The sequence below is a fragment of the Aethalodelphis obliquidens genome, unplaced genomic scaffold (genome assembly GCF_003676395.1).
Source record: "Aethalodelphis obliquidens isolate GAN/ISIS:26980383/991018 unplaced genomic scaffold, ASM367639v1 scaffold67, whole genome shotgun sequence".
NCBI classification, from domain to species: domain Eukaryota; kingdom Metazoa; phylum Chordata; class Mammalia; order Artiodactyla; family Delphinidae; genus Aethalodelphis; species Aethalodelphis obliquidens.
In genome coordinates this window covers 9549296-9621384 of record NW_020838011.1, presented here as the reverse complement: position 1 = coordinate 9621384, position 72089 = coordinate 9549296, and the positions used below count along the sequence as shown (strand labels likewise).

General features: G+C 37.1%; 1 protein-coding gene across 10 annotated transcripts; it reads left to right on the top strand.

Annotated features, from left to right (window-relative positions):
* The first annotated feature begins 14695 nt into the window (after positions 1-14695).
* TMPRSS11A (transmembrane serine protease 11A) lies at positions 14696-69341 on the top strand. 10 transcript variants are annotated; one of them, XM_027089685.1, is made up of 12 exons: positions 14697-14833; positions 22621-22766; positions 35475-35593; positions 37777-37895; positions 48005-48076; positions 50033-50100; positions 52064-52224; positions 56701-56739; positions 58640-58811; positions 61002-61261; positions 63874-64016; positions 65778-69341. In XM_027089685.1, exons 3-12 carry the CDS (start codon positions 35581-35583, stop codon positions 65937-65939), a joined length of 1209 nt encoding a protein of 402 aa, XP_026945486.1. In that variant the 5' UTR covers positions 14697-14833; positions 22621-22766; positions 35475-35580; the 3' UTR covers positions 65940-69341. The 10 variants fall into 10 exon arrangements, with proteins under 10 accessions (XP_026945485.1, XP_026945486.1, XP_026945480.1 ...); XM_027089681.1 differs by lacking the exon at positions 35475-35593 and adding an exon at positions 35614-35732 and having other exon boundaries at positions 14698-14833; XM_027089684.1 differs by lacking the exon at positions 35475-35593 and having other exon boundaries at positions 14696-14833.
* Positions 69342-72089: the final 2748 nt, after the last annotated feature.

Here is a 72089-nt window from a genome sequence, read left to right as displayed (position 1 = left end):
ACCTGGAAGAAATGGACAAATTCTTAGAAAAGTATAACCTTCCAAGACTGAACCAGGAAGAAATAGAAGATATGAACAGACCAATCACAAGTAATGAAATTGAAACTGTGATTAAAAATCTTCCAACAAACAAAAGTCCAGGACCCAATGGCTTCGCAGGTGAATTCTATCAAACATTTAGAGAAGAGCTAACACCCATCCTTCTCAAAATTCTCCAAAAAATTGCAGGGGAAGGAACACTTGTAAACTCATTCTATGAGGCCACCATCACCCTGATACCAAAACCAGATAAAGATACTACAAAAAAAAAAAAAAATTACAGGGCTTCCCTGGTGGCGCAGTGGTTGAGAGTCCGCCTGCCGATGCAGGGGACACGGGTTCGTGCCCTGGTTCGGGAAGATCCCACATGCCGCGGAGCGGCTGGGCCCTTGAGCCATGGCCGCTGAGCCTGCGCGTCCGGAGCCTGTGCTCCACAACGGGAGAGGCCACAACAGTGAGAGGCCCACATACCGCAAAAAAAAAAAAAAAAAAAAAAAAAAAAAAAAAAAAATTACAGACCAATATCACTGATGAATATAGATGCAAAAATCCTCAACAAAATACAAGCAAACAGAATCCAACAACACATTAAAATGATCATATACCATGATCAAGTGGGATTTATCCCAGGGATGCAAGGATTCTTCAATAAATTCAAATTAATCAATGTGATACACCATATTAACAAATTGAAGAAGAAAAACCATATGATCATCTCAATAGATGCAGAAAAAGCTTTTGACAAATTCAACACCCATTTATGATAAAAACTCTCCAGAAAGTGGGCATAGAGGGAACCTACCTCAACATAATAAAGGCCATATATGACAAACCCACAGCAAACACCATTCTCAATGGTGAAAAACTGAAAGCATTTCCTCTAAGATCAGGAAGGAGACAAGGAAGTCCACCCTCACCAATATTATTCAACACAGTTTTGGAAGTTCTAGCCACTGCAATCAGAGAAGAAAAAGAAATAAAAGGAATCCAAACAGGGAAAGAAGAAGTAAAACTGTCACTGTTTGCAGATGACATGATACTACACATAGATAATCCTGAAGATGCCACCAGAAAACTACTAGAGCTAATCAATGAATTTGGTAAAGTTGTAGTATACAAAATTAATACACAGAAATATCTTGCATTCCTATACACTAATGATGAAAAATATGAAAGAGAAATTAAGAAAACACTCTCATTTACCATTACAACAAAAAGAATAAAATACCTAGGAATAAACCTACCTAGGGAGACAAAAGACCTGTATGCAGAAAACTATAAGACACTGATGAAAGAAATTGAAGATGATACCAACAGATGGAGAGATATACCATGTTCTTGGATTGGAAGAATCAATATTGGGAAAATGACTATACTACCCAAAGCAATCTACAGATTCAATGCAATCCCTATCAAATTACCAATGGCATTTCTTACAGAACTAGAACAAAAAATCTTAAAATCTGTGTGGAGACACAAAAGACTCCGAATAGCCAAAGCAGTCTTCAGGGGAAAAAATGGAGCTAGAGGAATCAGGCTCCCAGACTTCAGACTATACTACAAAGCTACAGTAATCAAGAGAATATGGTACTGGCACAAAAACAGAAATATAAATCAATGGAACAGGATAGAAAGCCCAGAGATAAACCCACACACCTATGGTCAACTAATCTATGACAAAGGAGGCAAGGATATACAATGGAGAAAAGACAGACTCTTCACTAAGTGGTGCTGGGAGAACTGGATGGCTACATGTAAAAGAATGAAATTAGAACACACCCTAACACCATACGCAAAAATAAACTCAAAATGGATTAGGGACCTATATGTAAGATTGGACACTATAAAACTCTTAGAGGAAAACATAGGAAGAACACTCTTTGACATAAATCACAGCAAGATCTTTCTGGATCCATCTCCTAGAGTAATGGAAATAAAAACAAAAATAAACAAATGGGACTTAATGAAACTTAAAAGCTTTTGCACAGCTAAGAAACTATAAACGAGACAAAAAGACAACCCTGAGAATGGGAGAAAATATTTGCAAATGAATCAACGGACAAAGGATTAATCTCTAAAATATATAAACAGCTCATGCAGCTCAATATTAAAAAGCAACCAACCCAATCCAAAAATGGGCAGAAGACCTAAATAGACATTTCTCCAAAGAAGACATACAGATGGCCAAGAAGAACATGAAAAGTTGCTCAACATCACTAATTATTAGAGAAATGCAAATCAAAACTACAATGAGGTATCACCTCACACCAGTTAGAATGGGCATCATCAGAAAATCTGTAAACAACAAATGCTGGAGAGGGTGTGGAGAAAAGGGAACCCTCTTGCACTGTTTGTGGGGATGTAAATTGATACAGTCACTCTGGAGAACAGTATGGAAGTTCCTTAAAAAACTAAAAATAGAATGACCCAGCAATCCCACTACTTGACATATACCCAGAGAAATCCATAATTCAAAAAGACAGATGTTCATTGCAGCACTATTTACAGTAGACAGGACCTGGAAGCAACCTAAATGCCCATCGACAGATGAATGGATAAAGAAGATATGGTACATATATACAATGGAATATTACTCAGCCATAAAAAGGAATGAAATTGGGTCATTTGTAGAGACGTGGATGGATCTAGAGACTGTCATACAGAGTGAAGTAAATCAGAAAGAGAAAAACAAATATGTCTTATTAACGCATATATGTGGAACCTAGAAAAATGGTATAGATGATCCGTTTTGCAGGGCAGAAATTGAGACACAGATGCAGAGAACAAATGTATGGACACCAAGGGGGAAAGTGGTGGCGGTGGTGGTGTGATGAATCTGGAGATTGGGATTGACATGTATACACTAATATGTGTAAAATGGATAACTAATAAGAACCTGCTGTATAAAAAATAGATTAAAATTCAAAAAAAAACAAAAAACATAACAGTCAACAAATTTAGAAAATGATGACATACCTTTTCTGATTCAGATTTTAATAAATGTTTTTATGCATACCTACAAAGTTTTATTATGTCAATAAATGTAATCAACTCAGGAAAAAAAAAACACTCAGGATAAAACCTCCTCAACAAACAAAGAAACAGGAAGGAACTTCTTCAGCCTCATACAGGGCATCAATAAAAACCTAAAGCTATCAAAAAAGAAAAAAAAATGTATCCAGACATTGTCAAATGTCATCTGAGGGGCAAAATCACCCCAAGTTGAGAACCACTGCCATCGTGTCAGTAATCAGAGGAAAAGAATCACTCTTAAAAATCTTGCACCCACAATTTCTTTACATGAGTTTGAAAATGTCTTTCTTCTCCCCTTTTATGTAATGCTGATGCACTGAGAACTCTAAAAGGCCATCTATCATGATCACACTCATATCTAAAAAATCCTAGCCAAATTAAGATCATTTGGAAACTGAACCTTGTTGGAGAAAGAAGGCAGTTTGAAGACTGAGTTGCTACAAGCAAATAATTCATCTCTAGATGGATGAATGTATGTATGTATGTATGTATGTATGGATAGATATAGATGTAGATAGAGAGATCTATCTATATAGAGATACAGAGAGATTATGTAGAGATATGTCTATATAAATATGTAGCTAGTGAAATAAATGTCAAGCACATAAATCCTGCATAATTGCCTCATGTTTATTTATTCAGTATCCTCAAAATGCATAAACAGATACTATTTGAAAGAGTATTACATAATCAACTGAGGCAGAATGGCTCAGTCCATCATTCACTAACATTTCAGTGTGGAGAATAGAAAATCATGTAGCATTACTGTATATTAAAATCTGTACTGTCCAATATGGTAGCCACTAGCTAGATGGTGCTATTTAGATATAAATTAATTTAAATTAAATACAATTAAAAATTTATTTTTCAGTCATACAAATCACATTTTAAACACAAAATAACTACATGTGGCTAGTGGCTACCATATTGGGTAGCACAGATATACATCATTTTCATCATCGCAGAAAGTTTTATTGGACATCACTGACCCAGAGGATTCTACACAACTACTTGCATAATCAGCTATTCATCTAACAAACATTTCTTAAACCTCTATGTGTCAGACATTGGGTATTCTAGACAATGGGTATACAGTTTTGTATAAAACTGAGTCCTTTCTCAAGACTACATAAAGAGCCAAAAGTGTTTTTGATAACTGCTGTTAAAAGTAGCAGACCCTTTGGAGAGTGTGGTTAGCCAGGCATAGCATGACCACTTTACAACTCTCCTTCCTCTGGGGGTGCTGGTCCACTAGTGGAGACAGGACCTGTATGAGCTACAGAAGGCCCACCAGGGACCCACAGGTAGAAATTGTTTTTTTCTATCTCCCTCAGACAAAGATCCCAGAACTTCCCCAAGTAATGGTATATTAAAGAATCAACGAGTGTTTCTGGTTGCTTTTTAAATCAACAGGGAATTTCCTGTAGCCCCAAAAGCTATGTTAATGACAACCAAACACAAGAGTAGCAAATAGTGGAGGAGTATCAGAATGACTTAGTCACAAAGGTAAAAAACATCAAATGATAATTTAAGCAAGAAGCCAACCCAAAGAAAACAAGGATTGGATTGTGCAATCAGTTAATATTGATTTATTATAGATGAATCTAAGAAATACAGAAACAACAGATCACTGTGACCCACACCTATGTTCATTTAAATGCTGCAAGGCACTAAGAAACTTAGGCCAAAGGTGTTAATATGCTGCCACCTCCTGGTCCATGTTATTTTTATTTATTTTTATTTTTTGTGTGGTACGCGAGCCTCTCACTGCTGTGGCCTCTCCCGTTGTGGAGCACAGGCTCCGGACGCACAGGCTCAGCGGCCATGGCTCAAGGGCCCAGCCGCTCCGCGGCATGTGGGATCCTCCCAGACCGGGGCACGAACCCGTGTCCCCCACATCGGCAGGGGGACTCTCAACCACTGCGCCACCAGGGAAGCCCCATGTTATTTTTAAAATATATTTTATTGTAATTTCATTTCAGGAGATGAAGTTACAGGAGCTGTTTTCTAAACATAGAGTAGTATAAAGAAAACTCTGGCGACCTCTCTCCAATTTCCTCTTAAAATAACCCAAGTTTAAAATGTCATATATCCCTTCATATCGTTCCTTCTGTATAAAAACATAAACAGATATATCTGTTTGCTTATAAAGGGCTTACCCACTTTTTATTTTTCAAAAATGGCATTATTTTTTACACTCACATAGTGTGCATACACACACACACACACACACACACACACACACACACACACATACACACACAATCACATGAGTATATCTGGGCTTTTGTTTCTGCCAAAATGGTAAACTAGCATAGGATACTTACTCCCTTCTCCAAATCAATCAAATCATATAAACTAAGAATAAAGAAGTAAACATGGATTCTAGATCAGGAAATCATAACAAAAGTGAGATACTGGGAGATGGGGCCATCTTGAATGGGAGTATGTAGGAAGGGTGGGTGGCTGAAGCCTAGAATTTAATGAGAGTAAAGTTGAAGGAAAAGCTTTTTAAGTTTTACTCTGTCCCCCAGCACCCTTACTTGCCCTGTATTACCTTGAAGGCTCAGCACATTCCTAGCTGAGTTACTGGCCTGATTGTCAATTGAGGAGGAGAGAATATCTCTTGAGGAGGCATCTGTTGCCTTGTGGGGGAGAGGGCTCTGCAGCATCTTCCACCATGGGAGAAGGGCTAGCTCTTACTAAGGAACAAGGGACTACTTCTACAAACTCTGAGGTTCAAGGAATCTGCAGGACCAATACCAATATCTATCCACCTGTCTCCATTTTACATTTCAAGGTCCCAGATTTTTCTCTACCAAGTCCCAACCTAAGCAGAGCAGATCTGCTTTGACTAAGTATTCAAACTCTGGGAAACTAACTATTAAATCTTTAGTATACTCTTCCTCTGCAGGAGGTAAGCGTCTCTCTGTAACTGGCTCTCATGCTTAGCCTTTAACTGATTTTAAACAACCCTCATTTCTCCTTATCTCTCTGTGGGGCAACAATACAATTTAGCAGTAACCAGCCAATTCCACTATTTTTGTAGGCATTCTTCCTTCTCATCTCTTTTAATTGCCTGAACCATCATCCTGCAACAGGGTCCCCTCCACCAGGAAGTTTTCCCAGATCACCATTGGTGAAGTCTTTAGCAATTCAGCTGTCACCTTATGCTAGGGATTATCTGTGCCCTGCATGCCACTCAGAATGTCCTCTTTACCCAATAGGCAGGGGAATGAGTTTGTTGGTCCTCAATTTTCTGAGATCACTCAATCAGACCCAAAAGTTGGATTTGAGGTACAAGAGATTTATTGGGGAAAATTTCTGTGAAGAAAATGAGATACATGTTGGAGGAGGCAAAGAGACCCCTCAGGATGCAGTTTAAGTCCAACACTTGTACAGGAGAGGAGAAAGGGAGAAGAGTTAGAAACAGTCTCACATGGCAGTGCAGGTCCAAGAAAATTTGGCCAAGCCTATGGGGAGTCCTCAAGTTAAAGTCACCCATCAGAGAAGACCCACATTTCCTAGGAATATTCCTGCCTTAGCAAGCCTGCTGTGTTGGTCCAAGGCCAGGAGAAGCCTGTGGGAAGCATGGTCTCAGTATGAGTGCTGTGGAGGGCTCAGAGCACAGAAGCTGGGGCCATCTGTCAGTTACATTCTCCTAGATGGGAGATCTCAGAAGAAGCACACTTCCACCATCACCACAACCATGGATCCCTGCCTAAAACTATGCACAAAGGTAGACTCCAGAAATGGAGTAGAAACATAAGTGAGAGGGAAAAAAAATGACGAATACAAAAAAAAAGGGAGAATGTCTTTATGACCTAGGATAAAGAATAGATTGTTAAAGTTAAACACAGGGAATATTAACTATAAGGCAAAAAAATAAATAAATAATACATGTGACTGTTCACTGCTTCTGTTAGGTAAATAACAGTATGGATAGAATGGAAGTAGATATTTAAAATATTTAAAACTGAAAAGGTAGTGATAACCTTATCAAAATATACAAAATACTCTTGCAAATCAACAAGGAAAGGAACAACCACATTAGAAATTTGGGAAAATAATACAAAAGGGCAATTTTTAAAAAAGAAGTAAGCATATAAAACAAATGCTCAAAGAATTAGTGTTCAGAGAAATACAATGAAAACAAAAGTAAGGCATCATTTTATACCTAATAAGCAAGTAGAATAATGGCAAAGTGCAAGCAAGGATGTACACCGTTCATGACTACGGAGGTTATCAGTCAATTTTAGTTAAATTATGTATACACATGTCCTCTGACACCCAAATTCTATAATCTATCATATCATGCACAAAGTGAATTTCAAATTGTTTCCTTCTACATCTTCTTCAGATCAGATTAGCTGGAAAGGTTTTAATTTCCCGTATAATTTCAAGTGCAAGCCAGAAATCAAAAACACAGGAAGTTTTCATTTCATAATAGTTTAGCTATGAGAATAGGAGACTTACAGCAGAAGGAAAAACACACATTCTCAAGTGATGCTGTCAACCTTCACAGTCTTCAGAATTGATGACCCATCTCTATGTAATTGTTGAAGGACAGAGAGTGTTTTCTCAGAATAAACTTCCCTAGGTTGTTAGAGTAGGCAGTAAAGGATGACCCTAGCATTCTGTGCAAAACAAATGACATATATTACATCTCTCAGAGGTGCAGGGAGTAGAAGGAGAAAGGTTTTTATACATTACTCTTAATTTAAATAGATTCTCATATTTATAACTAATACCTGTAACTAACTGCACTAACTGGCAATATTGATTGAAATAAATACATTAACACATTTTCTTCTATTTGTTCTACTTAATGCAAAGTATAGACAGTATGATATCTATGCCTATGATATTCCTAGATTATAATCTAAGCCAGGTCCTTTCCTTTCCACAGAACAGGGTAAACAGTCTCCTGAAACCTCTAGGGCAATAGCTTTCATGGGGACCATCTCTCAGGAGATGGAGATTCTAAGTAAGTGGGATTCCAGTTATGCCCTGCTCACCTCAACCAGAACTGCTTCAGTGTGATTTGTTTCATGTATTTAGCTTCAGCATAAAATTCATTTACAGCAAATAGTTCCACTGCTTTCTCTCCCCCACCCCCAATAACCGTTGTAATTCCTTGTTTTAGGAGGACATTTGTTATATTTTGTGACTTAGTAGAGTTGGAGTATAGATTCTTATAAAATGAGAAGGTGATTTTGAAGAGAATAAATGCAAGTCATAAAAATTCAATGGATGTGGGAGACCCAGGAATGGATGGAGGGGAATTAGAGAACAATATCTTGTTTGGGCATATTGAATTTGAGATATCAGAAACAGATCCACATAGGACTATTCCAGGAGGCAGAACTTTAAGTCAGAAGAATTATAACAAATATTTAAAAAGACTTGTGGGTCAAATGCACACGTATGATATTTAAATCTGTCACAGTGGATTAGAAAGCACAGAAGATAAACTTCATGATATGAATTTGGAAATGACTTCTTGGACATGACACCAAAAGAACAACAGGTGACAAAAGAAAAAACAGATAAACTGGACTCCGTCAAAATTTAAAAATTTGTGTATCAGTGAACACTATTGACAGAGTGAAAAGACAACCCGCAGAATGAAAGTAAATATTTGAAAGTCATATAACTGTAAGGGGTTAGTAGCCAGAAATATATACAGAAACTCTACAACTCAACAACTAAATTCAAATTCAAAAATGGGCAAAGTACTTAAACAGCTATTTCTCCAAAGAAGATACACAAATGGCAATAGACACGTGATATGTTGCTCAACATCACTAATCATTAGGGAAATGCAAATCAAAACCACAGTGAGATACCACTTCACATCCATCAGGATACAAAAAACAAAAAACAGAAAATAGCAAGTTGACAAAGATGTGAAGAACTTGGAACACTTCTGCACTGTTGGTGGAATATGAAATGATATAACTGTAATGGAAAATGGTATGGAAGTGTCTTAGTCCATTATGGTTGCTATAACAAAAATATCATAGACTGGGTGGCTTACAAATAAACATTTATTTCTCACAGTATGGAGGCTGGGAAGTTCAAGGTCAAAGTGCAGGCAAATCCGTGACTGGTGAAAGCCTGGTTCCTGATTCTTAGATGGCCATCTTCTTGTTGTGATCTGACATGGCAGAAGAGGCAAGAGAGTTCTCTGGGGTCTCTTTTATTAGGGTACTAATCCCATTCATGATGGCTCTACCCTCATGACCTCATCACCTGCCAAAGGCCCTACCTCTTAATACCATCACATTGGGGGTTAGTATTTCTACATATGAATTTTGAGAAAACACAAACATTCAGTCCATAACAAGTTGTTCCTCAAAAAAAGTGAAACATAGAATTACCATATGACCAATGATTTTACTTCTGGGTACATATCCAAAAGAACTGAAAGCAGGGACAGATATTTGTTTTGGGTATTTTTTGTTTTTCTTTTTTAAAAAAAATCTATTTTATTGAAGTATAGCTGGTTTACAATGTTGTGTTAACTTCTGCTCTACAGTAATGTGAATCAGTTATACATATATATTCTTTTTCATATTATTTTCCATTATGGTTTATATGAGGATATTGAATATAGTTCCCTGTACTATACAGTAGGACCTTGCTGTTTATCCATTCTATATATAATAGTTTGCACCTGCTAACCCCAAACTCCCAACCCATCCCTCCTCCACCCCACCTTGGCAACCACAAGTCTGTTCTCTATGTCTGTGAGTCTGTTTTTGTTTCATAGATAAGTTCATTTATGTTATATTTTAGATTCCACATATAAGTGGTATCATATGGTATTTGTATTTCTCTTTCTGACTGACTTCACTTAGTATGATAATCTCTAGGTCCATCCATGTTGCTGCAAATGGTGTTATTTCATTCTTTTTTTATGGCTGAGTAATATTCCCTGAAGAAAATCTTTATGATAAAAGATGGAGGAAGTTCATTGTGGTGTCCAGATTATTACATATTCTCTAAAACACTGACCCTTCAAGGGTTGGGAGGTTGTTTAGGACTCTTTTCCTTTATTGAGTTTGAAACTGGTAGCTGTACTTTTTTCCCGTTACACCTTCTTTTCTCTCTTCTCTTACTCGTTATTACCATTGCTATTACTACAACCAGCAGCCTTCTCCCTTCCTCCCCTCTCAGCTCAGCTTATTGAATCAATAGCTATTTATTAAGCACCTAATATGTGGCTGTGAATCTGCTCTAGGCTTGAAGAGCTGACATCCCAGCTGGTTAGATTAGGGTTTAAAGCATGAGACACACCCATGGAGTAAGGAATCACTGATTAGTAAAACGACAACACTTCAGTGTGTGGATTTTGCAAACTGTGTTTTGGATTCAGAGTGAGCAAGTAGATGCCTACCTCTCTGCTGTGATCCAGAATAGCTGGTTGAATAACTGAGCAGGGGATGAGTTTGGTACCACTGAACTTATAGCTTCTAGAAGAGAATTGATAGCAGGAACAAGGAAAGGATTTGCTTCATTCTGCAGTGAAATCAAGTTGCAATTTAGTATCCTGTCTTCTTTTCTCTTGATTTTGCCAATAAAGCATGTTGTCTTCTTATAATAAATCATTAATGAGGTCACTAAAATAATGCAGGAATGCAAGGTAAGAAAACCATAAAACCATACTTTGCTAGGACTAATGATGCAATATTGCCAAGAAATTAACAAAGTCTTTTTTCATTCCTTTATAGCAAGGGAAAACAAAATGAGTGACGAGTTACATAACCTTTCTCATGAAAATTTTCATACAGAAAATGTACAGAATAGGCAATGTAATACCTCCAGTAGTGATGGAGTAGAGATTTCTCTTATCTAAAATGTAGTAATAGCTCACACATCAGTGTCAAGGGCAATAAACAACTACATCATTAATTTCAACCTTAGAATCATGAATGATTTCACCTTCTATCTCCAAAAAGGGACAGATATTTGTATACCCATGTTCATAGCAGCACTATTCTCAATAACCAAAATGTGGAAGAAATTCACCGTTCACAGATGAATAAACAAAATGTCATATGTATGTACATAAAATGGGATATAATTCCACCTTTAAAAAGAAGAAATCCTGACACATGCTACAACTTGGATGAACATTGAGGACATTATGCTAAGTGAAATAAGCCAGTCACAAAAAGACATACTATATGATTACACTTACATGAAGTACCTATAAAGTACTTAGGGTCGTCAAATTAATAGAGACAGAACGTAGAATAGTGGCTGCCAGAGGCTGGGAGAAGGGGGAAATGGGGAGTTAGTGTGTAATGTGTACAGAGTTTCAGTTTGGGAAGATGAAAAATTTCTAGAGATGGATGGTGGTGATAGTTGCAGAGCAATGTGAATGTTCTTAATGGCAAAGAACTGTACATTTAAAAATGGTTAAGACGGTAAATTTTGTGATCTGTATATTTTATCACATTAAAAAAGAGAGACAGAAAAGGAAGGAACAAAGAGAGAACAAAGAAGATATTCATGTCAAGACTGAGATAGAAATTGGAGTTTTTAAATACAAGCCAAGGAACTCCTGAAGCCACCAGAACTAGAAGAGGCAAGGAAGGGCTCCCTGGCTCCCTTGAGCCTTTGAAGGGAGTGCAGTCCTGATGACACCTTAATTTCAGACTTCTGGTCTCCTGAACTGTGAAAGATTACATTTCTGTGTTTGTGGTAATTTGTTACAGCAGCCTCTGGAACCTAACACAATGATGTAGGAAGCAAGGTCATCAGCTAAGAGTGAGAAGTGAGGGGGTTTGAGAAAAGAGGAGAGGTGAGAAATTGTTGACCAGGAGTGTGGGAAAGGGAACAGGCTACGAACTATAAAATGACTGTCTGCAGCACCAGGAGCCCACTTTAGGATCACGGACAGGAGTTTAAAATTAGATCAATCAGTTTGTGTGTTTTTCTAGAGGCCGGTTTATCTGCACAAGGGTACAGGTGAGGAATCATAAAAAGTTGGCTTTATCCAAGGTTATCTTTTCATCAAGAGAGTACAAAGTAAAAGAGAAGTAAAGGAGTTGACGATGTATGTAAGGAAGTAATTTTAATAAATTTTTTTAACTGCTCCAATTTCCAAGTACCCAAAACGTACCCTGGCACATCATAGGAACTGGGAAAATATCTATTTAATGAATTACTGAAGGCCATGATGTTACCGTGTTAGGCTTCTCTGAAATAACCATCACACAATGGAGTCTGAGCTACTATGTACAATGACTCCTAAGCTATGTGATGCCTTCCATCTGTTCATTTCCAACATGACAACACTTGTTTGTCACCTGGTATCAGTCCTGTAATTTCCCCTTAGCAGAGAGAGGACAAAAATATCAGTTGAAAAAAAATATCATTCAGAGAAATATCTTACATCTCACTCAAGAAAGGTGTATTGCTATCGTCTCATGATATAATCCTTATGCATTATAATAGTTTTTAGTATTCATATTTCAGTATTTCATATTCAACCAGTTAGTCCTCTACCCTCCTGTAAACAAAGACCCAGAAACCTAAGAAGCCAGATAACGTCAGGGCCTATAGAAAAGTTCGAAGCAAACTTCTTGCCATGTTCTGCCATGCTGACATTCAGGGTAGTCATCTTTTGATCTCAGTACACTTCTCTGTTCAGTTCTTATATATGCCAGTTAGTGTGGGTGACATATTACATGTACTGTTACATTCATTCCTACAATAGCCTGGAAAGCTGTTATTAATGTCATGTACAGTCAGGGAAGCTAAGATGCAGAAGAGCTAAGCAGCAGCTATGTGGGGAGCCAGGATTTAGTCAGGTGTATCTCCCTCCAAGTCTGGGCTCTGTCTACCAGGCCTTCTTCCACCAACAATGGAAGCTGTGATTTATTACCAGATATCGTGCTAGGCAGTTCCACACACATTATGTTGTTTAATTCTCATAAAAGTATTGCACATAAATGGTATCAGCTCATTTCATATAGAAGGAAACTGATGCTCAAAAGATCTAAGTAGCCTGTCCAGGTCCACATAACTTTCAGAGTGTCAGAATTCCATTTTAAGTCAGGCCCCATTTCACTGAAGTGAAGCACTCTGTCAAGAACAAAGGAGGGAAAAGAAGGAAGGGAAAGAAAGGAAAAGAAAAGAAAGGGATGAATGAAACTATGTGTACTCCTTGTATAGTTCAATAGAATATGCTCCATTAAGTGTTTCTCTCTTAAATAGTAAGAAAATATATGCATCTAAACTACAGGCCTAATAATAATAATGCTTAATATTTCTGTGGTGCTGTGATTGCACAAAGCACTATTCTAAGCATTTTACATTTATTAACATATTTACATTTCAAAAAACCCTACAAGGTACTCACTAGCATTATTCCTATTTTACAGACATGGAAACTGCTAAGATTTGAACCCTGGCATTCTGATTCTAGAGTCTATGCACTTAAAGCACTATGTGGTACTAAGATTATTTCAATAGTGTTAGAAGCAATTTCCTTAAGTGTTAGAAGCAATGACTGCTGAAAACCTTTATTTAAAGTAGTGTTTCCCTTTAAATGGGTATCACTGGGTTGTAAGATTATAATCAAGGCTAAACACTAAGTATATTCATATTTCATGTAGCTGTTAAAAAGAATAAGGTAGGTAGATCTGTGTCTCCAAACACAGAAAGATCTTCTAAATATTAAGTAAAGAAAGAGCGGGTTGCCCAAGGGTGTTTGCATCATGACATTGTTTAATTAACATTCATATATATTTTTCTCGAATATATGTGTGTATGTGTCTGTGCCCGTAAATGCTTAGTATGTTCCATGAAAAGATGGACCCTAATAACAATGGTTGCTTCTGAGGAGAAGGAAATAAATCATGATAAGGACATGGTCAAACAGAGTTTCAGCCTCATTTCTAATGTTTTAATATTCACAAAGAGCTGGTATTCATGTTGTCTAATTGAAAATATTATCTGTTTCCCTTATCTTCTCTTTTTATTTTCTTCATTATAATAAATCTCTCTCTCCCTCTCTCCCCCTGTGTGTGTGTGTGTGTGTGTGTGTGTGTGTGTACACACACATACACACATATATGTATATAAATATAGATATATATATGTATAAATATATATTATATAAATTAAATTACACTTATTACATTAAGACATTTAGGGGAAAAATCTGGTTTGATATGAATTTATTTGTATGTACTCTGAGAAATAGGTATTTTTAAAAAGTAAAATGATTATGTATTAATAAACTCACTATACCCCTGATACATGGAGATAGCTGTTGTTCAACAAAAATTTAAGGAGAATTTCCCGAGTCATATTATGAATCTCAGTTTTAAGAATATCTAATTGTTTTTATTGAGAGCTTTTTATGTGAAGGTTTCTTTAAGATATTTGTATACCTGCCAATAATCTTCTTTAAACTCTTAATCCTAGTGCATTCTTAAAGTATTTCTCATTCAAATCCCTGAAACCAGTTCCTTCTCCTTTAACAAAATTAGTCAATATCAAAAAAAGAAATATTGCTTTCTTGTTGGGACTATGCTGTCTCTGGAGCTATTCTATGGGTTGAGGCTTCTCTGTTCAGACTTGTCAAACTAGTTTTATTTCAAGTACTTGTAATTTGTTTCCTTATGTCTTCCAGCCATAGACCTCTAATATATCTAGAGATGTCATATTGTTGATTAGAAAGTCAAGGTGAGTGCACGCAGACCTCTAAGATCATATTCTTCCTCCCACAGATGATGAATCGGTAAGTTCAGTTTTGTTTAGTAATGGCTTGTTTGTTCTACAGTCTGTCAGTGGCTAGATCCCCGGAATGTCGGAGGACTGCCTACATTGGATGTTATGAAGTTTGTGGAATTATTATAGCAGCTGGATTAATTAATCTCTGTAGTTAAAATCAATATTTTTGTATTAAAATTCATTATTAACATTATTTCATGTTACCAAGTTCAATAGTTGGGATTTTAGAGGAAGTTAATGAAAAACTATATTACATTGTTGTTTTGACTGCTTCTGATTTTGGAGGGGGATGGGGGAGAAAGGTGTTAATTTGTTTTAAGAAAAGCCTCCTTTCAGTAATCTGACTAAACTTAGCTTCTGTAATACTTTCCTTCAGCTCCTTTTCCTCATACCTTATAGTCAGTCAATGGGAACTAATGCAGATTGGGAGGTCAAAATCTGCCAAGACACCTGCCTTCATAGATATTTCAGGACTTTTTGGGGGGAGAAAGGAGACGAGATCCTGATTAGGGAAACTGTTTACTCTCTAAAATTTTTCATGTTAAATATTAAAGAGAAAAGAAAACTATAAATTATTTCAAGTTTTTTTTCAAAGTAAGGTTTGCCACATGCAAAGGAGAGGAAAAAAATAAGACTTCTTGGTATAACCTTTGATACAATTAAAATAGTGATTTTAAACATCAATGACAATAATATTTCAAGATTGCTTAGATGTATGCCATTTTCAAAACATTTTTACACATTTTATTTCATTTAATAGTCAGGACACCCCTGTAAGATCAGCAGAACAGTTACCAACTATCATTTTAAAGTGATGAATCTAAGAGAAACAGATCTTAAGGGGCTTCCCTGTATCGACAGAGCTGTGATGTCAAGATCAGAGCACTGCAACCCACAACTCCTTAAATCCAGTCTTCCTGGATTCTTGCAGCCTCTCTAGGTGGCAAGGATTCCATCTGGGGCCTTTCAGAGATGAGAACTTGACACTAGGTCAGCCCCTAAATTAGTGAACTTCACTGGGCTTCCTTCCCCACTAATAAAATGCACATTTGGATCAGTCCTTTAGTAAGCAAATAGTAATTGCCAGAGGGTCTCTGACATCCTTATGCAGGGTCTACAGTGCTTCACACATAATTGGCACTCCACATATTTGTTGAACAAATTAATGAATAAACAAATGTAAATATCTAGAGTTAGTGTTTTGCTTATTAAAATTCATTGAATTTGAAAATGCATATTCCATGTCTATGGAAATCATGATATTATAGAGCAGTAGTTCCAACCTTTCGTATTTCACATTCCCCAAATTATTCTTTTAAAAAATCAAGTCTCATTATTATGGACACCAAAAGTCTTCTTTTCTAATGCATATTTATGTGTTTAGAGGAATGTTTCCAGCTTAAGGGAAGTAAATTATAGGAGTAATATTAGGGGTCAGTGCAATTGTTCAGGACATCCATGACAAAGAAAGGGGACAGTGAGAAACACTGAATGTTTATGGTTTCTTTAAGATAAACTAATGGAACATTAATCCAGGATTTGGAGGATTTGCAGAAGATGGCCAGGCAGTCTTAAGGATTGAGGCAAAGCAAATGCTTAATAATTACTATGACACCCTATGTCTCACCTACACTAATTTTACAGTACATTCTATAGTCGTGTTGGCCATCCTTACCTCTCCACTAACAAGAAACTCAGTGTGGAAGCTGTGTCAAAATGTACTTGATTCATCTTTGCTGTTTCTGGTCTGTTGAAACTTGGATCTCTTTTCTATGGGTTTTTGACCCTTCTCTCTACCTTTCAGAGATAGTATTTAGTGTTCCAACTTTGCTGTGAATATCCATTTGTATTTGCCTTTAGCAATATCCATACGCCTACTCTTTCCTATAAATTGATTAGTTGGGTGATATATTCACTGAAAATCTCAATTATTTCTCTTATAAAAGATAAAATATCAAATGACTTCTTCATCTGAGATTGCTGTCCTGTTCCCAGATGACGGGCATCTCTCTCTTCCTATTGCCATTATTTTCAGCATTGCTTAATAAATGCAAAAATTAGATTTCTCCTTGTCATTATCCTCATTTAGAGAAAATGCTTCTCAAGCACTCATGTTGTACATTTTAATTTCATTTTGAATATTCATTTAAATCAACTTGTTAATTTGCTAAGGTCATTCTCTAATATACTCAAAAACTATATCTTCAGAGTTAAAGCCAAAATAACAAGGTAAAACCTCCATGTTACTTACTGATCACTAAACTTTGTGTAAATTATCAATTAAATGTTACTGTTTTGTTAGTTTTTCGCAAACTCATAGTGCTTGCTGGGTGCCACATATGCATATTATATTACCTCATTTAATTCTCACAACAATTCTATGATTAGGTACTATTATTATCTCCATTTTATAGATGAAAAAGTAACTAGCCCTACATCACAGGCTAATGAGTGGAAGCTGGGATTTGAGGCAGTCTAGAACTCAAGCCTAAGCTTAACTATTAGGATATCCTGTTTTTTTCAAGAGAAAAAAATCAATTTTTCCATTTTAATTTAAAATTTGAGTAAGAGATTCATAATGTTAGTTATGCAGTAAAGCTTTATCTATATATGTATTAAAATCATTGAAATTTAAAGGCTAGTTTATAGCATCCTCTTCTTTCTTTTGCTTTTCTTCTTTCCAATTGTCTGTCATACAAAGAATAATGTATTTGTAGATAAAATAGGGAGGCTGGCAAATATGTATACAAAATACTTGGAAACCAAGATAATAGAAATTTATGTTCAGGTAAGCATATATGAATCTATAGTAGGTGGTAGTTTATTTGTAATTACTGTAATAGCATCTACCATTTATTACCTATTTACAAAATATTCATCATTTTCCATATATTATCTCATTTATTTACAATCCTCATATAAGTTAGCTATTATTATTCCATTTTACAAAAAAAGAAAGCAGCCCTAGATTATAGAGTTATTGAGCTTTAAACCCAAGCTATACACACCATCGTACCCCCAATACATTCATAACTGTGCCTCTGAAACATCTGGGCAACGACAGGAAATTGACCCACTACGGATACAAAAATAATATAGGCAACAACTGAACAGCGTACTACTAAAGGCTTTCACATTCATGATCAGAGTGGCCTGGTTACGAATGGTACTGATAGATTCGAAGTCAGAAAGATAAGGCCTCCCCTTAGCTTTGGAACCTGTGTTGATTTTCCTCTCTGATCCTCAGTTCCTTATTAGTGAATGGTGATAAGACACACCTCACCAAGCTGTGGCAACAAATACATCAGATAGCTCCTATGAAAACTCCTGACCCAGAGTAGGAATTTGATATGTGCTAGAGTCTTTCATATACTCATTTCACTACCTCACATCCTTGGGTAGTATTTATTATCATCATCTTACAGGTGAGAAAACTGAAATTCAGAGAGGTTTCATTAACTTCTCAAGATACATGTTAAAGAGTTATAAGCATGGACTGAAGCCAAAGTCCTTTGACTCTAAAAGGTAGGGCAGATCTGCAATACAAATAGGCCTAGAGAAGGTTTGTCCAGGCAGGTAAAAACTTAAAGGAATTAAAAAAAAATCTTTGTATTGGAAAAACTGTTTTTCTTTACTATCACACTATTACCACACACAATACTTCTGACATCAGCTGGGTAGGGTTTTCCCCCAAGCAATTCTCCAACACCAGCTGGGAATCTTAAAATTCAATTCAATTATGACACTAACCAGAGTTAGTGCAGGCCCCACAGGTTAAGGGCTCAGTCCCATAAGGCTGCCCGTGCTGCCACTTCAGATATCAATCCCAAGTCCCAGTTGTTACCTGTGTTCCTGACTGGTGGGCTATAAAATGGAGCTTCCTACAATCCCCTCGTCTGATTTGAGTAATTTGCTAGAGTGACCACAGAACTCAGGAAACCAGTTTACCTACTAGATTACCAGTTTATTACAAAGGTTATTAAAGGATATGTATAAACAGCCAGATGAGACAATATATATGGTGAGGTCTAGAAGGGTCCCCAATGCAGGAGATTCTGTCCTCAAAGAGTTGAGATGCTCCCTCCTCCCAGCACGTAGATGTGTACACCAACCCAGAAGCTCTTTCATCATATACGACTGGGATTTTTGTGGAGGCTTCATCACATAGGTATGAATGATTATTAACTCGATCTCCAGCCCCCTTCTCTTCCCAGAGGATAGAAGCAGGTGGTGGAGCTTAAAGTTCCAAGCTTCTAATCATGGCTTCGTCTTTCTGGCCCCCAGAAAGACTAGCCCCCATCTTGAAGCCATCTAGGAGCCCATCAAGAGTATCTAACTGGAATAAAAGACACTGCTATCACCCAGGAAACTCCAAGGGCTTTAAGACCTCTATCTCAGGAACTGGGGCCAAAGACCAAATATTAGAACAAAAGATGTTCCAAGTGCTCTTCATCACTTGGGAAATTACAAAGGTTTTAGAAGGAACTGGGGGCAGAGACCAATATATATATTTTCTATTATTTCATAATCTTTAACTCTCATTTTTGTTACCTTAATGGAAATTCATTATTTGTGATATTTTAAATATTTATAGAAAAGAAGTTTACAATACTTAATTATTATCATCCATATGGCACAGATTGAGACAAAAGCATTATATGTTGTATCATGAGTTACATGAGGGTAGAAACCATATTTTATTCATCCTTGCCTCCCTAAGCCCTGCATGATTCCTTAAAACATAATAAAGACTCAATGAAACGTTGTGGAAAAGAAAAATAGTTCAGTAAATGGACAGATGGATGAATAGTTGAATGGATACATAAAAGGACAAATTAAAGGACAAAGGAGGAATAAGAAATATTGCAATATATGAGTAATTCTCAGTAGTTTGCTAGGACATATTTATGGTATATAAGGCTCTGATCCAGGCATTTGTATACAAACAACTCATTTTGCACACATGCATAGACTCCTAGCCTAGACCTTAACCTCTAACCTGAGACATATTTTACAAACCTTAATAGGTGGGACTGCACTTTGCGTCAAAAACATGCTAGACTAAACCAAACACACACATCACACAACTCCATAACATCTGGTGCTGTCTACCTTTTCTAGTAAACTAGAACATCTGTAATAAATTTCTGTTTTGTTACTGAATCTCTTTTTCCCTTACTAATAGTGTACTTGTAAAACAGGATTTCTATTTCACTGTGTCACTCAGGGCCACCCAAGGACACATTTTTGTTGATTAACATTGCATTTAAAATATTTGGGGGATTTCCTAATATACTACCTATCTAAGCTTTCTCTTGCAGGGCCACTCCAAGATGATCCTAAATTCCAAAATGCTACTGGTATAAAAATTACCTACCATGAGTATTCTCAGGGTGAAATGCCAACTTTCTCAGCATGGCAAATTTCTAACAAGTGTGTAATATTAAGAAGAACAAAAATACTGATAATAGCTCATATTTATATAGCATTTACAATGTGCTGGTCATTTCACATGAATTAATGCACTTAATTTTCATGGAAATCCTGTGAAGTAGGTATTAATTTCATCTCCATTTTACAAATGGGGGAACTAAAACAAAAAAGGGACAAATATGTTGCCACCTATTACAGAGCTAGCAAGTGGCAGGGCTAGGATTTGAACTCTGGTAGTTCAGCTCAAGAGATTGGGCTCTTATCCTTAATACTATACCACCCCCTGTAGAAGTGAGTTCAATCATGTTGCATTAATTTAAACTAACATGTGACTATGCTCTACCTCTAACGCAAAATCTAAGTTCAACACCATTTAAGAAAGACTATGTGGGACCTCCCTGGTGTTCCAGTGGTAAAGAATCCGCCTTCCAATGCAGGGGACGTGGGTTCCATCCTTGGTCAGGGAACTAAGATCCCACATGCCGCGGGGGCAAATAAGCCCGTGTGCCACAACTACTGAACTCGTGCGCCTTAACGAGAGAGCCCATGTGCCGCAAACTACAGAGCCCATGCACTCTGGAGCCCATACGCCACAACTAAAGAAAGAAAACCCACATGCTACAACTAGAGAGAAGCCCGTGTGCCACAACAAAGAGCCTGTGCCGCAACGAAAAGATCCCACATGCTGCAAAAAGGAGCCCACATGCTGCAATTAAGACTCAACACAGCCAAAAAAAAATAAAATATAAAATAAAATAAAATGAAAGACTTTGTGCTAAACTAGCACAATAAAACTCCCTATTTTGCTTATATATGAAGGTGAGAGAATTAAATGCCAGTCATTTCTTAGAATAAAGCTAGAGAATGCCTCCTTACTGAACCAGGACAGGGAAACCTAGAAGGGATAAGAATCTGAAATTAATTTAACTCACTAGGGCTGGGTAGATGCTAGAGGAAAGACAGAGCTGCCAGGATTTGGAGTAAATCCAGCCCAGCAGGTCAGATGTGATAAAGAATGAGTAATTGTGTTCCCGTCAGGAATTGTCAGGGGTGGGAATATCCCTCCAAGAGGAAGAAGTACATCCATGCGGAATCCAGGAGAGGTATTCTCAATCCCCTTTAGATCATGTTTTCTTCTTCCAGCTCAAAATTCTCAGTTATGCTCCCTTTTTGCCAGTGTGCCTAATTTCCACCCCTGGGACCAGGATGAAGGCATTTCCCTAGATATGTGAAGAAGTTGAGTCTTGTCTTTTCTGGCATTCTCATTTTCTTTTTCTGAGTCCCCTGAATTCAGCTCAGCCTGAAACTCTTATTTTCTACAGAAGATGTTCTTTCGTCTAGACTCACAGTGGTATTTTATTCAATTTTGCCCTTCTCTCTTTGTCCCAACCCTCACTCCATTCATATCTGGAAGTTAAATATAGAAGGAAAATCAGAAGTTTTCTTTGTTTCTTCTTTTTTTTTTTTAACCTCCTGACAATAAAGCATTCCATGGAGCAGCACACTGGTGTAAACACATCTAGAGCCATGTTTTCAAAACTGTGTTCTGTGGAACATCAGACTCCCATGAGATACCACTAGATAGGGTGATTTTTAATGAGCACATTTGGAAAACTTTTATTTCAGTCCAATTCATTAAATAGTATTCAAGTATTTACCAAGAGTCAGATAATGTATTTGGTACTGGGGTTGTATCAGTTAACAGGATATATGCAAAGCCAAAGCAGAAATGCTGCCTCACCTTTACTCCCTTTTTTTTTTTTTTTTTTTTTTTTTTTTTTTTTTGCGGTACGCGGGCCTCTCACTGCTGTGGCCTCTCCCGTTGCGGAGCACAGGCTCCGGACGCGCAGGCTCAGCGGCCATGGCTCACGGGCCCAGCCGCTCCGTGGCATATGGGATCTTCCCGGACCGGGGCACGAACCCGTGTCCCCTGCATTGGCAGGTGGACTCTCAACCACTGCGCCACCAGGGAAGCCCCTTTACTCCCTTTTAAAACCATTAAAGGCTCTAAGACTTCTAGAAGTGAGAATCCTATTTAACTTTCTTTAACCCATTTTTTTCCAAACCTATTTAAATATGGGAAACCTCCCTTTACCCCACTACCTGGGAACACTTCTTGAGAAATGCCTCAATGCTGTATATGACTTACTCACTGTCTTCAAGATCTTCCGCACTTTGGGGCAAGAAGATAGGTGTACACATAATATCTCAAGAAATAAAACTTATAGGGAACATATGGCAGCATGGAAAAAGTGTCAAATTAAATAAAAGCCTCCAAAGTTTACAGACAAGCCCAAATATGGTAATTCTCCTCGTACATGCCTGCGTTCACAGCCCTCTTTCCTTCCTCCTCCCTTCTAGATGACCTCTGCTACTGTCTGGAGAGGGATAAGGGAATACTTACTTCTTGAGAGTTCACAAGAATTTAAAGCCAGTAGAAAGGAAGAAGAAGTGAAGGCAAAAACAAATTCAAGACTTGACCACAATGGACGTGGGTGGTCCCCCTGGTCAGTAAACCAACCCTTGCTTTCACTTCATAAAACTCTTCACCTGCCTTTTATGCTTCTTGATGTTCCACACATTATTCATTTGGATTAATAGGAAGTCTGTTCTGTAAAAGGGAAAAAAATCACTCTCAAAAGAAAATATCATACTACAGAAAAAAAGGGCTTCTGAGTCACAGTGGCCAGAGCTAGGTTCTGCCTCTGCTTCTGGCTGCATGAATTGAGCAAGTTGTTCACCTGTAAAAATGAAGATAAATCATTCTACTGACAAGAGCATTTAAAGGATAAAATCAACACATCCTACGAAGTCAGCACTTACTAAATACTAGCTCTTGTTCATATCACTTTTAGTACTAAATGGTCATTCTAAAATAGTCACAGGAATATCAGAGCATATTAGGTCACCACAAAAGGTTGCTTTTCTATAACAAATGACTGAGTTCAGCCACTCAAAGGGAATGACAATTTTCACTGGTGGAAGGAGAGTTTGGCACTTTAGTTCTATAAGAACTTTCCTCCAGGGGTGGGAGCCAGGCTAGGAAAAGAGAAGCAAATTTTCTGCACCATCTCCCAGGAATTCAGTGCATTTAGCATCTTTGACAGTTTATATTAGGAGTTCAGTAGACTTGTAGGTTGGCCTGGGAAACTAACCAATAATTTCTTTTTAAATCAGATAGTGTATCTTAAACACCAGAAAACTCTCTCTGTGAAGATTTATGGGAACATAACCTGTCTGTAAATTGGCATTTTTATAATAATCACATGTATCTACATTTGTATAATGGTAAAATGTAACTACAAGAAAGCAGAAAAATAATCCTGAAAAGGGAAGATTTGGAGCTTATAGCAAAAATGATAAAGGGCAAGTAGTTGACTGTGGAGTGAGCCAAAGTTACTGCCTTCAAGGGAGGTCTTTATAGGAAAAGGAAGATCCATGTGGAATAGGGGGTCCATGATGTCTTCTGCTAACTCAAGTCATCTTTGAACTCACATATATAGAAGTCATCAGCTTAGAGGGGTTTTTTGGGGGTTTTTTTGTGTTTTTTTAAAATATTTATTTATTCATTAGGCTGTGCCAGGTCTTAGTTGCGGCACATGGAATCTTCGTTGCCACGTGTGGGATCTTTAGTTGTGGCATGCGGGATCTAGTTCCCTGACCAGGGATCAAACCCAGTCCCATTGCATTGGGAGCGCAGAGTCTTAATCACTGGACCACCAGGGAAGTCCCCAGCTTAGAGTTTTGTTACTAAGGAAATGAATATCCCAACTCTGATCATTAACAATTCATACTGCTCTATATATTCTTCAAGGTGTATATCTTTCGGTCTTCAAGATTGCAGAAGACAAAGTCACAAATTTATTCATATTATCACTATGTTTTTATTGATAACATCTTTGGAAAAATCATGCCATAAATACACCCTTCTAAACACTGAATAATCAAAGTTAATGAAGGTGTAATGGATATGATAAATTGGATTTCATGCAGATTATAGGTTACTACTCTGAATAAATATCTGCTGTACTTGCCCTCTCCTTAAAGGAATGCAAAGTGCTAATTAGGTCATGATCAGGGATTACTTTTAGCTTTTTTCCTACTTTAATTTAGAAGAGTTCACTTTGTATTCCCCCCAAGTTGTTACTTGAATAAAACAGTCGTCTTCTAATTTTATGCTTAAAATAGAATTCCCTTTTAATGAAATAGTTCTGCCCCAGCTCCACAAAAATTAGAGAAGATTTTAAATCTCACATGCTTTTCTTTGAAAGCTGTAGATTTCTGTCCCTTTTTATGAAAGTCATAATATTTTCAGTTGTGAAAAACTTCTAAGATCCTCCAAGATTCCCAACCCTTGGGGTATACACTCCTTCACCCAATTATTCAAACACTAACCTAGGTGCTGCTGTGAGGGGATTTTGCAGATACAATGAAGGTCTCAAGTCAGTTGACTTTTAAATGAAGAGATTCTAATTTGTAGGCCTAACCTAATCAGGTGACACCTTAAAATAGAACAAGGCTCTACATGGAGAAAGAGATTCAGAATGTGAAAGAAATTTGATGGGAGGAGATTCCCCATTGCTGGTTTTGAAGATGGAGTGGGCTACATGGCAAAGAATGTGGGTGACATTTAGCAGCTGAGAGCCCTCTGACTGACAGCCAGCAAGGGAACAGGAACCCCAATTCAGCTTCAAGGAACTGAGCTCTGCCTCAAACCTAAGTGAGCCTGGAAGAGGGTCACATACGTCAGGTGAGATTGCAGCCTCAACCAACACCTTGATTTCACCCTCCTGAGATCCTGAGCAGAGAACTCAACCATGCCACATACAGAACTGTGAGTGAAGAAGTGACTGTTGTTTTAAGCTGCTAACTTTGTGGTAATTTGTTACACAGCAACAGAAAATTAATATACCAGTGTTTGTTTTATGGGTGCAGGTAAAGCAGGGAAAAAATGCTTGAGCATCTCTACCTACATACAGGCTAGATTCCAAAGGCTTTACTGAGTATATTTCCTTTCAAATCTGTAGTGATATTATGCAAATCATTAATAGGACCTCTCCAGAATGGGAGGTTGATGATGCATATTTGTTTTCATGCCTTGCTTGTTCATAGTCATGAAAGTTGATACTAAGTTGCAAGTTTATTCATATAGGATTAAGTAGTTACAGCTTTAACGCATGGCTCCTGCAGCATTTATAATTTGGTCTTGCGCACCTGTTACATTCCCCAAAAGTTTTCTCAAAAGGAGAAACTTCTGACAGCTGATCACCCCTGTTTGTTGGCCACCATTTCCCGCAAGATGTTAACAGCTCCTTGTATTGCATTTTTGGACATGACCTCCATGGCACTTGAGGCAGTGTATCAGTGAGTGTTGAACCACTCTTCTGCCTAGTGTCTCACAGCCTGTAATAGTGTGAGTTTGTGTGCATCTTGGTGGCAGGGATGTGATCTTCCTGCATCTACTTTCTCCATTTGTCCTACTCAGAGGAACTATGTTATCATGGGAAGATAGATTTGAAAGCTTGTAAATCTGCTTGAGGTCTAGCCTTTCTCCTTTGGTCCATTGTTGGTTTTGAATGACTTGAAGACACACTGATAAGATTCTCTAAGAAAATAAATGAAGAATGAATAAGTGAAGAGATGAATATGTAAATAATAAATCTAGTTAAGAATTAAAATGCAATCAATGGGGAGGTACTCTGGCACTGAGAAAAAATAGCATACTACAAGTTAGAAGACATGAGTTTGAGATGACTACTAGCTTTATTGTACTGGAGAAGGCACTTAATCATCTCTAGGGCTCAACTTCCCCAACTGGAAAATGTGTTACATTGTACTAAATAGTCTTTAAATTATGCTTCACTTCTGAATCTAGGTTTTAAGCCAATTAAGAGGCTAAATAATGTCATATCCCATGAAGCTTCTATTTGTTGGGTTTTTTTAAACATCTTTATTAGATGGTCTGTCAGTTTCTGCTTTATAACAAAGTGAATCAGCTATACATACACATATGTCCCCATATCACTTCCTTCTTGCATTTCCCTCCCTCCAACCCTCCCTATCCCAGCCCTCTAGGTGGTCACAAAGCACCGAGCTGATCTCCCTGTGCTATGCGGCTGCTTCCCACTAGCTATGTATTTTACATTTGGTAGTGTATATATGTCCATGCAACTCTCTCACTTTGTCCCAGCTTACCCTTCCCCCTCCCCGTATCCTCAAGTCCATTCTCTAGTATGTCCGCATCTGTGTTCCTGTCTTGCCCCTAGGTTCTTCTGACCATTATCATTTTTTTTTTAGATTCCATATATATGTGTTAGCATACAGTATTTGTTTCTTTCTCTGTGACTTACTTCACTCTGTTTGATAGTCTCTAGGTCCATCCAGCCCACTACAAATAATTAGGTTTCATTCCTTTTTATGGCTAAGTAATATTCCATTGTATATATGTGCCACATCTTCTTTACCATTCATCTGTTGATGGACACTTAGGTTGCTTCCATGTCCTGGTTATTGTAAATAGAGCTGCAATGAACATTGTGCTACATGACTCTTTTTGAATTATGGTTTTCTCAGTGTGCATGCCCAGTAGTGGGATTGCTGGGTCATATGGTAATTCTATTTTTAGCTTTTTAAGGAACCTCCATACTGTTTCCATAGGGGCTATATCAATTTACATTTCCACCAACAGTGAAAGAGGGTCCCCTTTTCTCCACACCCTCTCCAGCATTTATTGTTTGTAGACTTTTTAATGATGGCCATTCTGACCGGTGTGAGATGATATCTCATTGTAGTTTTGATATGCATTTCTCTAATGATTAATGATGTTGACCATTCTTTCATGTGTTTGCTGGCCATCTGTATACCTTCTCTGGAGAAATGTCTATTTAGGTCTTCTGCCCATTTGTGTATTGGGTTGTTTGTTATTTTGATATTGAGCTGCATGAGTTGCTTGTATGTTTTGGAGATTAGTCCTTTGTCAGTTGCTTCATTTGCAAATATTTTCTCCCATTCTGAGGGTTGTCTTTTCGTCTTGTTTATGGTTTCCTTTACTGTGCAAAAGCTTTTAAGTTTCATTAGGTCCCATTTGTTTATTTTTGTTTTTCTTTCCATTTCTCTAGGAGGTGGGTCAAAAAGGATCTTGCTGTGATTTATGTCATAGAGTGTTCTGCCTATGTTTTCCTCTAAGATGTGATGGTGTCTGGCCTTACATTTAGGTCGTTAATCCATTTTGAGTTTATTTCTGTATATGGTGTTAGGGACTGTTCTAATTTCATTCTTTTACATGTAGCTGTCCAGTATTCCCAGCACCACTTATTGAAAAGGCTGTCTTTAATCCATTGTATATTCTTGCCTCCTTTATCAAAGATAAGGTGACCCTATGTGTATGGCTTTATCTCTGGGTTTTCCATCCTGTTCCATTGATCTATATTTCTGTTTCTCTGCAGATGCCATACTGTCTTGCTTACTGTACCTTTGTAGTATAGTGTGAAGCCACGGAGCCAGGTTCCTTCAGCTCCGTTTTTCTTTCCCAAGATTGCTTTAGCTATTCGGGGTCTTTTGTGTTTCCATACAAATTGTGAAATTTTTTGTTCTAGTTCTGTGAAAAATGCCAGTGGTAGTTTGATAGGGATTGCATTGAATCTGTAGATTGCTTTGGGTAGTAGAGTCATTTTCACAATGTTGATTCTTCCAATCCAAGAACATGGTATATCTCTCCATCTATTTGTATCATCTTTAATTTATTTCATCAGTATCTTATAATTTTCTGCATACAGGTCTTTTGTCTCCTTAGGTAGGTTTATTCCTAGGTATTTTATTCTTTTTGTTGCAATGGTAAATGGCAGTGTTTTCTTAATTTCACTTTCAGATTTTTCATCATTAGTGTATAGGAATGCAAGAGATTTCTGTGCATTAATTTTGTATCCTGCTACTTTACCAAATTCATTGATTAGCTCTAGTACTTTTCTGGTAGCATCTTTAGGATTCTCTACGTATAGTATCATGTCATCTGCAAAGAGTGACAGCTTTACTTCTTCTTTTCCTATTTGGATTCCTTTTATTTCTTTTTCTTCTCTGATTGCTGTGGCTAAAACTTCCAAAACTATGTTGAATAATAGTGCTGAGAATGGGCAACCTGGTCTTGTTCCTGATCTCAGTGGAAATGTTTTCAGTTTTCCACCATTGAGGACGATGTTGGCTGTGGGTTTTATGGCCATATAAAGGCCATATATGGCCTTTATGATGTTGAGGAAAGTTTCCTCTATGCCTACTTTCTGGAGGGTTTTTAACATAAATGGGTGTTGAATTTTGTCGAAAGCTTTCTCTGCATCTATTGAGATGATCATATGGTTTTTCTCCTTCAATTTGTTAATATGGTGTATCACGTTGATTGATTTGCATATATTGAAGAATTCTTGCATTCCTGGTGTAAACCCATCTTGGTCATGGTGTCTGATTCTTTTACTGTGCCTTTGGATTCTGTTTGCTAGTATTTTGCTGAGGATTTTTGCATCTATGTTCATCAGTGACAGTGGCCTGTAGTTTTCTTTCTTTGTGACATCTCTGCCTGGTTTTGGTATCAGGGTGATGGTGGCCTTGCAGAATGAATTTGGGAGTGTTGCTCCCTCTGCCATATATTGGAAGAGTTTGAGAAGGATAGGTGTTAGCTCTTCTCAATGTTTGATAGAATTCGCCTATGAAGCCATCTGGTCCTGGGCTTTTGTTTGTTGGAAGATTTTTCATCACAGTTTCAATTTCAGTGCTTGTGATTGGTCTTTTCATATTTTCTATTTCTTCCTGGTTCAGTCTCAGAAGGTTGTGCATTTCTAAGAATTTGTCCATTTCTTCCAGGTTGTCCATTTTATTGGCATAGAGTTGCTTGTATTAATCTCTCATGATCCTTTGTATTTCTGCAGTGTCAGTTGTTACTTCTCCTTTTTCATTTCTAATTCTATTGATTTGAGTCTTCTCCCTTTTTTCTTGATAAGCCTGGCTAATGGTTTATCAATTTTGTTTATCTTCTCAAAGAACCAGCTTTTAGTTTTATTAATCATTGCTATCGTTTCCTTCATTTCTTTTTCATTTATTTCTGATCTGATCTTGATGATTTCTTCCTTCTGCTAACTTTGGGTTTTTTTTGTTCTTCTCTCTCAAATTCCTTTAGGTGTAAGATTAGTTTGTTTATTTGAGATGTTTCTTGTTTCTTAAGATAGGCTTGTATAGCTATAAACTTCCCTCTAAGAACTGCTTTTGCAGCATCCCATAGGTTTTGTGTCATTGTGTTTTCATTGTCACTTGTTTCTAGGTATTTTTTGATTTCCTCTTTGATTTCTTCAGTGATCTCTTGGTTATTAGGTAGTGTGTTGTTTAGCCTCCATGTGTTTGTATTTCTTCCAGATTTATTCCTGTAATTGATATCTACTCTCATAGCATTGTGGTCGGAAAGGATAGTTGATATGATTTCAATTTTCTTAAATTTACCAAGGCTTGATTTGTGACCCAAGATATGATCTATCCTGGAGAATGTTCCATGAACACTTGAGAAGAAAGTGTATTCTGTTTTTTTGGATGGAATGACCTATAAATATCAATTAAGTCCATCTTGTTTAATGTATCTTTTAAAGCTTGTGTTTCCTTATTTATTTTCATTATGGATGATCTGTCCATTGGGGAAAGTGGGGTGTTAAAGTCTCCTGGTATGACTGCATTACTGTCGATTTCCCCTTTCATGTCTGTTAGTATTTGCCTGTATTGAGGTGCTCCTATGTTGGGTGCATAAATATTTACAATTGTTATATCTTCTTCTTGGATTGATCCCCTGATCATGCTGTAGTGTCCTTCTTTGTGTCTTGTCATAGTCTTTGTTTTAAAGTCTATTTTGTCTGGTATGAGAATTGCTACTCCAGGTTTCTTTTGATTTCCATTTGCATGGAATATCTTTTTCCATCCCCTCACTTTCAGTCTGTATGTGTCCCTAGGTCTGAAGTGGGTCTCTTGTAGACAGCATATATATGAATCATGTTTTTGTATCCATTCCGCCAGTCTATGTCTTTTGGTTGGAGCAATTAATCCATTTACATTTAAGGTAATTATTGATATGTATGTTCCTATTACCATTTTCTTAATTGTTTTGGGTTTATCATTGTAGGTCTTTTCCTTCTCTTGTGTTTCCTGTCTATAGAAGTTCCTTCAGCATTTGTTGTAAAGCTGGTTTGGTGGTGCTGAATTCTCTTAGCTTTTGCTTGTCTGTAAAGGTTTTAATTGCTCCATCAAATCTGAATGAGATCCTTGCTGGGTAGAGTAATCTTGGTTGTAGGTTTTTCCCCTTCATCACTTTAAATATGTTCTGCTACTCCCTTTGGGCTTGCAGAGTTTCTGCTGAAAGACCAGCTGTTAACCTTATGGGGATTCCTTTGTGTGTTATTTGTTGTTTTTCCCTTGCTGCGTTTACTATTTGGTCTTTGTATTTAATTTTTGATAGTTTGATTAATATGTGTCATGGCGTGTTTTTCCTTGGATTTATCCTGTATGGGACTCTGTGTGGTTCCTGGACTTGATTAAGTATTTTCTTTCCCATATTAGGTGAAGTTTTAAACTATAATCTCTTCAAATATTTTCTCAGTACCTTTCTTTTTCTCTTCTTCTTCTGGGACCCCTGTAATTCGAATGTTGGTGTGTTTAATGTTGTCCCATAGGTCTTTGAGACTGTCCTAAATTCTTTTCATTATTTTTTCTTTATTCTGCTCTGCAGTCGTTATTTCCACTATTTTATCTTCCAGGTCATTTATTCATTCTTCTGCTTCAGTTATTCTGCCATTGATCCCTTCTAGAGAATTTTTAATTACATTTATTGTGTTGTTCATCACTGTTTGTTTGCTCTTTAGTTCTTCCAGGTTCTTGTTAAACGTTTCTTGTATTTCCTCCATTCTATTTCCAAGATTTTGGATCATCTTTACTATCATTATTCTGAACTCTTTTTCAGATAGACTGCCTATTTCCTCTTCATTTGTTAGGTCTGGTGGGTTTTTGCCTTGTTCCTTCATCTGCCATGTGTTTCTCTGTCTTCTCATTTTGCTTAACTTACTGTGTTTGGGGTCTCCTTGTCACAGGCTGCAGGTTCGTAGTTCCCGTTGTTTTTGGTGTCTGTCCGCAGTGGCTAAGGTTGTTTCAGTGGGTTGTGTACGCTTCCTGGTGGAGGGGACTGGTGCCTGTGTTCTAGTGGATGAGGCTGGATCTTGTCTTTCTGGTGGGCAGTTCCACGTCTGGTGGTGTGTCTTGGGGTGTCTGTTATTACGATTTTGGGTAGCCTCTCTGCAAATGGGTCGGTTTGTGTTCCTGTCTTGCTAGTTGTTTGGCATAGGGTGTCCAGCACTGTAGCTTGCTGGTCGTTGAGTGGAGCTGGGTCTTGGCGTTGAGATGGAGATCTCTAGGAGATTTTCACCATTTGATATTACATGGAGCTGGGAGGTCTCTTGGGGACCAGTGTCCTGAACTTGGCTCTCCCACCTCAGTGGCACAGCACTGACTCCTGGCTGGAGCACCAAGAACCTGTACTCCACAAGGCTCAGAATAAAAGGGGAAGAAAAAAAAAGAAAGAAAGAAGAAGATAAAATAAAGTTATTAAAATAAAAAATATTAAGAAAAATAATTTTTTAAGTAATTAAAAAAAAAAACGGACAGACAGAACCCTAGGATAAATGGTAAAAGCAAAGCTATACAGACAAAATCACACACAGAAGCATACACATACACTCTGACAAAAAGAGAAAAAGGGGGAGAAAATATATATCATTGCTCCCAAAGTCCACCTCCTCAATTTGGGATGATTCGTTGTCTATTCAGGTATTCCACAAATGCAGGGTACATCAAGTTGATTGTTGAGCTTTAATCCGCTGCCCCTGAGGCTACTGGGAGAAATTTCCTTTTCTTTGTTTGCACAGCTCCCGGGGTTCAGCTTTGGATCTGGCCCTGCCTCTGCGTGTAGGTCTCCTGAGGGCGTCTGTTCTTCAGGACAGGATGGGGTTAAAGGAGCAGCTGGTTCTGGGGCTCTGGCTCACTCAGGCACGGGGGAGGGAGGGGCACGGAGTGCGGGGCGAGCCTGCGGTGGCAGATGCCGCCTAACATTGCACCAGCCTGAGGTGCGCCATGTGTTCTCCCGGGTAAGTTGTCCCTGGATCACGGGACCCTGGCATTGGCAGGCTGCACAGGCTCCCAGGAGGGGAGGTGTGGATAGTGACCTGTGCTTGCACACAGGCTTCTTGGTGTCTACAGCATTAGCCTTAGGATCTCATGCCCGTCTCTGGGGTCCGCGCTGATAGCCATGGCTCGCCCCTGTCTCTGGAGCTCCTTTAAGCTGCATTCTTATTCCCCTCTCCTCATGCACCAGGAAACAAAAGGGGCAAGAAAAAGCCCCTTGCCTCTTTGGCAGCTCTAGACTTTTTCCCAGATTGCCTCCCAGCTAGCTGTGGCGCACTAGCCCCCTTCAGGCTATGTTCACGCCGCCAACTCCAGTCCTCTCCCTGGGATACGACCTCAGAAGCCCAAGCCTCAGCTCCAGCCCCGCCCGCCCCGGCAGGTGAGCTGACAAGCCTCTCAGGCTGGTGAGTGCTGGTCGGCACCGGTCCTCTGTGCGGGAATCTCTCCGCTTTGCCCTCCGCACCCCTGTTGCTGCACTCTCCTCCGTGGCTTCGAAGCTTCCCCCTCCACCACCCGCAGTCTCTGCCCACGAAGGGGCTTCTAGTGTGTGGAAACCTTTCCTCCTTCACAGCTCCCTCCCACTGGTGCAGGTCCCGTCCCTATTCTTTGTCTCTGTTTTTTCTTTTCTTTTGCCCTACCCAGGTACATAGGGAGTTTCTTGCCTTTTGGGAGGTCTGAGGCCTTCTGCCAGCGTTCAGTAGGTGTTTTGTAGGAGTTGTTCCACGTGTAGATGTATTTCTGATGTATTTGTGGGGAGGAATGTGATCTCCGAGTCTTAATCTTCCGCCATCTTGAAGCTCCTCCTGTTTGTTGTTTTTATGTTCTGGAACCTTAGGTCTTGTCCATCCAAAACTGCCTTTTGACAGCCAGTTGTCTAGATTCTTTTAAATCAGTCAATGTGCATTGTCAGTATTTTCCATACACAACAAAATTCAGGTCTCTCAAGTTTCACTAGTGGTAAGTTGTTACACAGCAAGCAACAGAAGATTAATACATCAGTGTTTGTTTTATGGGTGCAGGTAAAGCAGGAAAAGAATGCTTGAGCATCTCTACCTACAAACAGGCTAGATTCCAAAGGGTTTACTATGTATATTTCCTTTCAAATCTGAAGTGATATTATGCAAATCACTAATAGGACCTCTCCAGAATGGGAGGTTGAGGATGCATATTTGCTTTCATGCATTGCTTGTTCACATTCATAAAAGTTGGTATTATGTTGAAAGTTTATTCATATAGGATTAAGTAGTTTATTGGCTAAATGTATTACTTATGCCAAAACTATTACCTTCTTAACTATTTAGGTCCAAACAGTTTATATCTTTCATGCTGGCATTTATGTATAAAAGTATTTTATATTAAAAAAAATTCCTGTAAATCAATCTATATTTATTAAAAGTCTACTTAGAGTAAATCAATGCACTAAATATTGTGAAACATGAAAAATACCTCTGCCCCCAAAGAATTAGCTTTTCAATACACACACAAAAAGATAAATTCTAATGAGAGATAAATTAAGTTGACTACAATGGCAAGTTGCAGAGAAGGAGCACTAGAAAATGCGTTAGATGACCTGGGTCCTTTTAAGTCTCCTAGCTCTAATAAATAAGACATCTTCTCTCTCAGCCTCTGTTGTTTCATATGTAAGGTTGGTATAATACCTGCCTGATTCTCATGGATTTATAAAATTCCTACTCTGTACCAGGCACCTTATTAGGTCTTAATGATTAAAAGATGAACATGACTAGTTTAACCCATTGAGTTCACTGTTACGTATAGGTTAATATACTTGAAAATAAACAGTTACTACAATGTGATTATCGCTATTGTTGAGCATAACTAGAGGAAGAGCAAAGAGTTACCTTTTTTCTCCTAAACTGTGGAAATTTCCTCTAATCCAGAGGTGATGCAATATAAAGTATATAGCATCACTTTTGAAGTATTTTTGCCAAATTAATTTAAATCTAATCAAACCTTTAGATCTAAATTTAAGCTTATAAGAAATGAGGGGGATAGAACAAGTTAACTGAGATCACAAGAAAGCATTCAGACAAGTCCAGAAGGTGGACATTCTAAAGAAAAACTGGCTTGATCTCTTCAACAAGTCAATGCCATTAAAAATTAAAAAGCAAGCTGGACTCTTTTATGTTAAAAAAGACTTGAAAGACATAACAAGGGCTTCCCTGGTGGCGCAGTGGTTGAGAGTCCGCCTGCCGATGCAGGGGACATGGGTTTGTGCCCCGGTCCGGGAGGATCCCACATGCCGCGGAGCGGCTGGGCCCGTGAGCCATGGCCGCTGAGCCTGCGCGTCCGGAGCCTGTGCTCCGCAACGGGAGAGGCCACAGCAGTGAGAGGCCCGCGTACCGCAAAAAAAAAAAAAAAAAATGTTAAAAAAAAAAAGACATAACAACCAAGGTACTATGAGGTCCTTGATTTGTACAATCCATCTGTAAATAGGGACAATAAAGGAAATCTGAAGATGGATTTTGTTTAGAAGATAAAAAGATTAGAGAAATACTGTTAATTTTTTAACAGTGTTATGGTATTGTGGTTATATTGTAAATATCCTAATTGCTTATAATAATGATTTGGTAAAAACTCATGAAGTCCTATTTTACATTAAAATACAGCAGAAAATAATGAATGAAGCCATTATAGTAAAAATGTTAACTGACAAAATGATGTGATGAATATAGGGGTGTTCTACTATACCATTCTTTCTAAATTTCTGTGTCTGAAAAGTTTCATAATAGTTAAAATGAAAGATAAAGAATAAATGAGAATATATTTGAAATCACTTTGTAAACTTTAAAAGGATAAAAGAGATTTTTTTTTTTAAAGAAATTGTTGGAGAAAGAAGGAATGGTTTTTTTCAAGCATATGTGCTACTTTGGACCACACTGCTAAGAGAAGTCAGGAATGGCCACCACAGAGATCCACCCAATGCCTCTAGAAATAGAAACCAGGAGCAATAGCATGGATTCCCAGATACTGATCTTTTTAATACCCCCCTTCATGCCTAGATGACCTTGACCAAAATTGAAGACAAATGTCTTCTTGCTGGGAAAGGTGGGCTAAAGCAACGTGCACTTATCCAAGAAGCAGCAGAAAGCCTGTAACCGTTACAACATGAGAGTAACTGGTGAGTTTTCCTTTTTGCAGATCGGTAGGATTTGGCACCCAAAGCAGAGGTTTGAAACCATGGATGATTGCCCTTATTGTGTTATTACTGACAGTGGTAACTGTGGCCACTGGTCTTCTGGCTTACTTCTTAGTCTCTGGTAGGTAAAATTGTGGATTTTGCTCAGTTTGATTTCAGTTTTCTGTAAAGCTTCATTTGAATAAATGTAAATTTATTTCCATCCAAAAATAATGTACTTTCATTAGTAAATGTCCACATTTTGAATTTTTTAATTTATTCAGTCATTTCATCAACAAATAACTACTGAATGTTTAGTATGTCCAAGTACTTTTCAGGGCACTCAAGAAACAGCATTAAGCAAAGCAGATAAATTTCCCACCTCCTTGGAGATCACAGTCTAGTATTCTTTTCAGAATCTATACAAAAGACCAAAATAGTAATTGTCTAAAATTTACTAGTAATCACAATAAACTCTAATCATTCATGTATATGCAAGTGAAAAATTATGATGAATTAGTTATTAAAATTGGCTCTTTTACTCAGCATTTTCTGCCCACTAACATTTCTAGGGAAAAAGAAAAGCACGTGTCCAATGAAATAATGAATTTTAAAATTATTGGTAGAGTATAAATATGATACAGTATTATTACTTTTTTTTCTTTTTTTTTTTTTTTTTTTTTTTTTTTTTTTTTTTTTTTTTTTTTTTTGCGGTACGCAGGTCTCTCACTGCTGTGGCCTCTCCCGTTGCGGAGCACAGGCTCCTGATGAGCAGGCTCAGAGGCCATGGCTCACGGGCCTAGCCACTCCGCGGCATGTGGGATCTTCCCGGACCGGGGCACGAACCCGTGTCCCCTGCATCTGCAGGCAGACTCTCAACCACTGCGCCACCAGGGAAGCCCCTATTACTTATTTTTAGAGAAAAATTTTACTCTTTCCAAAACAATATCGAGAGATTTTTCTATTGCCTGATATATTTATAATCCCACAAAAATTCATTGCAGAATTCTCTTTTTACATTGCATCACTCTGCAGAGTTCAAACCATTTACATTTTTGACAAATGTCCACAATGTCAATCTCACACAGAGGTATGTGATAAGACAACTAGTTCAGGGGACTTACCTGAATGGACTTATCTGTTGTCTCTTTCCTCAGACTTGATGGGGGAGTCCAGATTCTTTTAGGAGCTTTAAAGGGCTTAAGAACATAGTTCTGGGGCCCATATAACTACCCCATCTGTAGTTTACACCAATGGCAAAAGATTCTCGGGTCAGCTAATTTAATGTATAGAAGAAGCCCCTTTTCTATGAGTAGAGGGTTCAATTACAAATGGACTATATAGATTAGTAATCGGGGGGACCAAAAAAGCACTACAGAGTCCAGAGATGTCCCTAGGAGACAGACCATCCTGAGGTCCTCTTTCTTTCCTAGATCCACAGCTTCCCAAGGAGAGATATGCTTCTGTGGTTGCTCCATTTTCTATCTTTAACTCTTTGTAGATTTCTTGCCCCACCAGGGCCATACTCCTAAGATTACCACACTCCTCCACTGCTCTGTTTTTTATAACCTTTCCTGAGAGACGAGCAGAAATCTGATTGATTCATCCCTTTTACACACTGTTCTCACCTCCCATCTCAGGCAGTTTTTTCCCTGCCTTTCTTTTCACACCTTTCTTAGTGTGCCTGGCTCTTCCATTAAAAACCAAAATTTACAAGAACACTTATTTACCTCTACTTCCAGTAGAGTACAAGGTGGTATACATTTCACCGCAGCAAGAAGCAATACAGTTAATTAAATATTCCAGCTCTAGAGCCACACTTGTCTGGGTTTAAACTTGGAGAGGCCACTAACTAGCTGTATAGCACAGGGCAAGTTACTTAATGCCTCCTGCCTCACTTTCTTCATCTGTAAAATGAAGGTGATGCCAGTCTTAGAGAGCTTAGTGAGAGTCAAATGAATTAATACATATAAAGTGCCCAGAACAGAGCTTGGCACATAGTAGGCACTGAATAAATACCAGCTACTATTATTAACATATAACATTAATCATTATTTTTATTATATTTATTATTAAAGTCTCAGAGATATATTCAAGACTTCATATTAGCCCCATTATAGTTGGGCCTTAGATCCCAAAATCTACCCTCAAACCACTTAATTTCCTACTTTTTCTTTTCATCACAGGCCAGAAAATGGAGTATTATCATGGCACCTTTAAAATTTCAGATCCAGGAGTCAAAAGTAATTCTGGACAAAGCAGCCCATACCAGCTTAAGGACTTACAGGAGATGAGTGAAAACTTGGTAAGTCAGATAAAATTGTTTCTATCATAAAATATTGCAGGAGGAAGGGATTTTGTGAATCATTTTCTCCACTATTTCTTAAAACATGATTTTCAGACAATTTGCATCAGAATCATCTTGCAGATTCCCAGGTCCCACTCCAGATCTTCTGAATCAGTGTCTGATGGGGTGGGTGGGTAGGGAGAGAGGAGTAAGGGAATCTGCATTCTAGCAGATTGGTGATTCTGATAAACCACTTTTTAAACCACCTCATTTAAAAGTGAGAGAACGGAAGCCAAGGTATCCCAGCCCTTCGCTCCCCCATTCCACCACGATACTACCCAACTGAAAAGCTTAAACATACCAGAAGTGGTTATTGGTAAAACCACATGCTTTTTTTGTTAGACCACATTTTAGGACTTAAAATATTTTTTAAATACATGAAAAAAGGAAAGAGGATTATAAATGTTCATTTTATCTCAAAAACACACTAATTAAGATAAAATACCCAGACCTATTGTGCAATATTCAAATGAACTGCTAACGATTTTGTTAAAACTGAAATACAAGACTGTCCCCACCCCCACCCCCCCTAAAAAGTAAACTCAGCTGCATAACAGCTCTGCTCACGATGTGTGTGAACCCTCACTCAAAAACTAAGGTCAAGTTAACTGCCTTGACAAAGAAGCACAGAGCATAAAATTATCTTAAAAGGGTGGAAATGTCAGGTGTTGGTTTGTTTTAGTCAAAGAATCATTTTTTACTCAAAACATTTCCTTTCTTTCTCAAACCATTTTCATTTTTTCATGCCACTATTTGATCTTTGTCCACATGCATACCCAGTTGCAACATATTCACAGCCACATCACAAATGGAGTTTTTAATCTATATTTTCAATTCTCATTAAATTATGCAATTTTTTTTATTTTGCAGTCTCATCCCCCCAGATCAATAATTACATTTATAGATTGATATATATCCTCCATTCTTTTATATTCAGAGCACCTTAGAAAATAGCATTTGTGATCATTTCTTGAGGAATGCCAGAAAAAACTTGGATACATACCCTAGTACCTCTTTTATTCCTCTGACCCTGAGTGACTCCACATAACCTCCTCAATGTTAAAATATTAATAATAAATTATTTATTAATTTAAAAATTAATAAATTAATTAATAAATTAATTAATCTTAGTTTAAAAGATATACAATTTCTTTGACTGTTGAAAAAATATTTATAATTTAACAGGAAAGTTTAAAATTTGTTTTCTTTATGTTTTACAGCCAATATTGTTGGCATTGTTTTAGGCTAACTAAGACATTGTTTCTACTGAAGTAAATGGACAGGAATGAAGTAGGTCTTTTTAAAAAAAAGTGAAAGAAATTCACTTATAGAGGTATGTGTTTGAAGGTGAACTTTGAAGCTTCACTAAAGCACACGTTTTTAGGTGTGAAAGAACCTCAGGTACAAAGGCTGAGTTACGTGATGAAACATTATCATCATAAGGACCTACAAGGTCTTTCTCTAGTTGTCATTATTTATTTCTTCTCTTTTATTTTCATACCACACTCTCATTCTCCTCCCCCTGCAGACAACCATACTGTATTTCACATGTATTCTTTTATTAGTATTCATTCTTGCAAAAATGCATTTTCTTGTTTTGTGCAGAGCACATGGCTTTAATTTATTCTTTGTGTTATAAATCCCTTGTTTTAGTTAGTTTGGGCTGCTATAAAAATGTACCAAGGTTTGAGTGGCTTATAAACAACAGAAATTTATTTCTAATAGTAATGGAGGCTGGAAGTCTGAAACCATGACACTAAAATGGTCAGGTTCTGGCAAGAACCCTCTTTCTTGTTGCAGACTTCAGACTTCTTGGTGTATCCTTACATGGTGCAGAGCAGGGAGCTAAAGAGCTCTCTGGGGTCTCTTTTCTAAAGTACTAATCCCATTCATGACCTAATCACCTCCCAAAGGCTGCACCTCTTCATATATGGCCTTCATTATGTTAAAGCAGGTTCCCTCAATGCCCACTTTCTGGAGGGTTTGTAACATAAATCAGTGTTGGATTTTGTCAAAAGCTTTTTCTGCATCTATTGAGATGATCATATGGTTTTTATTCTTCAGTTTGTTAATGTGGTGTATCACACTGACTGATTTGCAGATACTGAAAAATTCTTGCATCCCTGGGAAAAACCCCACTTGATCTTGGGGTATGACCCCTTCAATGTATTGCTGGATTCAGTTTGCTAGTATTTCGTTGAGGATCTTTGCATCTATATTCATCAGTGATATTGACCTGTAATTTTCTTTTTTTGTGGTATCTTTGTCTGGTTTTGCTATCAGGGTGATGCTGGCCTCACAGAATGATTTTGGGAGTGTTCCTTCCTCTGCAATTTTTTTGGAAGAGTTTCAGAAGGATAGGTGTTAACTCTTCTATAAATGTTTGATAGAATTTGCCTGTGAAGCCATCTAGTCCTGGACTTTTGTTTGCTGTGAGTTTTTTAATCAGTTTCAATTTCAGTACTGGTGATTGGTCTGTTCATATGTTCTATTTCTTCCTGGTTCAGTCTTGGGAGATTGTACCTTTCTAAGAATTTGTCCATTTCTTCTAGGTGTTTATTTTATCGGTATATAGTTGCTTGTAGTAGTCTCTTAAGATCTTTTGTATTTCTGTGGTGTCCATTGTATAATAACTTTCTCCTTTTCCAGTTCTAATTTTATTGATTTGAGCCCTCTCCCTCTTTTTATTGATGAGTCTAGCTGAAGGCTTATCAATTTTGTTTATCTTTTCAAAGAACTAGTTTTTAGTTTCATTGATCTTTTCTATTTTCTTCATCTCTATTTCATTTATTTCTGCTCTGACTTTTATGATTTCTAGATAGGAACAGTTTGTTGGTAGTAGACATTGCACTTATCCATTCCATCTTTTATTAATTTGGACCATATTGCCCTTCATAAAACAAAAATCCATAATTTTAAAGTAATCATACTTATCAGTTTTCTCAGCCTTATGGTTGTGTTTTTAAAGATTTTTTTTAAAAGTTATTTCCTCTTTTAAGTTATAAAATTATTTTACTGTATTTTCTTCTATTAAACTATTAAACTTCTACCTTCTACAGAAGGTTTTTAATGCATCTGAAGTCCACCTTTGAATGTGATATTAAGTAGGAACCCAGGTAGTGATCCAGTTTTCCCAATGTAACTAACTAAACAATCTGTCTCACCAATATATGGTATGATTATTCAGCTTATGACACTTCTTGGCCCCTGAGTCTTACAGAAAAAAAAACGATGATCCTCATCTCTTCAAACTGCTTCCCATCTCCTTGGAGAGATGATAGTAACACACATGAAACTGAACAGCATGACATGATATGGTTAAGGACTAAACTATATGTTGAGGACTATAAGTGCAGAAGAACTTCAAAGAAAAGGAAGATCAACTAGGGTTCACGTGGTCAGGAAAGGCTGTGTATTATTTTAGCCCTGTTTAAGCGAGACAATGTCCCTTTCCCTCCAATCCCCACCAATTTACCTTCAGGAGAATTACAGGAAGTGTTCATGCCTCATCCTGAGCCACTCCTTTTTATTGTTGCTAAATCCCAATGTGTGAAACCAGATTCTTCTCTCTGACCTATGTGTGTGCTAATTAGACAGCCATGAAATACAGGTTGTAGGTCCTGTTCTTCCTCATAACTGGGGATTCACTGATTTGAATGGAAACAGAGATGCAAATATAAAATGAGTTCATGCTCAGATACTGCTAAAACCCATTCAAGTTCCTTGAGATAGCAGCACAGACATATCTCATCTTTCATACCATTCTTCAGAGAATACTCCAGTAACCAGACACCATGATATTCCTAAATAGGTAGGTCATTTTTATTATTATTATAAGTTTGAGTAGGATCACTGACTGAGCGAGCACTTCATTTGAAGAAATATATTTCAGAAATATTTTTAAAGTATAGGATCATTACAAATGTGAAAGTTAAAAACTTGTAACACTATAGCAATAACACTAGTTAACATATACTAAATGCCAAGCACTCAATTAGCTTAGCACATTAAGCACTGTATCTGTATTATTTTAGTTAATCCTCAAAAACAAACTTATGAGGTAAGTATAATTATTATCACAATTTTACAAATTGAAAAATCAAGGTACACAAAAGTTAATTTACCCAAGATCATTCAGCTAGTAAACGATATAGTTAGGGTTTTAGATTACATTTTCTTAATACATTTTCGTCATCCATAAGAATCATCTGTGTGATTTTACTTCCCATCTACCATCCCATAAAACACCAGAAATCAAGTAATTATCCCTGGTACATTATTCTGTTTCAGTTACAGTTGACCCTTGAACAACATGGGTTTGAACTGTGCAGGTTCACTTACATGCAGTCTTTTCAATAAATACGTGCTATAAATAAATAAACAAATATGTGCTACAGTACTACATGATTGGTGGTTGGTTGAATTTACAGATGCAGAACCAGGGATACAGACAGCCAACTATGAAGTTATATGCAGATTTCTGACCCAACCCCCCACATGGTTCAATGGTCATTGAATACTGTATAGTATTAGCATGTGCCAGTAACCACCATCTGAATTAACAATGGCATCAGTTAGGAATTTTCTTAGTGTTGTCTCCAAAAAAACTCACTTCTCCTGTGCCCAAAGCAGTCCTAAATTTTATCTTCTTTGTGCCCAGGAACACCAGAAACAGTGCCTGAAATGATCCTCAAACTATCCTTTGGACTATGTGTCTAGAGTTGTAGAGACAAAGAACTTGGAAACAGAAGTGATGTAAGGAGATAATATAGTTTAGGAACACTCTCTAAAGGAACTTGAAGACACCAATGAGAGACTTGGCTCTCTGAAGCAGGAAGCTCTTCTCTTGAGAAAAGGCAACCGGGTCAAGGTAAACAACTTAGCAAAGGTATTAGACTACCTAAAGTTTGGAGTTGCATAATGTAAGAGAAGTAAGAGGCCCAATGTCTGGTGTAGGCCTATGGTCCTATGCTCAGAGAAGAGATGAATTTGAAAGCTTATTTGAAAGCTTAGAAAAGAAAATAGCAATTATTTAAAAAAACAAAAAAAAACCTTTGTGTTCAGAGGTTAGAAAAATTGGGTGTAGAATGTGACTGAGTTCTTACTTGGGAGCTCAAACTCACGTTCATTTCATAACTGAAGATTAGGTATGACTAAAAGAGGAAAATGTGTATCACAACCTCTGCCTTCAATGTGTTAAATTTGAATACTGAAAGAAAAAGCTAACTGTTGTATATTTCATGTCTAATCTTCAATATAACACTGCAAAGGAGGCATTGTTATTCACACTTTATAGATAGATAAGAGAACTAAGCCTCTGAAGATAAGGTCCACAGTTGGTAAATCAAGGAGGGGAGATTTGAAGCCATATAGGTTAACTCCAACAGGTGCCATCTCCACTAAATTATTCTATTTGTCAGGAAGGGACTAAGCTATAACAGGAAGTTCAGTTCTACATCAATTCTTCTCCCATTTAATTTTTAAATCCATAAAGATTATAAATTTATATGCTCTGTCAGACCACTTTTACTTAGCCAACACATTGGGATTACATTACTAATTATATAAAGATGTCTTCATTCTTAGTTTCTTCATTTCCTTGTATCAATTTTTTCAGCTTTATTAAAATATAATTGACATATAACATTGTGTAATTTTAAGGTGTAAAATGTGATGATATGATACATTTATGTTGCAAAATGGTTACCACTATAGCACCTCCATCATGTCACATAATTACCATTTTTTGTGTGTGGTGAGAACACAAGTTCTACTCTCTTAGCAACTTTCAAGTATATAACACAGTGTCATTAAGTATGATCATTACAATGTACATGGGATACCAGAACTTATTAATTTGCAACCAGAAGTTTGTACTCTTTGATCAATATTTCTCCATTTTTCCCATCCCCTAGCCTTAGTAAGTACCATTCTACTATCTGTTTCTATGAATTCTGCTTTTTAGATTCCACATAAAACTGGAATAAAGTATTTGTCTTTGTCTGACTTATTTCAGTTAGTGTAATGCCCTCAAAATCCATCCATGTTGGCAGAATTTCATTCTTTCTCCTGGCTGAGGAATATACAGCTGACCTTTGAACACTATGGGCTTGAATTGCAAGGGTCCACTTATATGCAGATTTTTTTTCATTAGTAAATACTGTAGGATTATATGATTTGACCCATGGTTGGTTGAATCCACAGATGCAGAACCATGAATACAGAGAACCATATGGGAACTGTGGATACAGAGGGATGTTATGCTATATGGGGATTTTCAACAGCACAGGGGGCAGCACCTCTAACCACGACATTGTTCAAGGGTCAACTGTATATATATGTATATACATATTCTTTATCCATTTATTTTTTGACAGACACTTAGGTTGTTTCCGTATCTTGCCTATTGTGGATAATACTGTGATGAACATGAGAGTGCAGATATCTCTCTTGAGATCCTGTTTTAATTTCCTTTGGATCTATACCCAGAAGTGGGATTGCTGGCTCAGATGGTAGTTTTAGTTTTTTGAGGACCCCTCCATGCTTTCTCCACAGTGGCTATGCCAATTTACATTCCCACCAACCGTGCACGAGGGCTCCTTTCACCAAAGTCTTGAAGTTTCATTGTTAAGATCTTTTACCTCCTTAGTTAAATTTACCCCAAAGTATTTTATTGTTTTTGATGCTATTATGAATCGCGTTGTTTTATTTCTTCTTCAGATATATTGTTGTTATTGTATAGAAACACAACTAATTTCTATACACTATGAATGCTGATTCTATATGTTTGATTTCTCTTGATATGTATGCAACTTTACTGAATTCATTGGTCAGTTCTAACAGTGTTTTGGTGGCATATTTATGATTTTCTATATATAAAATTATATCATCTGCAAATAAAGGCAATTTTACTTCTTCCTGTCTGATTTTAATGCCTTTTATTCTTTTTCTTGCCTGATTGCTCTAGCTAGAACTCCCAGTAACATGGTGAATAGGAGTGGTGAGAGTGGGCACCCTTCTTATCTTGTTCCTGATCTTAGAGGGAAAGATTTCAATCTTTTACTGTTGAGTTTTGGTGTAAGCTGTGCATTTGTCATATATGGAGTTTATCATGTTGAGGTATGTTCCTTCTACACGTGATTTGTTGAGTGTTTTTATCATGAAAGAACCTTGTTTTCTGTCAAATGCTTTTTCTGCATCTATTGAGATGGTCATATGACTTTTAGCTTTCATCCTATTGATGTGTTGTGTCACATTTATTGATTTGCATATGTCAAACCATCCTTGCATCCCAGAGATAAATCTCACTTGATCATGGTATATGATCCTTTTAATGTGCTGTTGAATTTAGTTTGCTAATACACTGTTGAGAATTTTTGCTTCAGGAATATTGGTCTGAAGTTTTATTTTCTTGTAGTGTCCTTATCTGGCTTTGGTATAAAGGTAATGCTGGCCTCACAAAATAAGTTTGGGTGTGTTCCTTCTTCTTTGATTTTTTGGAAGAGTTTGAGAAGGACTGGCATTAATTCTTATTTAACTGTTTGGTAACATTCACCAGTGAAACCATCTGGTCCTGGGCTTTTCCTTTTGAGGAGGGTTTTGATTACTGATTTAATCTCCTTATTCATTATTGGTCTCAGATTTTCTGTTTCTTCATGATTCAGTCTTGGTAGGTTGTATTTTTCTAGGAATTTATCCATTTCTTCTAGATTATCCAATTTGTTGGTTTATAATTGTTCATAGTAGTTTTTTATGATCCTTTGTATTTTTGTGTTATAATGTCTATTCTTGCATTTCTGATTCTGTTTGAGTCCTCTTTTTTCTTTTAGATAGTCTCACTAAAGTTTTGTCAATTTTGTTAATCTTTTCAAAAACACAGCTCTTAGTTTTGTTGATCTTTTCTATTGTTTTTCTGATTTTTATTTCATTTATTTCTTTTCTTATCTTTGTTATCTCTTTCCTTCTGCTAGCCTTGGTCTTAGTTTGTTCTTTTTCTAGTTCCTTGAGGGGTAAAGAGATCAAAAGACCAATAAGCATCAAAATCCTGTGAGCACCATCAGTGCTCAGGTTGGCCATGTTCTACATAGGCTTAGGATAATGATTCACAGCTGACTTCTTAAATCTTGGGTTTTGCCAAAAATCTGGATTTTAAATAGATAGAATAACAACTTTAAAGGATTGCAATAAGAACGATCAAGATTATGGTCTTTATTTTTAGAGGGCAAAGAATATAGGCTGCCTTTGGAGAGGGGTAACCATTACATGTTGCTTGTACATATCAATGGGTAGGAGTTCTTAATCCATAGGAATCAAATTACTGAAAATGTCAACAAGGAGAAAAAATTCCCCTCAAATACTTCATGTGCAGTTTTCTTTTTTCTCTAGGAGCACTGATCTCAATCTGATGTAAATCTCATTAAAAGCACTAATAAAATCTTCCTGATAAATGCAAGGCTTTCTGATAAACAAATTTTTACTTCCTTTTATTAATTCATTCAAAAAAGCATGCTGAATTCTTACATATTGTAGAGTATGAAAAGAAGAATGATTGTCCCTATCCATAAAAGGTTTGCAGTTTAGTAGAGGAGATAATATATTTTCATAAATAACTATATTAAGGAGTAGAAGATATAAGAGGAATAAGAACAATTAGGACAGGAAGAGGAAAGATTACTCTGAGGTTCAAGGAATAAACCCAAAGTAGGTCTTATCTGAAATAGACTTTGAAGGAGAGTTGTGATTCAGAAAAGCAGAGCCAGCAGAATCAGAGAGGGGACTACAGACCAAAGGAATAGCCTGAGAAGGGCAAGTACAGAGGGAAACAGGACATGCCTGAAAACAGCACTACCAAGCATGAAAGGTAATGGTGGTGTTGATGGGGGTTGTGGGTGTGGGGATGAATGACAGATGGTGAGGCCCTTGAACATATGACTCTGTGACCAGAGACTCAAATGCAATTGTGCTCTAATCTCTATTTCTACCTTGAGTTCAGCCCTGGAGTAAAGCAACTTCAATTGAACCTTATTTAAGGTTAAAGGTGTGTTTTTTAAAAGCATCTCTTATACCATCCTTTGTGTGCCACTCTTATTATAACTAGGAGAAAGCAACAGGATCTGAATTTTTTTTTTTTGGCATGTTTTGGCTCTAAACTTTTAGTTATCAGGCACTCATCTGGTGAGATGTTGGTAGAAACTGCCTTCATATTCCATTGGCCAGTCTTCAGTGGCATATCTCTCTGAAGTTAGTGGTCTCAGCTCTGAAACACCCCTATGTGAGTACAAAGACTGCTGTGAGAGGAGCAAGCTGGGAAGCATCTAAACTGAAAGGCGGGCTACATGTGTGAACAGAGGTAGTCTGGGAATGAGAGCTAAATTGCTGGGCCCGTCTGTTTGTTTGAATTGAAGGCCTCTCCCTAACTCTTCCATTAAACACCCAACTAACATGCAGTTGCCCTCTTAGAACTTAGTGCAACTTCCAGCATTTCAAAATCATCAAATATAAAGAGGTACTACCTTGAAAGAAGGTCTTTTGTTCAACATGAGGGACTAACTCCAACTACAAGACTCTACAAATGGCTCCAAATGGGAGCAAGATAGATTTATAAATCACTAACTCTATTGAGATATGTAAATAATAAACTTAGAACAAGTTGGCACACAGCTTAAAAAAAGTGTCCTTTGAAACTTCTGAGAATTTAGAATTAGAATGCCAAAGTGCTGGCAGAATGTTTCTGATGAAATAAGCCTTAATCTGCCAGGGAAACATTTTTGGGTGGGGTCTCTAGAAAGCTAGTTCTTACATAAACTCCATTCAGCAATAAAGTTTACATTCATGTTTTCTCTGATTTCCCTGTTTTAAATTCCTTTAGTGTAGGAACCCTGTTAGCTAGTCTCTGTGCCCCAGCATTTTTTAGGATAACATAAAGATCCTGGGCTTCACCCCAGACCCAACCAATGAGGCTTTATAGGGACACGGTCCTGGAATTTGAATTATAGAGAAGAGACTTCTATATTTCTGTGATTACCAAAGTTACTTCTACCTAGATTCTTCTTATATTATTCTTTCAGCTCCTATCTTCCCAGACACCTGAACTATTCAAAGATGGAATGGATGCTGGGGCTAGATATTCTTCTCAGCAGGTATTTTGCCAGATGAATGATGTCATCCAGAGTCAAAAACTTAATCCAGTACCTTCACCAACAAGTCACAAACAGCCAAGGGATCTATCGCGGGTAGAATTTCAGAGGATAATTACAAACCAAACTTCTTTAGATTCCCAAACACTATTTACTTTTTTTTCCTTTTAATACTGGTCATTTTTCTCCCCTTTGTTTTGGTTAGTCTTTTCTTTTCTTTTGGATTTCCCCCAGATACTGAGTAATAGGACTGGCTGTGTATGTCGGAAGAGAAATGATTAAAACAATTAGTGGTCTTGCAAAAACATATCTTACAAAATAATTTCATTTCTAACATATAAACCCCACATTTCTTCAGCCCATTTAAGCTTTTCTTATTTAAGTACAAGTAAGTGTATATTCTGGATACAAGCAATTTCTCTATTTTCTAAATACTGTCTTTGATCTAAAGTTTAAAAATATATTACCAAATATATGCTTAAAAGTTTTATACTTTAAGTCAATCGACTGTTTATGTTATAACTTATTGTTGTATGTTCTATGAAAGAAATTGAAGTAAAATGTACATCACATTTAACATGGAGGTTGTGTGACTGATAAGAGATGGACCTAGAGACAGAAGACCTAGATTTAAGTCCCAGTTTACTAATCCACATGATGCTAGGGAAATTCACATGATGTCTCCGAGTGTCAGTTTCCTCTTCAAATGAAATAAGAATCAAAATAATTCTTATTTCATACAGTTATTATAAGGAGTAAGGGGGATATATATTTTGTTTCCCAATTAAGCTTTTTATGAATGCCTGATACTGCTAAGGAAGTCACAACTTGTTCCTTGATCTCTGAAACAGTCTTCTTTTTTATTTCCATTCTTTGGGTTTTTCAAAATGAGAGGTGGTTTTCTTGTCTCTTTCTTAAGGATTTAGGACATAATTTTTGTCCTAAATAGATGAGCACATTTGGCTCCTCTACTATCAAATATGAAATGCAGTGCCTGCATTCAGATGACACTGTTGCCACCAGGTGGTCACTGGGGGATACTGCAAGCAAAAATCTAGGTGTGATAAGTCACAGCATCATAATGTCTTGGCAGGCAATTAAAATTCTGTGCAAATGGACCCCAAACAGTAGTTTTTGTTCTCCTCCCCTGTTGACATAACCTGAGGAACACAACTTTGACCTAAACCTGTAAAACCACCTTACTCTTTCTTCCTTCCTGACCTACCCTAGGGCTCAGAATCAACAACAATTAGAAAATTGTTAGCTCTTTCCTAAATCTCTAATGCCTCTTCCCTGTACTTATAGCCAAAGACCTGCAGAGAAATCTGAGACCTGTGATGCCAGAATGGGGGCTAACCTGATCCACCGGCAGTCTACTACCAAAATATACCCAGCATTTTATATGTGTTTAATCCTTACAACCCTATGAGTAGCATAGCAATATCTTTGTTTTAGAGGTTAGGATACTGAGGCTCAGCTTGGTTCAGCAACTTTTCCAAGGTCACCCAGTTCAAGAGCAGCAGGATAAGCAGGCTTCAAACCCAGCACTGAGCCACGGTTCTCTCCACCACTTCTCAAGGCCTCCCTCCATGTCCCATCTCTGCTCTGCAACTTTCTGCTTCACCTTCTGTGGAGTTTTAGGAAGATAACCTTTACCCGAGATACCTATGTCAGCACATTAGAGTCACCTGGGGAGATTTTTACAAATACAAATGCCTAGGTTCCATCCAGACAATTTATAACCAAAATTCTGGGAGAGGGGCCCCAGCATCTTAAGTCATTTTTTTTTTTAATTCTGCAAATGATTCTGTTGCACAGTTGGAATTGAGAACCACTGGTTTAAATCATGATATTACTCACGTTAAAACATTTTTCTATTGCTTTAACATTTAATCAGGGGTATATTCTTCTTATAAAATATCTTATTAACACATAGTTTCTCTCTTATTGTAATAACAGGTGGATGATACATTTATAGATTCGGCCTTGAACAAGCATTATATCAAGAACCAAGTAGTCAAACTGACGTATGTATGTTTGGGCAAAGGTGGATTCACATCCTGGAGTGACAAAGGGCAAAAGAGATAGGAACCCTCATATACTGTTGCCTCTATGAGCTTGGCTTTTGGCTAGGATTTCTTATAAATATTATTTCGACAACAGTCTCAAGATACAGGGCCGATCACCAGTTTGTAAACATAAAAACTAAGACTCTGGGAGCTTAAGTGATATGTTCAAAATTCCGCAAGTGACAGAACCAGGATTCAAATCCCATCAACTGATTATAAGGCCTGGGACTATCAGAAACCATAGCTTTGGGAAAACCCAGCAGCATGTCACTGAATGCACCAAGCTGTATTCTTTCAATACACATGTCATTTCAAAAGTATTAAGAAGGCAAAGTTGACTACAAAATGGGATCATAAGTCTTACCTGTAATGAAGCCCTAGTTAGAGGAGCCATGCCCAAACAAAAAGATGTTCCTGTTTTAATGAATTTCTGCTTGTTGTGGTGGAGAGGGAAGACTCCTGTCATTTGCAGAAATTGCTCAGAGGTTTCAGTTGTGTTATTTGGAAAGCTCATAGCAGAACATATACGTAACAGATACAAACATATGGGCCTGTGTGACTCATCTTCTTAAAGAAAATGAATATAGTCAGACAGATCTATTTGAAGGAAATAATAATCGGTTTTCTCATCAATAGGCTAATGCTTTATTGGCAGACTTACCCCAAGTTCCTTATACCTTTATCGAGTAACTAGTGACCTCCAGAAGGATTTTACAATATATATTGGATAAATTTTATAATATTTAGGAGATAAAAAGCATGTATTTCCCAAAACTTTCTAGATTTCATGCCCTCCGTTTTTAAATTCTGACTTGCCATAGCATCCTAGCAAAATTATCATAGTCTTAAGAACTCCTTTGAATTTGTAGCCACTATCATTTTGTAAGCTTTTGTGTGGGTCCAGGGAAATCCCACTTGGTAAACAATGTTTTCCCTCTGATTTAAAAACAGGGAAAATTACTAGATTGTATATTTACCAATTTGACATAAAATTCTGTTTATTTATATCTTCACATTCCAAAGCCTAAAATGAACCACAATATATAAAATGCCTTTAAACTGATATGATTCCCTCTTTTTTTAAATCGAAGAATTCAGGAAAATAGGGCTTCAGTGGTTTTTAGAGCTTGGATCTTTTGAAATGTAAAAATAAAAGACATGGCAGATCAACACATAGGTTTCCATTTTTCTTAAAGCCCTTTAATTGTTTGGTTTTCCTACTTTAAGAGTATGGAAAAATTCAACCCCACAAGTGAAGGGGCTTGAACTTGTGTATATGAAAAAAGTTCAAGGAACTGGACATGTGTAATCTGGAGAAGACTCAGACACCAAGAATATCACTGTCTTCAAATATTTTATGTGGAAGAGGGAACTGATGTTTTATGTATGTCCCAATTGGTAGACCTAAGCCTATGGAATGTAAGCTTTAGGGAGACATATTTCAACTCCAAGTGAAGAGCTCTCTTAAAATCAGAGCTGACCAAAGAGAAATACCCTCTTCAGAGAAGTAAATCTTTTTAATTACTGTGCTGGGGTTAGATGACCACTTATCATGGAAGCTGTAGAGCTGATGAAGGTATCACACGAGGGACTGGCCAAAGACACCATTAAAGTTTTTTCCAATTCTCAGGGTTTATAATTTTGATGATAAAATTTTGGTGTCTGAGTCTAACTCAAATGCTATAGCAAGCCTTCAAATTAATGGGGAAAATTCACTCAGAACATAATGAAAACTTGAAGAGGGAACATATGAAATGATCTTGAGTCAGAAAGTGACATATATGAGTTATCAATGTGAGATGATTAGTTCTTGACACTTTCAACAACTGAGGCATAATTCAGGAGAAGACAATACAGAAAAGAGAGTTAGATAATACTGGATGTATTTTTTGAACAAGTACCTTTCTCTTGTGTGTCACAGTCCAGAGGAAGATGGTGTGACAGTAGATGTGATTATGGTGTTCCAGTTCCCCTCTGCTGAGTCAAGGGCAGTGAGAAAAAGGAAAATCCGTAGCATGTTATATAAGAAGATAAGTAACACCAGAGCTTTGTCAATAAATGCCTCGTCAGTTGAAGTTAATGGTAAGTAGGTGCCTTTCTATGTGATGTGAAGTTCTCTATTAAGTCCATTTTTTGTCTAATCATAAACTTATTTACCATTATTTCTATTCCAAATAATGGCTAGAATTCAGATGGAAAAAATTTCAAGTTAAAAAAGTGACTTTTAAAGGTTTTGTTATTCTCTGATGAAAGCATGTCTGAAGTTAGTTGTCAAGTGATTTTTTTCTGTAGTAATTGACTGGCACTCATCCAGAAATAAAATCAAACCTTTACCACTAACATAGTCAATCTGAGCCAGCCACTTCCTCCATGACTAAGCAGGTGAAAATACCAAGTGTTTAGCAAAAACTGTTTTTCTGTTTCTAAAACATAAGCTCATTTGTTGCCTTTTAAAAATATGAATAGTTTCTGTAAACAGTGAAATTATGGAGTTTATGTTAACTTTTTTTCCTATGGGCATTTGAGAAAATGGTAAATCAATTTTGGAGCCACTAAAGCCTTCTTATAAGTAATGCTTTAAAAATCACTAAACTAGAAAAGAAATCATAGGAACGAGAAGTAATCTTTATCAAGGCCCTTCTCTATATCCTTTACATGCAGCGTCTAGTTTCTATATTCTTATGAATTAGGCAAATTCACCTTTATAGATGTGAAAGAGGGGCAAAAAAGGCTAAGGACTCCAATAATTAAATGGAGCAAACATTCGGGACTTCCGTGGTGGTGCAGTGGTTAAGAATCCACCTGCCAATGCAGGGGACATGGGTTCGAGCCCTCGTCCGGGAAGGTCCCACATGCCGCAGAGCAACTAAGCCTGTGCACCACAACTACTGAAGCTGTTCTCTAGAGCTCTCAAGCCACAACTACTGAGGCCGCATGCCACAACTACTGAAGCCCGTGCACCTAGAGCCCGTGTTCAGCAACAAGAGAAGCCACTGCAATGAGAAGCCCGTGCACCACAACGAAGAGTAACCCCCACTCGCTGCAAATAGAGAAAGCCCGTGTGCAGCAACAAAGACCCAGTGCAGCCAAAAATAAATGAATAACTTTTTTTAAAAAAGGAGCAAACATTCAAATCTAGATTACTAATTTCTTGAGAGGCTTGTGAAAAAAGGGTGTGGTCAAACACATTCAGAAATTCAGTCTATGATATTCACCTCTTGGAAATTCATCCCTTATATTAGCATACTAAAGACTCTGAGACCAGCTAGACAGAAACCTGTTTAACCCTGTACATTAAGCTGCTTCCACAAGCATCTATTTCTGGAAGACAAGTGCAGATTTCCCGTACAAATTCCAGGGGACACCAGAATTATGAGTCACAGAAGAGATTCAGAGTAAGTGTGATTAATATCAGATGTGAAACAGAAGGCCCTGCCCTTGCAAGGGTCTGGTTGACCCTTTAAGAGGAAACTTGACCAGGAAGTGAAAATCTGCAGGAATGGGATGGGCAGGAGTTTGCTGATGAGACAAAGAGTCAGCTAGTCAGGGAATAAACCTGGGGACCTCTCCCAACCCAGGAGGGAAGAACCTGTCAAGGGCTTAATCCACCTTCTTTGTTTTCTTGTTTGTGGGGAAACAAATGAATCGAGGTTGTGAAATAGTGGAAGCTCTGATAAATTACATGATGTGTTCTATGTAATTTCCAACAACCAGTTAATCTGCCAGGAACTTAAAAGCCTGAACTATCTGAAACCAGAAATGAAGTATGAAATGGTCATCAGTTGTCTGGGCTCTTTGTTTCTTATAGGTTCAGTTTGTGACCTGCAGCTTATTTTAATGACTACAGTAGAGTAAAGGGCAGGATGTGCTGATGGAGAACCTGATTTGAGAGTTACCTAATTCTAACTCCACTGAGTCACTGCAGGAACACCCAAGTAATTGGCCCATGCCTTTGCCTCCATCTTCTCATCTATAAACTTGCAATGATAATGTTTGTTATTCCTGAAGTCACAGAAATACCATGAAGATACACAGGAAAATAGAATATGGAACATATAGGCCATAACCTCTTAGAAAGCCAGCAAATTGTGCATATGCGTTGGAAACCTGAAAGCATTAATGTGAGTAACTGGTGGTAGAAAAAGCTATAACCTTGAAGTTTTCCAAATTTCCAAATATAAAAAGAGCAGTGTTTACTAGTACTTAGGAAAGGCCCATTTAGTAGAAAGCTCAGTAGAATCCTCAAGGCAATTCTTACAGACAAAAACATTGCTCTCCAGCAAAACTTAATTTGGGGGACTTCAAATGAATGGAGAACCACAGAAATTCTAGACCAAGTCTAGAAACAACCCTGCAGCCCAAGATTTATCCATAATTTGTCAAGAATCTGTGTTTTGGCTTGACAAATAAGTGTGTGGTGTGGGTCTTTCACGTGATGTAATGTGTCAGAGCAAAATTAAAATCAGCTCCTTTGAATTGCAAACACCATGGCTGTGGAAGAGCGGCTCACTGCCTACCTGTTGTTGATGTGGGTTCCAGTTATCATCATGTTACTTGTAGCATGTACTGACCTGAATATGATTACTCCCAACTCAGAAGTGTGTTAGAGGGTCACTTTCAAAACTAAGGTGTTAATGTTTCTTTTCACTTCTAGACGTGGAAAGTAAAAGCATTTGGTCAAAACTGGAAATGTGAAACAGCTAGTTACTTGTGTATGGGTAGTTTAGTTCCAGGTGTAATCATTCTCTTTCCTTAAAAATTCAATTACACTCCCAACTATTACACTCACCCTGGTATCATTCCTGGAAAGGGGTGATTTGCATCTTGCTCAAACTAAGCTGAAGAAGTTTTAACTGAAGAAGTCTAACATTATACTATTTTCCATTTTAATTTATTACTAACATGTGACATATTAAAATGCCTCTTTTTATTTCACTTCCCTTCATTGCACTTCAGAGATGTTGTGTTTTTATAAATTGAAGGTTTGTGGCAACGCTGTAGTGTCAGATAATTTTTAGCATGTTTTAGCAATGAAGTATTTTAAAATTATATATATATATATATATATATAGTTTTTTCAAGACGTAATGCTATTGCACACTTAATGGACTACAGTATAGTGTAAAAGTAAACTTTTATATGCACTGGGAAATCAAAAACTTTGTGACTTGCTTTATTGCAATATTCACCTTATTGCAGTGGTCTGGAACCGAACCCACAATATCTCCAAGGTATGCCTACATTTAAAAACATAAAATAAGAAATTTACTACCTTAAAACTATATTTGACTGAAAATTGAGTTCCTTTCGTAAGTAAGTACTGAGAATCTGACCTGAGAAATTGATTCTTCACCATATAATGATTTAGGTATGCCTTTAAGGGTATCCCTGAATTGGATATTCTCAAGAGCTCCCACTTTGTAGAGTTCATTATCACTAGTTTCCCAAGTGAAATTTATAGAAGGTAAGCAGAAAGAAACATTCTTATTGTGTATAATGAGAAATTAGATACAAAGAATATGAGTCTGAGAAACATGGCATTGGTAGAAATAAGTAAAACCAATCTACCCTCATTCTACTCATTAAGCCCTTTTATTTTGAAAAACATCACAGTTTTCATGCAACTGTCCATCAGCTTAAGTTTAAATGTTTGTATTTCCTTTATCAGATTCCTAACTTTGTTGGAAATGACAGAATTTAATCTTAGATTCTGTCCAATAATTGGCCTTTACCAATATTCAGCCGGTGTTTGATAAGAATATACAGTAGTTTATACCTCAGAAAAAAATAATTTTAATAATTTAGGAACCATGTTTTAGAAGTATTTTAAATATAGTTTATGTGGTAGTTTTCAAAGTTTTTTTTTCCATTCCCAAACCCTTTGACCAAAGAAAGGCTTATGCGAAATCTTAAATAAAGAGAAGAGATAGGGCTTCCCTGGTGGCGCAGTGGTTGAGAGTCCGCCTGCCGATGCAGAGGACACAGGTTCGTGCCCCGGTCCGGGAGGATCCCACATGCCGCAGAGCGGCTGGGCCCGTGAGCCATGGCCGCTGGGCCTGCGCGTCTGGAACCTGTGCTCCGTAACGGGAGAGGCCACAGCAGTAAGAGGCCCACGTACCGGTAACAAAAAAAAAAAGAGAAGAGATAAAAGCAGACCTGTTCTGGTTGAGCCTGGGTTTGAACCTGAAGACCCCATCTAGTTGCTCCCTCTTTCCCCTCTTTCTCTATTTCCTTAAATAAAATCCAAAGAAGCTTTATCCTGCACCATTGGAAAACCACTGTTCTGTATTAATACAAATGATTTGTGAGTTTTGATCATCCAATATTTGTGCCTTAATTACCTACTGCTTGTATTACCCACCTAATCAGCGGTTGCCTATAAATCTCTACAAAAACTGTACACATATTCTGTTATATCAGATAACCACTTTCCTGACTGATCTATATGCTCAAGTTTCTAGAATCCATATGCGGTCAGTATCCTCTGATAATTTCTGGTCATTGAGACCAACCAGAAGAATATCAAATTATCATTCTTTGCTCTATTTTGTTTTTCAGCAATGAGCTCATCGACAGGGAAGCTAACTGTCCAAGCATGTAAGTCTAGTTAACTTGTAAAAACAAGTTCAATTTCCATATCAGGGAGGATAATATCTTCAAATATTACCTCATAATCTCCCACCCATGTCCCACATTTTCTTTGGGAGAGAATAACAATTGAGTAAGAGATGAAAATACTTTTTTTCCCTAAGACCAATCTTTTTGTAATGTTCAAGAAAAACATTTTACATGGTGGGAATTTGGGGGCAGTTTGAAGAAATTATATATTTCTGGTTTGGAATAAATAAACTTGCCTTGCTAATTTTTTGAATGCTATGAAATATGCTTTCTACTGAGAAATAAAATGAGAAAGTGATAAATGGGAAAGAGATAGACCCCATAATTTGTGACTGACCTATAAAATTTACTTATTATACCCATCTTGATGGTTGACAGCAGCTCCACTCACTCACTTTATATCACTGTGACCTAAATTTTGAAAGATTTTATAATAGCAGTGATGAATTTTAGGAAAGTTGTTCTTTCATTTTCATGTGTCTTGCAAACACACTATACATTTTATTCATTCATTCAATAAATAATTTTTTAACATCTACCAAGTGCCAGAAAGTGAATACAAGTGTCAATAAGACATGATTCCTCCTCTAAAGTTAGGAGTTTGAAGGTAGGGGAAGACATAAATAAATCAGGAAATGTTAAAACAGTGTGATAAACACTATGACAGAGACAGAGCACAGTGCTATGAGAGTCAATCAGAGCCAGCTAACCTGGTCTTGTGGGGTCACAAAGTGATCCTTGAGGTGAAAGGAAAGACAGAAAATCAAGTGACAAGTGGAATGAGTGTCTCGGGCAGGGGGAGCAGAATGTAAAAATGTCTTCAGAAAAGCAAGAACACGGTCATTTCTTGTCATTGAAAAATGTCAGTGTGGCTGTAATATAGAATAGGGTGGGCATGGGAAAGGGGTGTGATTAATAATGATCAAGGACCAGAACCATGCTGAAACATTTCGACTTTGTTTGGAGGGCAACGAGAAGTCACTGAAGGGTTTTACACACATCAGAAAGGTCACTCAGTTTTCAGTGTGGAGAATGGACTGGAAGAGCAAAGCTGGAGGCAGGGAGATGAACAGGGAAGCTATTGCAGTCCTTCAGATGAGAAAAATGGTAGTCTAAACTAGAGATGGCAGAGTGATGGGGATTTCTAAAATGACTGGCCACAGAAGGAGTGTAATCAGTACCAGTAAAGTGAATTTCCTTTTTGATACCTAATTTGTTGGAACAAGAATTGAACCTACCATGTTTTCTTTATGAGCACCATGCTTTAAACAGGCTTAATTCTTAGCAGGAACCCTAAGCATCAAACTAATCTCTGATCTGATGCACATAATAAAGTACATATTTATTCCTACCAATAGTGAATGTGATGTTTATGTGGAAACATAGAACCCTCCATCCCGAAGAGTAAGAGACTGGTCATGATACATTAACCCGTGCTCACTTTAGGAACTAGTCACTCAGAAAACTGTATGGGGGTAGGAGTTCCAAGGAATTAGCAATTACTTCTCTGACTAGTTCTTTTGGTGAGGGCTTCATGTCAAAGTAACATGGTGGGAACATCTAAAACTGGGAAACAATAATCTTAGTAGGAGCTCCCAGAACATCTGGATAATTGACACTGCAGGTCCTCAGGACATACACTTTTTGGTGTGTCAACACTTTACAGCCTTACATAGCTTTAGTAGGCAATATATATCCACATCTATAAAGGGAGGGAGTAAGCAAAACATCAACTATCAGGAAATACAGAGGATGGATATTAATATTGTACATGTTTATATAATGACATGCAAATATTGCACTGCAGTACTCTACTAGTTTCTCTGTATCAGGGATTATAGAGATGTTTCTTACAATCTAATGATGTCATCTCTTTCAGGTTGTGGTAAACGAGCTGTTCCATTAATAGTGAACAGAATAACATCCGGAGAGATTGCAGGCAAGTCTTCCTGGCCTTGGCAAGCTTCCCTTCAGCATAATGACATACATCAATGTGGCGCCACCTTGATTAGTAATACGTGGCTTGTTACCGCAGCGCACTGCTTTAGGATGTAAGTGATTGACGTTAACTTACTACTACTACTGCTACTACTACTGCTTAAAAAAAACCTCTGAGTTTTATCATCTTCTGAGTAATAATCAATGTCCCCAAATATTACTGAGGTAAAATGAGAAAAACTTCTTTCAGTTTCTTTTCTAAAATTGTGTTACACTTACACTTATTTGGAAAGTCAGTAGGGGTAGTAGTCATTATCCTAGTATCAGGTCCTTAAGGTTTTAAATAAAGAAACTGTGGCTGAACAGAGTGTGGAGAAAAGGGAACCCTCCTACACTGTTGGTGGGAATGTAAATTGGTGCAGCCACTATGGAAAACAGTATGGAGGTTCCTTAAAAAACTAAAAATAGAGCTACCATATGATCCAGCAATCCCACTCCTGGGCATATATCCAGAGAAAACTCTAATTCGGAAAGATACATGCAACCCAATGTTCACAGAAGCACTATTTACAGTAGACAAGACATGGAAACAACCTAAGTGTCCATCAACAGGTGAATGGATAAAGAAGATGTGGTATATATGTACAATGGACTATTACTCAACCATAAAAAAGAATGAAATAATGTCATATGCAGCAACATGGATGGACCTAGAGATTATCATACTAAGTGAAGTAAGTCAGACAGTGAAAGACAAGTATCATATCACTAATATGTGGAATCTAAAAAAAAGATACAAATGAACTTATTTACAAAACAGAAATAGACTCACAGACATAGAAAACAAACTTATGGCTACCAAAGGGGAAAGGGAGGAGGGATAAACTAGGAATTTGGTATTAACAGATACACACTACTATATGTAAAATAGATAAACAACAAGAACCTATGTATAGCACAGGGAACTATAATCAATATCTTGTAATTAACGCTAATGGAAAAGAATCTGAAAAAGAATATATATATATATATATATATATATATATATATATATAAAATGAATCACTTTGCTGTATACCTGCAACATTATAAATCAACTATACTTCAATTTAAAAAAAAAAGAAATAATTAGGTTGAGAAACAAGTATCTATATTGGCAGTACCTGTCTCTTTGCTTATCCCTCTTGGATGATGTTAGTTCAATTAATTAGTTAAGGAACATTAATCTCATTATTAATAATACATTTTGGTGGAAGATGGTGTCCTATAAAGAACAGAGAGAGACAAGCAGACATGTGATACTAGGCATATAATTTAAACCATCTAAGGCCCTATTTTCCTTAAGTATAAAACAAAGCCTTTACTAGAGGACCTTTCATTACTAGATGACCTTCCCAGTCCCTGTATGTGCCAGGATCTACCAGCTGCTCAAGCCCATAAGCTAGAAGTCACCCACACTTGGTCATCTCTCATAGGACTTATGACAACTTTGCCTCATTCACTCTTGCCCTCTAACAATCTACTCTCTGGAAAGAAACAATGTCATTTTTTTTTTTAACATGAGACTACATTATGCTTGGCTTAAAATCATCCAGTGAATTGCCATATCACTTGAATAAAATCTAAGCACTTTATTCACGACGTATAAGACACTCTAAAATCTGGCCCCCGCCTACCCCGCCGATCTCATCCCCCACCATAATTCCCTTGTGTCCTGAACTGCAGCCTGTCTGGTCTAAGCCCTTGAGATGTTTGCCTGAAAACTTGTCACCCCACCTTCTCACAGCTGACTCCTCATCAACCGTGTCTCAACCCAAATGCCATGATCTCAAGAGGCTTATTTAACTACCCCCTTGTACTCTATTCCATTGCCCTATTTTATTCATAGACCTTATCACTGTGGGAAATTATTTATCTATTCATTAATTTGTTTTGCTCTTTTTCCTTCACTGAAATCAAATACACCCACCAGCAGGGACCTTTCTATCTTGTTTGCCACTTTATCCCCGGCACTTCAAATAAGGTTCAACATGTAGATGTTCAATAAATATTTGCTGAAGAAATAAATGAATAATATTTTATGTGCTTTACAGTTCTAAAATTCAATAATTCTATACTGAATTTCAGCTCAAAGATGCCGTTTGTATACATTTTATCTTTCAAAACAGTAGCAAAAGACTATATGGTCAAAGAAAACTATCATTGCAACCAAGTGTTTTAGGGTGGAATTTTCTCCTTTATTAGCCTGCATGCAATTATTGTAATGCAGTTCATATATTCTGTTCATTTCTAATCTTTTCCAGTAAATCAAATCCACATCAATGGACTGTTAGCTTTGGAACAACAATCAACCCTCCATTAATGAAAAGAAATATCGAAAGAATTATTGTCCATGAGAGATATCACTTCCCAGCAAAAGAATACGACATTGCTGTTGTGCAATTATCATCCAGCGTCACCTTTACTGATGAGATCCGAAGAGTTTGTTTGCCAGAAGCCTCTGTGTCCTTCCAACCAAATTCAACTGTCTATGTCACAGGATTTGGAGCACTTTTTCATGGTGGTGGGTATCCCAAAATGAATCATGGAGCACTAAGCTGTATTTATGGCAGTGTGATTTAATGTCCATCAATATTATTCTGTCAGACTTTTCCACACAGTTTGGTTGGATTAGTTAGGGTAAAAGAATGGAAATCACACATAGTATGCTCTCTGATGATAATGGAATCAAACTAGATACCAGTAACAGATAACAGGAAAATCTCTAAATGCTTAAAAATTAAGCAATACACTTCTAAATAATTCATAGGTCAAAGAGAAAATCTTGAAGAAAATTGTAAGTATACATAGAATAAAATGAAAATGAAAAAATATCAATACATGCAGGATGTATCTAAAACAGTAAAGAGAGAGGGAAACATAGCAAATGCATACATTAGAAAACAGGAAAGGTCTCAAATCAATAACATAAATTCTCATTTCAAGAAACTAGAAAAGAAGAGCAAAATAAACCTAAAATAAACAGGAAGAAGGAAATAATAAAGGTAAGAGTGAAAATGAATTCTATCAAAAGCAAAAAATAGAGAAAATTAATGAAATAAAAAGCTGATTCTTTGAAAAAAATCAACACTTTGTGAGAAATGTCATTAAGCATTCCCACAATAGTTGAGAAACAGTTCAGGGATGTATAGGACTTATAGGCTATACTTTTTTGTTTGTTTGTTTCCTATGGGTTTTTTTAAAATTTAATTAATTTTTATTGGTGTATAGTTGATTTACAGTGTTGTGTTAGACTATAATTTTTATAACTTTTTGCCAACTAGTTTTATGAAAAATTTATGAATTTACACTGTCACCTACAATATGCATTTCAACCCTTCCCGGCACTGGACATGAATTTTTTTTGTTTGTTTGTTTGCGGTACACGGGCCTCTCACTGTTGTGGCTTCTTCTGTTGCGGAGCACAGGCTCCGGACACGCAGGCTCAGCGGCCATGGCTCACAGGCCTAGCCACTCCGTGGCATGTGGGATCTTCCTGGACCGGGGCACGAACCCGTGTCCCCTGCATCGGCAGGCAGACTCTCAACCACTGCGCCACCAGGGAAGCCCGACATGAATTATTTTTAATTGATAATGTAGTAGGCAAAAAAAATTACACCAATTATATTCAAAGAACAGAATAATTTGAGCATTTTTAAAACATTTTAGCAAACACACCTGTCCAGAAATAAATCCCGAATTGGCATTCTACAGAAATCAGTATCTATATTAGTTTTATACTGCTGTGTAACAAATTACCACAAATTTAACAACTTAAAAGAGCACACAGTTATTACCTCACAGTTTCCATGAGTCAGAAGTTCAGACATAGCTTAGTTGGGTTCTCTTCTCAGGATCTCACAAAACAGCAATCAAAGTGCTGGCTGGGGTTGTGGTCTCATCTATGGCTCTGAGTTCTCTTCCAAGCTGGTTGTTGATGGAACTCAGTTTCTTGCAGCTGCAGAGCTCATGGCATCTTGCTTCTCCAACACCATTAGCGAAAACTCTCTGAACTTAGGGAAGGCCTAAGCCCTTTTTAAAAGGGCTCACAGGATTAGGTCAGGTCCACCTTGGAAAATCTCCCTTTTTATGAACTCACTGTCAGACTGACTACATCTTAATTAATCTGCAAAATTCCCTCTCCTGTGCCACAGAACATAACCTAATCATGAGAATGACATCCATAATATTCACAGATCCCACCCATACCTCAGAGAAAGGAGATCACATAGGAATCTTGGGGATCATAGTAGAATTCTGTCTACTACAGGGTCAGTTTCCCAATCAGCATATGGTTGATATAAAGAAACTCTGAATGCTTGTGATATTATTGTTTTCCATCATAAATAGTTGTCTTCTGCATTAATACTGGTTTCTATAACTCAGGATCTAGTTTATGATCTGGAGTCCCAAAATTGTAAGAGGTAATGAAATCATTGCCTTTAAATATCATTATGTATGTGAAAGTTCTTCATAAAATGTAAAGGATAAAGTAAATGTATATAGTTATTTTATCAAGCCAGGGAAGCAAACTAGGCCTGAAAAGTTTCTGGGAACAATCTGGAATCTAGAAATACAAACTTTATTTTTTAAAAAATGCCGTCCTGGGCTTCCCTGATGGCGCAGTGGCTGGGAGTCCGCCTGCTGATGCGGGGGACACGGGTTCGTGCCCTGGTCCGGGAGGATCCCGCGTGCCGCAGAGCGGCTGGGCCCGTAAGCCATGGCTGCTGGGCGTGCGCGTCCGGAGCCTGTGCTCCGCGACGGGAGAGGCCGCGGCAGTGAGAGGCCCGTGTACCGCAAAAAAAAATAACAATAAAATAAAATAAATAAATAAATAAAAAATTTAAATGCCGTCCTAAATACATTAACTGATTGTTTTTTAAGGTACAAAGGTTCCAGAAAAAGAAACAAAATGTTTTTCTTGCTAGTATAGGTATTTATAAAAATGAGATAAGGACGATTATCATTTACATATACCAGATATTAAACAGAATTTTTTTTCTTTAGGAACTGCTTACATTAACCTCATCCTGTATCAACAATTTTAGTATGAAAAAAAAATCGGGAAAAGGTCCACACTTCATTCTAGCTAAGATGTTTACTGTAAACACTAAAATTACTTTGTTTTTCCTTAAGGGGAATCCCAAAATGATCTTCATGAAGCCAGACTGAAAATCATAAGTGATGATGTATGCAAGCAGCCACATATGTATGGCAGACATATAAAATTTGGGATGTTTTGTGCTGGCTATCTGGAAGGAATTTATGATGCCTGTATGGTAGGTGGAGAGAGATTATTTTGATATCATGACCTCAAAAAATGTATCTGGCTTAAAATGCTCTTTATTTTAGTAAAATACAGAGATCTTGTCTGTTCAAAAATTTATAAATGCAAATCTCAAACACATATTTTTAAATGTTTTATTAAGCAAAACAAAATAAGCAAAGAGTTTCTTTGATGCTATCAACCAACCAATAAAATTAAATTTTCTTAATACCAAAAATCCACAGGTTCATAAAGCAGAGTCCCTTTCCTTAAAGAGCTCACATTTAGAAAGGAAACAATCATGAACAATGAACTATGATGTAATATTATAAATTATATAACAGAGAACAAAAATTTTTATTAAAGTATAGTTGATTTACAATATTGTATTAGTTTCAAGTGTGGAGAACAAACATTTTTAGCTTGAAGGAACATTTCTGGAACAAGTATTAGAGAGACGATACTTCAATGAGGCCTGAAGGATAAAGAGCACTTACCCTATAGAATAAGAGGGGAATATTATAGAAAAGAGAAAAAGCATAGCTAAAATTCTGAAGGTGTGAAATTATAATTCATATTTGAGGCAACTCCAAGTACTCTGTTGGGTCTCAGCCTAAGGAGGATGAGAGGTGAGAAGCTGTTAATGCTGAGAAGGTGGATTAGGCCATGGTGTGAATATCTAGTCCCCTTTCCAGTGGCCTACTCTGTTGTCCAGCATCTATCCTGCATGTATATTTTTGGACAAAGGAGTAAAGTGTGTTTCGTCCTCGAGGCACTTGCTTTATAATGAGAGATTCCTGAAAACTCCAAGGAGGTGATTCCACATGCTAAAATGATGGGAATTGTATTGTTATCAGGTGGCAGAAAGCCCTGCGCAGAGTCCCACCAATTACACAACATAGACAACCTCTGTCAGAAAAATAGCAGGGAGTTTTGCAAGCATGCACGCTGGGCAAGAGCAGAATCTAGCCCCAGTTGCTGAGAATGTGGAGGAGGCATCTAAAATTCAGGGAATCCAAAGAGAGGTTCATGCCATGACAGGCAAGTGGGAGGTGGTGACAGGAACACACTGAAAATGAGAATCTAGATGAACAGTAAGATCAGTGATAAGCCTCTGGAAAGACTGGTGGTCATAAAGAGCTTTCACTGGACTGGGGAGCAGAGGTAAGATTCCTGCCCCATGACTGTTCAGTACATAATAAGGCAAAGCTCTAGTCGTAGAAAAATTGGGGAAGTTATCGAGGAAGTGACTCAGGCACAGGGGTCTAAGCAGGAATACAGGGATTGCTACTGGGGTACATCGGGAGGTGCTTTGTCTGATAAAACAGAAGCTCAGGCACCTTACTTGAAGTCAGAAAAAACTAACATCAGATTGACTTTCTGTGTTGTGTACTTGAAATTTGCTAAGAGTAGACCTTAAGCATTCTTACTACACACATACACCCACACACACACAAAGTATTGTGAGGTGATGGGTGTGTTAATTAACCTGATTGTGGTAATCATTTCACAAAGTATATATGTCAAATTATCACGATGTACACTTTAAATATATATGTTTATTTGTGAATTATTCATCTATAAAGTTGAAAAAATAAAATGTGGAAATTGAATTTTATAACTTTTGAAACCCATGTTTCAACTAATTATCCTAGAATTGGTAATCTATACATATACTGTCTAATAATAAAATATGTGGTTCATTAAACTATCTTAAGTAACAAGTTTTACATTTAGCTAATTTTCTTTCTCTTTTTTCTTTTTTTATTTTCAGGGTGATTCTGGGGGACCTTTAGTTGGAAAGGATCTTAAAGATACCTGGTATCTCATTGGAATTGTGAGCTGGGGAGATAACTGTGGGCAAAAGAACAAACCTGGAGTCTACACAAAAGTGGCTTATTACCGAAACTGGATTACTTCAAGAACAGGCCTCTAATTCACTATTACAAGTTAAACATTGAGAGCTGTATGCAGGTCATACATGTATGAGAATCCATATATTCTGTGGTTGTAGTACAATGAAGTGAGATTAAATGATATGTTTTATTTCAGAATCACTTTAATCAATCAAAATCCCATAGCCAATTTGTAAAGGATTTAAATTTATAAGGTAGTGGGTCAGTTTAGCCTGGCTTGAAAAATACAGCAGAGATACTGAGCTCTTTAAATCAGCAAGCTAGAGTATAAAAGAGGAGCAATGCAAATTATTGAGGATAATCTGTATGATTTTTAGAGTGTCTTTTTCCCTTAAGTGAGAAACTTTTTGAACTCTGAGTTTAGGAAACCCTTACATAATTTTCTATCATTTCTCTAGAGGTCACAAATACTTTTTTCTAGTTCTTACAGATTTTCCAAAGAAATTTTCCATACTTTCAATTTATAAACCCATTGGAGGGATCCTAATTTTTTTAAAAGTTATATCTAGGAAACAAAATATGGTGATAAATCAAGCCAGAGATCTTATAACCTTTGCTGCAAAATCTCCCTAATTTTTCAGTGATTCTTTAACATACATACACACACACACACACACACACACACACACACACACACACACACACACACACACACACACACACACACAGAATATCCCTACCTTCAGATATACCCAGAAAAAGCCTGCTTAATGAATATATACAGTAATTAGCTAATCAAAGATGTATTTTTGTTACAAAAATTGGGGGGAAGGTGATAGTAACTTCATGAGCAGTCCGAAAAAAATGGCACAAAAATTGGATATTTTATAGATGCGTTTACATGTTTGGACCACCAGGAGGCAGCTTTGTACATTATTGTTGTACGCTTAAATGCCTAGAAAAAATGAGAATTTGTTCATATGTTGAAGAATTAATGAGCATTATCCTTTCACACAGAAAGAAAAAGTTTATTCCTGTGTATTGCTGCAGCCAATTATCTCCTAAGCCTTGCAGCAACAGCCTGACTATTGCAACCATGAAACAATAGTTTTTGTTTTAATTTAATAAATATAAATTTTGAGGACCAACCATATAGAACACATGAACAAAGTGATTAAATGAACCCCCTAAGTGTCTCATGAAGACATTAGGTGAGTCAGGCTCATGTATTCCATGATACAATTAAATGAAGATTTTGTGGAAACTGTTACTCTGTGTGACAACGCTGACTAAACATCAGGGTTTATAGGTGGGGCGTCGTTTACTCATGCAGTCGAGATATAAGCCAAACTTAGAAAATTGAGTGATTTTATAACAATCTCCCCCATGTCCTATTAATAAGGCATAAAAATAATCCTAAAAGCAACGAAGACCCAATGCAGCCAAAAATAAAGTAAATAATTTTTTTAAAAATCCTAAAATAACCTAAAAGAGATTTAAAATTTATTCACCATAAAAATTGATCCATAACTTAGACTCACAGAATTTTAAAGCTTAGGAGAGACTACACGTCATATGGGCCAGTACACTTAGGGTTCAAAGAACTGAAGCCAGGAAAAGTAAATAACTTTGTGAAGTTGTAGGTAATTTGTATCCCCAGTGGGCCTAGAACCCAGGTACAAATTTCACAGGCCCTTTTCTTACAAAGTATCTTTATGATTGTCTATATTTATTGAATCATCAGCTGTATAAAAATTTCAGTGAGTTCTATTGAATCTGTTTTAAATTGAATTTTAAACGGTGTGATTCACTTAGGCGGCTGGCTGCCAATTCTCTGAACTCACTTCAAGATAAAGCTGCTTTTTCTTATATAAAAATATACATAGGCATATAAATTATTCGCTATTATGGTGGCAAGATATAATTCTGATTTCTAGTGTTAAGGTTCAAGAAATGATCTTAGAGTTATAACTTTATATTTCTAAACTGTTTTGTGAAGCACTTAATCCTGGGTCACATGTAAACAAATACTGATATATTATTTAAAATCTAATAAAGTTGGTGATCAGAGCATTCTACAAATAATATCATTGAATCTGTGTTAGGCCAATAGCATGAACCTTTCTTTCAACTTCTGTTAAAAATTGCATTTCTTTTAAATAACTAGTTTGGGTCACTCTGAAGCAGAATTTCTCAACTTTGGCACTTTTGACTTTCTGGTCTGGATAGTTCTTTGTTTTAAGAGGCTACTCCATGCATTGTAGAATTTTAGCAGCGCCCCTGACCTCTGCCTTCTACATGCCTGAAATACACTCCTTCCCCCCAAATTATGATAACCAAAAATGTCTCCAGACATTGGCAAATGTCTCCTAAGGGGTGAACTTGTTCCCTTTTGAGAACTACTGTTCCAAAGACATTTGATTATTTTCAGAAATGCCAGCGATATCTCAAATTTATGACACTGAGCATTCAAAAACTATAGTCTCCTGGTCAAACTGTATGTTCACTATAATGTTCCTAAAAGAAACAGCAGAATAAGTGACTGATGCTTTAGTCAGTGGCTATTTCAAATACAGAGTGATCTTCCCACACACAATGTGCCTAGCGTTTCTCTCATACTCCTGCCTACAGTATATTCATAGAGAACCATCAACCACTACTATGAAGATAGCTTTTCTATGAATATACCCTCTAGTAGAGTTTCTCTATCTTGACCACAATCCACAGCAAGAAATATATTTTACATCACAGCTCCATAAATATGTTACAAAATACTATGTATGAAAAAATGAAACAAGTTTCATAAAACAATACCTACCTTATTAAATACAATAAAATCTAATATTTCTATTCTATTCTATTTCATATTTTTAAATGCTTGCCCCACCAACTAAATTGATTTCACAATCTAACAAGTCAGTTAGATTGTGAATCTGCAGTTCCTATAACATATTCTGGAATGATCATTCACTATTATTAACGCCATATTGTTATTACCTCCTCTTCCCACTGCGTTCCCCACCTTCAACCTCTCTCTACTGCATTTAGCAAATTGTAGCTAGATTATAATGCTATTCAATAATGCTATTCTCATGCACTCAAATCTTCACTGATTTCCCCTTTGCCTGACAAATAGAGTCTAAATTCACATCACCATAGCTTGTAAGGTCCTTTACAATCTGCCAACAACGAATAAAATTTTTGTTTCACTTGTACTCAGTGCTCTTATAACACTGAATGTTACTCTTTATTTCCTGAACACATATATAGTGGGGCATGCAATATTCTCTTCACTCTATAAGATCTAGCTCAAATATCACTTCTACTGAGAATACCTTTTTTATCCCAGATAAAATTACTCTTTTTGAATGTTTTTGTTCTTCCCCTAGAGCATTTCTCATACTTTACTCTGTATTACAGCTTATATGTAAATTTATTATCTCTGCAAACATTTTAAGTTCCATTAAAGACTGCTTTGCTCATTTTTGTATTCCCTACAGTATTTAGGACAATATGCTGTATATATTGTGTTTAGTGAAGGAATAAATTAATAGAGGTTAATTATGATTTCTATGAAGGAAAGACACCTCAGTTCTCAGTTGTTAACTGCTTCCCCCAGGTCACCTTCTTTTACACTGCTTTACAATCTGTGCTGGTCCTGCTTTGCACATTCTTGAACGTTTCTAAAGATCTCCTGCTCTCTGCCTACACCAGAAGCAATCAAATTACAGTAAGGCAAGTCCCTGACATTTCAGGACCCCCTCTAAATCAAAAACTTTTCCCTATATCCCTTAAATGAGCACATTCCAAACCCATAGGGATATTTGGAAATAAGGCCAAAAAGCAAATCTCCCATTTCCTTTTTTTTGTTTTTATTTGATCTACAAGGACTGTCCCTTTCCTCCTTTTTCTTTCATGGACCTCACAAAAGAGGTCTGGGTACTTCCAAAAAGCCTTGTTAGATATCCATGGTAATTTTTTTGTGATCAAAGCCCTTCTTTGTTGAATTTGCCTAATGGGAAACAATAGAGATAAAACTAAAAATCATATACAATATCTATTTTTGAAAGCTCACAGAAATAAAAGGATTAGAATTTCATGAAAAACATGACATTTGGTTCAACAATTTTAATTATCCATAAGCCTGTCCTTTCATATCCATTAGTAATCAAGATTTAACTGATTAACTTTTTAAAACTGATTTTGTTGTTTTCCAAGTTCAGGAGACTCCTCCCACACCTGAAGTCACTAAATTAAATAAAGGGAAAAAAATCCCAAATGTTGCACTGAAATCTAAATACATACTAATGAAAATGATCAGGGGCTCATGGGCTAAAAGAGGAGAGACAGTAAGAGTGTCAAGACTGTTTGTATAAGTACATGCCTGGGACATCTAAGCTTGAATAAAGATGCTACATTTTAGGCTCAGTAACTTATCCATGAACTGTGGTATTTTGAGCTAAAGCTGGAATTTCTGAGGTCCTGATTTAGAGAGAAGCCAAATCGAAAGACATCTTATAGATTTTTAATCTGAAGATTAAAGCCAGTGGGGAGAGAAATCTAAATACAAATCCACTTAGAAACAAGGAAAGTCTGAAAGAGAATAAGTTCAAAGGAAAGTCTGGAAATTCAAAACCTAATTATTAGACCAACTAATGGAAAAATGAAGCTGATTTTACTAGAGTAACAATATTATTTGCAAAAATAATGATGGATGAGTTAAAGAGACTATCTCAGGTTTATCCATTGAAAAACCCAAAGGTGCTTGCTACATTTCTAAGGTTGGTGCTACAACAGCACCTTCCTCCAGCCTGTACACTTTTCAGTAGACAAAAATAGGAGTCAGCTGGGAACCTCTTAACATACTTGGGTTTTCTGCCTCAGGTTAATGTTGTTGGGATATGTAGGCATAAGCTATAGTGGGGTCTTAGTTAATTGGCATAGGGGAGAGCTGAGGAAGAAAGGAGGCATGTCAACCAATGAGGCAACTGAAGCTGAAAGTTATGAGATTAATATTATTAGTTACTAACACCTCAAAGCAGTCCCACAGAGCTTTAAATCATAACACAGGCTAGAAGGACATCAAAGAGTATATTCTACATAGTAGTCTTCCCTAAGTTTAAAAAGTCAGCATCCCTAAAGATGCTACACAAATGCCAAAACATTTGCACCTGATCTTGATACCATGGAGACTATGATGGTGTCACTTCCTTATGGCCTGTACATTTCTCAAGTGCTAAAAAGCTACCAGGGGAATGCAAAATGGTATGGCCACTTTGGAAGAAAGTTTGGCAGTTTCTTACAAAACTGAACATACTCTTACATACAATTCAGCAATTGTGCTCCTTGGTACTTAACCAAAATGAGTTGAAAATCTATGTCCATACAAAAACATGCACAAGAATATTTATAGCAGTTTTATTCATAGTTACAAAAATTTGGAAGTAACCAAGACAACCTTCAATAGGTAAACCGATAAACTGTGTTACAAGCAGACAGTGTAATATTACTCAATGATAAAAAGAAATGAGCTATAAAGCCATGAAAAGACGTGGAGGAAGTTTAAATGCGTGTTACTAAGTGAAAGAAACCAATCCGTAAAGGTTACACACTGTATGATTCCACCTAGATGACATTCTGAAAAAGGAAAAACTATGGAAACAGTAAAAATATCAGTGGTTTCCAGGGATTGAGGGGAGGGAGGGATAAATAAGTAGAGCATGGAGGACTTTTAGGGTAGTAAAACTATTCAGTATAATACTCTAATGGTTGTCAAAACTCATAGATTATCAAAACCAAGAGTTAATGTTAATATAAACTTTGGACTTTAGGTAATAATGATGTGTCACTGTAGGTCCATTGATTGTAAAAAATGTACCACTCTGGTTCAGGATGTTGATAGTGGGGAAGCTGTGCACATCAGGGGGTAGTTGGTATATGGGGGCTCTTTGTACTTTCTGTTCAATTTTGCCGTGAACCTAAAATTTCTCTAAATATAAACTGTTTCTCTATTTTTTAACAAAAGCTGCTAGAGCCTCAGAGGCCCTTGAGGATGTGGTAAAATATAAAGGAATATTGAGTTCTGACTCACAAGGAGTTATTATAAGGGAATTCTTCTGTAGCTTAATTGTGTTGTTTGCAGGAAACATACAACAGGAGAGTTTTCTAATTACCAAGCTGAAAGTCTTTTTATCAATCGGTATAGGCAAAAAAAAGAGGAACTAAACGTA

Bases quoted from the DNA above. Each gene is read 5' to 3' on its own strand.
- TMPRSS11A (XM_027089677.1), top strand. The intron at 58,812-61,001 runs GTAAGTGATTGA...AATCTTTTCCAG, and splicing joins GCAGCGCACTGCTTTAGGAT to TAAATCAAATCCACATCAAT. The intron at 64,017-65,777 runs GTAGGTGGAGAG...TTTTATTTTCAG, and splicing joins GAATTTATGATGCCTGTATG to GGTGATTCTGGGGGACCTTT.